Here is a 72089-nt window from a genome sequence, read left to right as displayed (position 1 = left end):
TCACCATCTCCAGGAGATTGCCCAGGTTCATGTTCATTGCATCAGTGAGGCTATCCAGCATCAGATAGAAAGTGTGAGTTCTTCCTTCCTCTGTTTTGTATTCTGTACAAGACTTCAGTGATTAAATGATGCCCATATCATTTCATATGATTCCAATGATGCCATATCATGGAGAGTCCATCTGTTTACTTACCCTACCTGTTCCAATGCTAATCTCTTCTGGAAACACTCTCACAGACATATTTTGAAATAACATTTAACCAGATATCTGGGTATCTCATCAGCAAGTGAAGTTGACATATAAAATTAATCATCACATAAGAGAATTTGGGCTTCTCTGGTGGCTCAGATGGTAAAGAATCCAATCGCAATACAGGAGGCTCTGGTTTGATTACAGGATCAGAAAGATCCCCTTGGAGAAAGGAGAAGCTACCCACTCCAGTATTCTTGGGCTTCCATGGTAGCTCAGATGGTAAAGAATCCGCCTATAATGCAGGAAACCTGTGTTTTATCCCTGGGTTGGGAAGATCCCTTGGAGGAAGGCATGGCAACCCACTCCAGTGTTCTTGCCTGGAGAATCCCCATGAACAGAGGAGCCTGGCAGTCTGCAGTCCACGGAGTCAAAAAGAGTCAGATACCACTGAGCAACTAAGCGCAGCACATAAGAGAATTTAATAAAATTCACTTTATTATACTTATTTGTAACCATGACTTTGCCCATAGTTTGTGTGATTCTAAGAATCAAGCATATATTGTGTTTCTACCTTGATTCATATCCCCAAACCTTATCCCTTTCAACTTAGCCATGCAGGTAATCTATGTAGAGTTTGTTTAATTGTTATTAAATATTGTTTGAATAAAACGGAACATTTGGAACCTAAGTAGAATTATTGACACATCCCTGTCCAGTTTGAACCTTGTGTATCTTCCCAATCTTTATTTGTTAATTCTTGCAATTCATAAGCCAAAATGTGGGTACATTTCTGGTATGTGTTTCTACTTAATGTCAGGAAATTGTTTTCCAGTTTTAATCATTTTTATTTTGGCTTTGTAACCATTTCATTATAATGTTAGAAAAGTACCTCAAAGATGTGCTGTCAATACTATGCACCTGTTCCACATATGCTATCTTTGTAAGGATTCTAAGAACAAGAATTTTCTTAGTACAGTAATTGTAGTATGGCACAAACATTTCTACTGTTAGCTGAGGACCAAAGATATTTTGATGGCCACGTGGATACCACCTAAATGCAGAATATCCCCTCACACCATTCCTTATCCACCTTCTAGATATTCCTTATCCATTCCTTATTCCTTATCCTTATTCTATTGCTACCTTATATATCTTGTCTCTGTAGTTCTGAAAGTTTGAAATCAGGACATTTTTCAAATTCTTTTGGACTATTGCTGAATATGCTGAAAGAAAAATATGTATTACTGATACATACTGGAATATTAGAGATTATCCATGGTGCGAATATAATTATTTAGGGTGCTATTGTTTACTTAAATCTAGAAAACTTGCTCTTTTTTAGCTTCTTTTAGTTTAGACTGAATATTTTTCACAGCTCTAGTTACAAAGCAAACTTTATTATCACACTTTGAAATCAATCATTTAACACCTGTTTCAAAAGTAAATAAATGTTAATTGACAGTTTTATTATCATTCAAAGCACCTTGTTGGTAATTAATGCTAGGTGAGATTCTCAGTCATCATTTAGTTCTAACCTAAGTGTCAAGAGACTTAAAATATGAGATTTCTGTAATTAATAACACAGAGTGCTATGCCTCCATTGATGTTTATTTATGTTGATGTGTTATGGTTTTATATAAAGTTATAAAACATCTCAACATATTTAGCAGTCTTTTCTCATCCAATGCAACAAGAAAATGTTTCTTCCATTTCCTTTCCTTGAGAAATTCCATTTCAGTGGGATAATTACACACTCATCTGATTTTCAGTGATGAGAAAAATACTCATGTTGGCAGATGGTACCATTGGTTATTGAGAAAAGAATATCATAGAAATATTCCATTATGGTTAGGTTCACTAATAGTTAATCAATGGATCCAAAAATCTGTGCAATATGAACTCAGTAAAGAGAAAAAGAGTTCCAGGTTCAGGTAATTCACCATTATTTTTTATTTGAAAGTCTGTGTTAATAAATATGCCAGCAACAATATGGCTTATATTCTTTTATATAATTATACCCATAGAGCTTATTAGACTACTTTAAATCTTTTAAATAATCATTATTTTTTATATTTCTAAAAATGTGGTTTTGAGTTGTATTTTCTTTCTCAAATTGAAGTTAACTTAAAAGTAAATAACATTTGTTTAGTGCTTCATATCTTGCCAGCTCTTCCACGTATACTATCTCATGTAATTCTCAGGGAATTACTGAGAGTAATTGTTAACATCATGGAACAAACAAAATTCTCTCAAGATTGCATAGCTGGCAACTTGCAAAGGTTACTTTTACCTTTGATTAACTCACACATACATGTGATTGAACAGGTATAAGTCAGGGATTCCCAGGAGCTCACCCTCAAATTTGATAATTTGCTAAAATATCTCATACAACTCAGGAAAATGATTTATTACTATCTCCAATTTATTTAGAAACATACAACACAGGAACAGCCAAATGAAATAGATGAATAGATCACCATAAGTGAGATGGTGTAGAACTCCCATGCCCTCCAGGTGTACCACTCCTCTAGCACAGACACCTTAAGGACTCTGAACCTTGTCCTCATCCTGAAGCTATTGAGGGACCATAAAATTTGCCTCATTAAGACAAAAGATGCTCCTTTCACCTTTATCACTCAGGATATTTCAAAGGTTTTAGGAGCCCTGTGCTAGCAATAAGGATAAAGATAAATATCTTTCTCATTATACCACAGTAAATGACACTTGTATTAGTAGCCTTCAATCAACAAACAAATGCTAACAAATGTTAGGGTACTGTAACTGTATGAACATGAAAATGGTGTAATTCCATTAAGAATAGCACGTTTTCAATCATTCTCTATTTCTCAGGGTGGTTTGTCTTATGAGACAGTCCTTAAGGAGAGGCTGAGAGAGAGTCACATGTTGACAACTTTCTCCCTTTCTTTCTGAGTAGTAGTAGTAGTAGTGTCAGTTGCTCAGTCATGTCCAACTTTGCAATCCCACACACTGTAGCCCACCAGGCTCCTCTGTCCATGGGATTCTCCAGGGAAGAATAAAGGAGTAGATTTCCATACCCTTCTCCAGTGGCTCTTCCTGACCCAGGGATTGAACTTGGGTTTCATGTGTTGCAGGAAGATTCTTTACCATTTGAGCTACAGGGGAGAACTTTCTTTCTGATTTCCCTTTTATTCTTCACTCAAGGATAAGGAAAACAGAACATTTTAAGAATACAATTCTTTCACAAGCACCAGGTAATATAGTCAGGAGACCTAACTCGGGGGGAAAAATAGGTAAAGTTATGCTATGAAGACCTATTACAAGCTAAAATGCAGGTATTGTACTATGCATTAAATATTGTATTAGAAATTTCATATGTATTACTGAATTCAATCCTAAAGCTACTTTAGTGAATTAAAAACTTTTATCAGTCACCCCATCCTACTAATGAAGACACTAGGTTTAGAATAGATAAGTATCTTATTCAATATGAAAAACTAAATAACTAGGCTTGTCAACAAATGATGCTAGGGTAACTGAATATCCATAGAGAATACATAAAGCTGGGTCTTTCCCCAAAACACACAAAAATCAACTCAAAGTGAATCATAGATGAAAATCTAAGAATTATGTATGATGAAACTCTTAGAAGAATACATAAAAATAAATCATTACTTTGGGTTAGGTAAAGACTTCCTAGACATAATACCAAAAGAAGAAACAACAGAAAGAAAATTAAATGAATTGAATGACATGAGAGCTGAAAATACTTGTGCATCAAAAGACACTATCAATGAAGTGAAAGATAACTCACAGTAAGGGAAAAATATCTTCAAGACAAATATATGAGAGTTATATGCAGAATATAAAACTAATTCCTGTGACTCAATAATAAAGAGACAACTCAAATTAAAAATGGCATGGAATCCAAATAATATGCAAATACCCATTAAACACTTGAAAAATGTTCAATATTAACAGTCATTAAGGAAATTCAAATCAAAACCATAATGAAGTAACACAACACTTCTCACCTACTAGGATAGCTATAATAACAAGTGTTGTAATGATTTGACAAAACTTGAAACACTTGTAGACTGATGATGGGAATGCAAAATAGTACAGTTGCTTTCAAAACAGTTTCATAGTTCCTCAAAATATTAGTGTTTGCACATGCCCCCACAATTCTACTCCTTGTATATACTTAAGAGAAATGAAAACATATGTCCACACACAAACTGGTTAACAATTGTTCAGTTCAGTTCAGCTCAGTTGCTCAGTCATTTGTGACCTCATTGACCATAGCACACAAGGCTTCCCTGTCCATCACCAACTCCCAGAGTTTATTCAAACTCATGTCCATCAAGTCAGTGATGCCATCCAACCATCTCATCTCTGTCGTCCCCTTCTCCTCCCGCTTTCAATCTTTCCCAGCATCAGGGTCTTTTCCAATGAGTCAGTTCTTTGCATCAGGTGGCCAAAGTATTGGAGTTTCAGCTTCAGCATCATTCCTTCCAAAGAACACCCAGGGCTGATCGCCTTTAGAATGGACTGGTTGGATCTCCTTGCAGTCCAAGGGACTCTCAAGAGTCTTTTCCAACCTGACAGTTCAAAAGCATCTATTCTTGGATGCTCAGCTATCTTTATAGTCCAACTGTCTCATCCATACATGACTACTTGAAAAACCATAGCTTTGACTAGATGGACATTTGTTGGCAAAGTAATGTCTCTGCTTTTTAATATGCTGTCTAGGTTGGTCATAGCTTTTCTTCCAAGGAGCAAGCGTCTTTTAATTTCATGGCTGCAGTCACCATCTGCAGTGATTTTGGAACCCCCCAAAATAAAATCTGTCACTGTTTCCATTGTTTCCCCATCTATTTGCCATGAAATGATGGGACCAGCTGCCATAATCTTAATTTTCTGTTCATAACAACACTGTCCCTAATCTTAGAAGAGTGGCAACAACCCAGATGCTCACCAACTGAGGAATGGAACAAAAATTGTATTGTATTCACACAGTGGAATATTTTTCTACACTGTAATGAAATATTAATGCATACTACAAGGGTGAACCTTGAAATGCACTAAATGGCCAGATATTTTATCCCCTGCATGGATCATTGCCTTGTCATGGCAAAGGGGCTTGCATAACTCAATGAAACTATGAGTTTCATGCCATGCAGGATCATATAAAATGCACAAGTCATAGTGAAGAATTCTGACAAAATGTGGGCCACTGGAGGAGGGAATGGCAAACTAGTATTCTTGCTGCAAGAATCCCATGAACAGTATGAAAAGGTAAACAATTATGTCACCAGAAGATAAGCCTCCCAGGTTGGAAGGTGTCTGACATGCTACTGGGGAAGAGTGAAGGCAATTGCTAATTGCTCCAGAAAGAATGGATTGGCTGGGCCTAAGTGGAAATGATACCTTGTTGTGGATGTGTCTGGTGATGAAAGTAAAGTCTGATGCTGTAAAGAATAATATTTCATAGGAACCTGGAATGTACCCAGTCCTTTTACTTTATGGCAAATGAATGGGGAAAAAAGTGGAAACCATGACAGATCTTATTTTCCTGGGCTTCAGAATCACTGTGGATTGTGACTGTGGGCATGAATTTAAAAGACACATGCTCTTTGGAAGGATAGCTATGACAAACTTAGTTAGCATATTGAAAACCAAAGATATGACTTTGCTGACATAGGTCCGTATAGCCAAAGCTATGGTTTTTCCAATTGTCATGTCTGAATGTGAGAGTTCACTTATAAACAAGGCTGAATGGCAGTGAATATAGCCTTTGAATTGTGTTGCTAGCAAAGACACTTGAGAGTCCCTTGGGCAGTAAGGAGATCAAACCAGTCAATCCTAAATGAAATCAAACCTGAGTATTCATTGGGAGGACTGATGCTGAAGCTCCAATATTTTAGCCACATGATGTGAAGAACTCGTTGAAAAAGACCATGCATGAGGATGGAAAGGTTGAAAGCAAAAGGAGAAGGGGGCAACAGGTGATGAGATGGCTCGATAGCATCTCAGACTCGATGGCCATGAGTCTGAGCAAGCTCCAAGAGATAGTGAAGGGCAGGGAAGCCTGGTGTGCTGCAATCCATGGGGTCACAAAGAGTTGGCATGACAGTGATTGAAAAACAACACAAGGTGAACCTTGAAAATATGCTAAATGGCCATGTATTGTTTGATTCTATTATGACTTATAGAGAATTGGCAAATATATAGAACCAGAATAAATTCTAGTTTCCTAGAAACTGAGGGTGGGCTTTCTTAGTGGCTCAGTGGTAAAACTCCAACTGGCAATGCAGGATATGAGGGTTTGATCCGTGGGCTGGGAAGATTCCCTGGAGAAAGAAATGGCAACCTGCTTCAGTATTCTTTCCTGGAAAATCCCATGGACAGGACTCTGGTGGGCTATAGTCCATAGGATCGCCAAGAGTACGACAGGATGTAGCAACTAAACAACACATAACTGAGGATAGGGTGTAGGACTAGGGAGTGATTGTTAATCAGTGGAGGGTTTCATTTTGGGGGATGAAAATGTTATATAATGGTATTATGGTGAAGATTTCACAAACTGTGAATATATTAAATCCAAATAACTGTACATTTTAAATGGGTGAATTATTTTTTGTGAATTTTATTTACTAAGGATGTATTTAAAATAATCAATAGAATATGAAGCCAAGATGTTGACTTCAAATAACCAGATAAAATATATCTATAAGGGTCCACAAAAAACCTACTTTTATTATCAAAAGAAGAAACTTACCCCTTTGCAGAATTCATTCTGCACTTGACTTTTTGATCCCATCAGAAAAAATATACTCATATATCTTGTTTAGTATTATTAACTGAGAAACTTTGATTTGATTAAAGATGAAGATGTAATTTGGTATAGATTCTGAATGAAGGGATATGTATACTTAGGCACACACCTGTGTTCATGAGCTGTGTAGTGTATGTAAAAGTCTAAATTGAACACAGGCTCAGACATAACTCCTAGAAACCTAATGCCAATTATTTTAGCCCTTTTCGGTACATTCCTTCACTAGCAGTACAGAAACAAAATGTCATGTTACCCATGCAAATGTTTCTTCTAGATATTTAGTAAGTCTGGGTTCATCCAGGTTCTTGAAAACTGAATAAAGTTGTGGTCTACATACTGATATTATGTTTTACCTGGAAATATACAGCTAAGTAGAAATATCAGCAGGCAATGGCACCCCACTCTAGTACTCTTGCCTGGAATATCCATGGACAGAGGAGCCTGGTAGGCTGCAGTCCGTGGGGTCTCTAAGAGTTGGGAACGACTGAACGACTTCACTTTCACTTTTCACTTTCATGCATTGGAGAAGGAAATGGCAACCCACTCCAGTGTTCTTGCCTGGAGAATCCCAGGGACAGGGAAGCCTGGTGGGCTGCCGTGTCTGGGGTCGCACAGAGTCAGACACAACTGAAGCGACTTAGCAGCAGAAATATCAGCATTTCTCACTCACATGAACACGGTAATAGCATTGCTCAAATAAGTGTATATCTAGAAATTCAGCTATTTTTTTAACTTTTTATTCTGTATCTGAGAGTAGCCAAGTAACAATGTTATAGTAGTTGCTGGTGGACAGCAAAGGAATTCAGCCTTTACCCATTCTCCTCAAAACTCCCCGCCCAGCCAGTCTGCTGTATAACATTGAGCAGAGTTCCCTGTGCTGTTCAGTAGAAACTTGTTGGACCCTCAGCTTCAACTCACTAGAATTTCTCCTTTCCCTGAGTGTTATTTACATTAAGTTCTTCTTAAATAATTTTGCTAGTCAAAAGTCAGGGACCTGAGGCAAACAACCCCTATCAGAATGTTTGCAAATGTTCCATTTAGAACACAAACAGTGGGAAGCAGGACTATTAGTGAAATAAACACTGGAAGATGCACATTAAGGTCCTTAATGTTGTCGTTAACTACAGTTATACCATTCCCTTTTTACTGATGTTGGCTTTATGTTAACAGAGAAGGATTAAGTTGAGCGACTAAAGAGTTCTGATTTTATCCAATCCTCATGTAGGCTGTAGGGCAAAGGGATGTCAGATTGTCCAGTGACTGTAACTGGATTGTCCTGCATTATTTGGGGTGAAGATGGAATCTTCAGAGCTTGGGTACCATGCATCATGTTAGAATACTGCATGCTCTCATGGCATTTTCCTAAATGAAACCTTTTTCCTTACTTTAAATCTGTCTTGCACAAGTTTCATTCCAAGTTATCTATCCAATTTCTTTTTCAGCGAGGAAGGTGATATCAACTAAAGAATGGAGGGAAGGATCCTGATTTATTTTAGGCACTTAGCTCAATTTGCTTTTACTTGTTTGGGAAATTGCTTTTTCAATGCAGAAAAATGTGTTGCAGTGAAGCAATTTCATGGGCTTGATGACACTGCAGTGTGTTACTTGCCTGTATCTGTTCTAAGTGTAAATGAAATGCACGGGCAGCAGGATCACCATTATTTACTTCTTTTATTGCTTATCCTTTTCTTGCCTACTAGATTACATGTGTGTTAACTGAAGTTACTGTTTACACTTATTTAACAGTATTGACTGAAATTACCCTGAATCTCCTCCAGTGAGGACTGATTTAGCTACAAATCACTGTTCCAGCTCTGAAATCATTAATCAGCCATAGGCAAGATCCATTATGTGGGATTTCAGCATAGAGGAAATATTAACAGCTCCCTGGAAGAAACGTTACCTTCATATTGGCTGTGACTCCCTGCTGGAGCTGCAAATTACCCTCAAGTAATAATTATAATACATTAGTAGAGATTTAATTTCCAATAAGTGCTGTCTGTTTAAGAAATGGCAATCTCACCGTGGCTCAGAGAACAATAGATCATGTTATCAGCCAGAATAAACCTACACGGAATTAAAAGAAAGATAATAAAAAATTCATTACAGTTTTCAAACTGTAGGGAAAAAAAGAGTAAGTTTCTCAGTTACATTTTTATAGATCATGTTTACAGATCATCTCACTGGATGATATTTGGTATGGTTGGAATATTTTTGCTTTAGTTGATAGTGAAATTGTGAATTCACTAGTTAACATCTAGTTTGATAAGTTAGTAATCAATTTTTTTATTAATTTTTTTCTGAAGGGTGGAAGTTACCCCTCAGTAGAACTATAGGAGAAATTCATTCTTTAGTTGCCTATACACAGTGACCCACATTTTGCATCCAAATTAATATTCCAGAAACCATTTTCAAAAGTATAGAAAAGTTAGAATTTTAGAGGAGAAATTGTTACTAATTCTACTTTAAACTACTTTAAACAGAAAATAAAATGTTTCTGTGAAGTTAATCCTGTAAATAAATGGTTTAGGAAGGTTTTAATAAGGTGTTAGCATAATACATGTTTTGTGAGGTCTGCCCATCTTCACTTAAAATTTTCAATAGAAACTCTTTTACATACAAACTGTCATATTAGGAACTTTTATACTGTATGTTGATATCTGTCTACTTTTTAGAGTGAAGTGTAAAAAGACCAAATATTACTTGCTTAACTTAAATGAAGCAAATTTTATTTATAATACTTGCTCAGTTCAGTCGCTCAGTCTTGTCTGACTCTTCGTGACGCTACGGACTGCAGCCCGTCAGGCCTCCCTGTCCATCACCAACTCCCAGAACTCACTCAAACTCATGTCCGTTGCGTCAATGATGCCATCCAACCATCTCATCCTCTGTCGTCCTCTTCTTTAGTACTCTTAGGTTTTTACAAAACTCTTCATTTCTTCCAAAATATTAAGTATCTATGGATGTCCACAAATCCTGATGTAATAGGGATATTCTGAAGTTTTGATGTTTGAAAATGCCTTGTTCTCAAAGAGTTTGTATCATAAGTTCATTTTTCTTTTAACAGCTGGACTCATTTCTCATATTGAACAAGTTCTGGCACACTGCATAAACCAGATTTTATATGTGCCAGTGCTTGAAAGTTTTCCTTCGGGTTCAATGAACTATTGATTTAAGGAATACAAGGAGACTCCATTACTGAATAAAGAGATTCATATTTTCTTAACACTGTAGAAATTGTAGTTTGATTTACGTAGCCATGCCAAGTGTGTGTGTGTGTGTGTGTGCGTGCAAATGTGTATGTTTGTATTTGGAACTTTTTTATTTTGTTCTGCTGTTTGATAGATTTCATGTCATATTGTCAGATACAGAAGGCAAAATAAAAGAAAATGATTAAAAGTAAGCCTTGCAACCATTCTATACTGAATGACATGTTAAGAATATATACAAAATTTATAAAAGCAAGCAAAATCCCTTCTCTTAAATCTGCCTATAATTCAGATTAGAAACAGCATAAGAAGCTATTTCTCAAAATCTGAAACAATTTCAGAGTTTCAAAGTTTATTATATTTAGCAACATTTTTGGAAAATGAACTGTATGACTTATGATAACTTTAGAAGGGGCAATATGCAGAATCATTTAGACAAATTAAAAAGTTGAAGTCAGTCTTTAGCTCTGAAACACATTACTTCTTAAATAGCTAAATATGTAGCATATCTCAAAAATGATTCCCTAAGTTTATTAGAACTAAAATGATGTGACAGATCATGATTTCACAGCCCCTATTTCACCCAGCATACAATGATCTCCGCTAATTATCTGAAAAAGTATGAGTCAGGCATGCAACTTATCAAAGTGATTTTACATGATCAAATTTTTTTCTTAGGTTAAAAGGAGATGAAACACAATTAAAAATGAACTTTAGAGCTTCATTCTCATTAAAATGTGGCATTCAGTAATAAGAAAGAAAATCTACAGGGTATTATATATATGTAATCTATTATGTATTCTTTTTACATAAGTAAATAACTAAGGGCTTAGTCATCTTGCTTAACAGTTACTGCTGTTGTAATACAGAGTAGAATAAAATATATACTTTCAAAGCACTCCTCTGTTATAGTATAATTTTATAGGATGTGTATTTAGAAATAATTCAAGTGGTTTAATCATGCAGTGATTAAAATTTGTGGATTTCTGACACACCTTCTGCTTGAATGCACAGCCCATAAGCATATATTTATAGCTGTGTAATAAAACAACAATCTCAGAAATTTTAAAAATACATTTAAAAAATTTAATGAATGCAGTTATGCTTCTCATAGATGAGAATTAAGATGCTTATGAATTGGGGAACATATACAGTAATTGGTACATAATAAATGTACAGTGATGTAGTATCAAGATGAAGCTTTTCAGGATTACAGGCGGTGAGGGTCAGTGAAGGGTATATTCTAAAATATATATGAGAAAGAGAGAGATTTAAATAAAAATGTAAATGAAGAGTAAGTAGTATGCTTTATTTCACTCCAAAATGTTCTAAGTGATGGTCCAGGAATGATAGAATCACCCAGTGTGATAATCCACATATCCTGAAAAATGATCATCATTGAATCATCTTATTACATGATTCAGTTGTTGAAAGAGCAGTAAACATAAACAACTGGATTTCATTCTAGAACTTGCCTTTTCCAGCTTCATGTTTTCAGAAAAGCCATCAAAGTGCTCTGAACTTGTTTCTTCACATTTTACATGGAATAGCAACATTTGTGTGGAAGGAAATGGTCTTCAAGGAGCTTGCCTTCTAGCTGCTGCTGCTAAGTCACGTCAGTTGTGTCCAACTTTATGCAACCCCATAGACGGCAGCCCACCAGGCTGCTCTGTCCATGGGATTTTCCAGGCAAGAGTGCTGGAGTGGGGTGCCATTGCCTTCTCTGTGCTTTCTAGCTAATGTTCAGTAAATAACAAGTGGGGGTAAATGAGGCAGTGATTGCTTGGAATCCATACAGACAAATGATCTGGCATGTAAGAGAACTTTACAAGTTAAATTCAGAGAAAAAAAAAGTTGTTTTAAATGGCAACAATTTAATTAACAGAAATAGTTCCTTACATTTTAAATCATATTTGTTAAGAGGGTAGATCATCAAAAATGTACCTGTAGTAATATCTTTATGAGAGGAGGAGATATTTTTCTTGTACTCAAAATTCCTAATTCTTTTTATCTTGAATGTCATGAATGTGAGATTTCATTCTAGTAGGAATGTATATACACGTCAATTCTGATTCACTAATTTTATTTACCAGTAAACAGAATTTCTTCTAATCACTGAACCTGATAGTTTTTTATTATAAGAATGATGAGATCATTATATTCAAATGGAAATGAATCATTGTCATATGCCTTTACTATTTCTAGAGGCAGACATTTTAAAAAGCTGTAGATTGGATTTTTTATGGATTCTCATTGCAACAGAGCTGGTGATTACTGTGAATATGTCTTGTCTGCTTGCCCTATGGATAACCTCAAATATACTTCCATAAACTTGGAAGTTTAATGGAGATATATTGATTTCTTAATTTAATGGAAAATGTCTGTGTAATATAAAATAATGGATTCATTTAATGTAGTTACATCTAGGAATACAGATCTCTAAAACTCATACCTCACATGTATTTCATGTGATAACTAATCAAATAAGAGATAAAGAGAGTCATTCCTATTGATGCTACCCTGAAAGAACTACCTCTTAACATTTGGAATCTGTAACTATTGAAAATAAATGAAAGTGAAAGTTGCTCAGTCGTGTCTGACTCTTTGTGACCCAGGCCAGAATACTGGAATGAGTAGCCTTTCCCTTCTCCAGGGGATCTTCCCAACCCAGGGATCAAACCCAGGTCTCCCATACTACAGGCAGATTCTTTACCAGCTGAGCCACAAGGGAAGCCCAAGAATACTGGGGTGGGTAGCCTATCCCTTCTCCAGTGGATCTTCCTGACCCAGGAATCCAACCAGGGTCCCCTGCATTGTAGGCAGATTCTTTACCAAATGAGCTATGAGGGAAACTCACTGAAAATATATAGCTTTTTTTTTTTTTACATTTATTATTGTCCTTTCCTTCTTTGTTTGAAAATAGCTAGCTCTATATAAGACCAAATATTAGAAAAAATATTTTTTCATTTTTACTCTTATATAATTTCCTATTAAGGCTAAGTAATAACAGTAATAAAAGGAGAAGGGGCCAGCAGAGGATGAGATGATTTCCATCACTAACTCAGTGGACAAGAATTGGAGCAAACTCCGGGAGACAGTGAAAGACAGAGGAGCCTGGCATACTATGGTATGGGGGGTCCCAAAGAGTTGGACATGACTTAGAGACTGAACAACAAAAAAGCAAAGATTTTAAGGTGACTGCAGATTATATTTTCTGGCTTAATCTGGGTCCTTTCTTTCAATACCACCTAGAATGGACATATTTTGAATAATTTCAGAGGATAGAACTAATGTCTTCACATATCATCAATTCATGTCTTATGACTCATTGATTTATGATCTATAGAAGTCATGTCTTACTCTTTGTGACCCTGTGTACTATAGCCCAGCAGGCTCCTCTGTTCATGAAATATTCCATGCAAGAATAATGGAGCCACTCCAGTGGCTCTGGGGATCTTCCCAACCCAGGGATTGAACCTGGGTCTCCTGCCTTGCAGGCAGATCCTTTACTGTCTGAGCCAGTGGGGAAGCCCCCCCTTTTTTTCCCATAAAAGATATTAAATCTAACAAAGCACCCTCATAAGATATACCCCATAAGATGTATACAACTATTAGAGAACTTACCCAAACTGTGGATGTTTATGTGCTTTGCTTACCGTCTAGAATCTAGAACAAGGTTTAAATTTGAAGGCAGTCATTAATTTCTTCTTTATATTTCTGGCTACTTAGGAGAATGTTTGACAATACAGTAAAACTTCATGCACTTGTCGAAAGCTTTGAATTCAAAATGGTTTCTGTCTGGCCAGAATTGTCATTGAATAAAATATTCTTTATTCAGTAAGTGTACTCTGAGATCATATAAGTGTATATATGAGATCATATAAGTGTATTCTGAGATCATATAAGAACCTGTGCTTGGGATTCAGTGGTAATCAAATGGATATAATTGTTATTGTTCAGTTGCTCAGTTGTGTCCAGCTCTTTGCAACCTCGTGCACTGCAATATGCCAGGCTTCCCATGGTATGTCTGTTGAATTGGTGATTCCATCCAACCATCACATCCCCTGTTGTTCCCCTCTCCTCGTTTCTTCAGTCTTTCCCAGCATCACGGTATTTTCCAGTGAATTGGCTCTTTACATCAGGTGGCCAAAGTATTGGAGCTTCAGCTGCAGCATCAGTCCTTCCAATGAATATTGAGAGCTGATTTACTTCAGGATTGACTGGTTTGATCTCCTTGCTGTTGAAGGGACTCTCAAGAGTCTTGTCCAACACCACACTTCAAAAGCATCAATTCTTTGGCACTCAACCTCTTTAATGGCTCCCCTGATACTTAAGTTGGCAAAGAATCCACCTGCAATGCAAGAGACCCTGGTTTGATTCCTGGGTTGGGAAGATCTGCTGGAACTGGGATAGGCTACCTACTCCAGTATTGTTGGTCTTCCCTTGTGGCTCAGTTGATAAAGAATACGCCTGCAATGTGGGAGACCTGGGTTTGATTGCTGAGTTGGAAATATCCCCTGGAGAAAAGAAAGGCTACCCACTCAACTATTCTGTCCTGGAGAATTCCATGGACTGTATAGTCTATGGGGTCGCAAAGAGTCAGGCACAACTGAATGACTTTCATTTATGCTTTCTAACCTTCTTTATGGCCCTACTCTCACATCCATACATGATTAACGGAAAAATCAGTGCTTTGACCACAAACACCATTTGTCAGCAAAGTGATTTCTATGCTTTTTAATATGCTGCCTAGGTGTGTCAATTGGAGAAGGAAATGGCAACCCACTCCAGTGTTCTTGCCTGGAGAATCCTAGGGACGGGGGAGCCTGGTGGGCTGCCATCTATGGGGTCGCACAGAGTCGGACATGACTGAAGCGGCTTAGCAGCAGTAGCAGTAGCTAGGTGTGTCATAGCTTTTCTTCCAAGGAGCAAGTGTCCTTTAATTTCATGGCTGCAATCACCATCTGCAGTGATTTTGGAACCCAAGAAAAGAAAGTCTGTCACTGTTTCCATTTTTTCCCCATCTATTTGCCATGAAGTGATAAAACCAGATGCTATGATCTTAGTTTTTTGAATGTTGAGTTTTAAGCCAGGCTTTTCACTCTCCTCTTTCACCATTATCAAGAACTTTCTGCCATTATGGTGAAGTCATCGGTATATCTGAGGTTATTGATTTTTCTCCCAGCAATCTTGCTTCAAGCTTGTGCTTCATCTGGCCTGGCATTTTGCACATTATATTCTACATATAATTTAAATAATCAAAGTGACAATATACTGCCTTAATGAACTTCTTTCCCAACTTTGAATCAGTTGGATGTTCCATGTCCATTTCTAATTCTTGCTTCTTAACCTGCCTACAGGTTTCTCAGGAGGCAGGTAAGGTGATGTGGTATTTCTGTCTCTTGAAGAATTTTCCACAGTTTGTTGTGATCCACACAATCCAAGGCTTTAACATAGTCAATGAAGAATGTGTAGATGTTTTTCTTGAATTCCCTTGCTTTTTCTGTGACCCAATGAATGTTCTCAATTTAATCCTCTGCCTTTTCTAAATCAAGTTTGTATATCTGGAAGTTCTCAGTTAACTCACTGTTGAAGCCTAGCTTGAAGGATTTTGAGCATTACCCTTCTGGCACAGGAAATAAGGGCAATTGTGCAGGTGTTTGAGCATTCTTTGGCATTGCCCTTCTTTGGGATTTGAATGAAAACTGACCTTTTCCAGTCCTGTGGTTGCTGGTGAGTTTTCCAAATTTGCTGGCATATTGAGTGTAGCACTTTCACAACATCATCTTTCAGGATTTGATTTTTACCTAAGATTTACACACAATTTTATATTCCGTAATTTATCCCATGTTATATTTTTAATGTTTTATTGTTGTTGTTGTTGTGGAAAAAGTCACATAATATGAAACATAGCGTTTTAACCATATTTACCTGTACAATTCAATGACACTAAGTACATTCACATTGTTGTGCAACTGACCACCATCCATCTCCTTGCACTTTTCACCTTTCTAAACTGGAATTCTGACCCCATTAAATACTAGCTCCCTATTCCCTCTCCCCACTCCCCCACCCTCTGACCCAATCCCTGGCATCTACCAATACACTTTCTGACTCTATGAATTTGATTATTCTAGGTACATTTTATAAGTACAATCAAATAGTGTCTGTCTGCTTTTCACTTTCATGCATTGGAGAAGGAAATGGTAACCCACTCCAGTGTTCTTGCCTGGAGAATCCCAGGGATGGGGGAACCTGGTGGGCTGCCGTCTATGGGGTTGCACAGAGTCAGACATGACTGAAGTGACTTAGCAGCAGCAGCAGCAGCACCTACTATACATTGGAATGTATTTTTAAAGTTAACTTAATATATGTCCTACAGACATATTGTACTTTCTTGTTTCCCCTGTCTTCTACAAAGTGTTGTCATTAATCCCTTTTATACATAGTAGTGTATATATATCAGTATCAACCTCCCAATATATACCACCTCCTCTTTTCCCCCTTGGTGCCCATACTTTTGTTCTCTATATCTGTGTCTGTGTCTGCTTTGATGCAGACAACATGTTACAACAACAACAGAAAATTACCAATTCAAAATTTGTGCAAATTAATTTATTAAAATAGTGTTACCTCTACATATATTTTATAAAATGGTTATGATATTTTGCTGCTTTCTATGTTCTGTCGTGAAACTAGAGGCCCTGCTTTCTTAATAAAGTTATGAAATACAAAATTCAGAAAAAAATTATAAAAATTTCATCTCAATGTCCCAAAGCATATAAACTTGAGTGCTTAAATTTTAGCATTAATATTATCTGATTACAAGGAAATGAACTCTTAAGAGTATTCAGTTGCTTGCCTCTTTATATCGATGAAATCACATAGAATTTTTGTTATCTTTGTTAGTATCTGTAAAATAACTTCTGCAAAAAATTCTCTGCTGCAGAGCCCAGTCGCACAGACCTCACATCATTGGATAAGGAGATTTCTGGCCTAAAGGATGTTACATTTTTCTGTATTTTATATAAATTTTCATAATCACTTGTCTATTGCTTAGAGATGACCATAGAAGTATTTGAGGGGCTTCCCATGAGGTACTACTGGTAAAGAACATTCCTGCCGATGCAGGAAACACAGGCAATGTGGGTTTGCTCCTTAGGTCAGGAAGATCCCCTGGAGGAGGGCATTGCAACCCACTGCAGTATTCTTGCCTGGAGAATCCCATGGGCAGAGGAGTCTGGTTGGCTACAGTCCACAGGGTTACAAACATTCAGACTGGACATGACTGAGGTGACTAAGCAGCAGCAGCAATTTAGAATATTTGATCATTTTGTTATCAGTTATAGAGTATATAATACTTAATACCATTAATTTTCAAAGTAATCTTTATAAGTGAGTGATCAAATTCACTGATAGAGAAGTGATACACGTACTCAGGAGACTCAGTTCATACTCATTTGCATAAGTACTTTTTAAAGGCACCATTAATAAGTACACTTGTTTAAGGTTTGGGGGCATTTGTAGAACTTCAGTGAATTAGATACCCAAGTACTCTTCACATCTCATTTTCCCTTATACCCCTTATAGTTAGGAGTAAGCTCCCAGCGAAAACTCTGCAAGGCCTATTTCTTTGCAGTAAAATCAATCCATTAAAAGTACATTAATATGAAATCTGTGTTAAAGTTTCTCCTGGATACAAAATTTATCATTACTCAATGAAGAAATAAAAAGCTACAAAGTTAGCATTAATCAAATTGGTAGTAGCACACGATACATATTAACCAAGGGCAGCCTTTTTCAGGCTGCAGTCCTTTACAAACCTATAAAAAAGAATTAAGTGCAAATAATTTATATTCATTAATTATTCCAGGAAGAACTTTTATTTTGCCAAAAGTTGTTATTCTACTTAAAATTACTATAGGCATGTGGAAATAATATATGACTGTGTTTGTGTAAAAAGAAATAATCAAGTTTATCTTTATCAGAAACACTATGAGATGTTGTTGAAAAGGAATTATCCAACTGACAGTATAAAATCAAAATATATGTATTGAGTATACTTATGATTTCAGAAAAGCTGGAGGTAGCACAGTGACAGCTGGAGTATTGATAAATGACTTCTTGAATAAGGAGATTATGAAAAGGGAAAGCTTGGCTAACAATAAGGACTATGTCAGTCTGAAGCGGAAATTGAAACAATGTTTGCTAAGAACAATGAAGACTGCAGCTATCCTGAAAAGAAATTAGGGTTAAGAGTTGGCTTTAGTGCTTAGAAGCAGCATCATATATCTAGACAGCATATTAAAAAGCAGAGACATCACTTTGCTGACAAAGGTCCATATAGTCAAGGCTGTGGTTTTTACAGTAGTCATGTACAGGTGTGAGAGTTGGACTGTAAAGAAGGCTCAGCTGCAGAATTGATGCCTTCAAACTGTGGTAATGGAAAAGACTCCTGAGAGTCCCTTGGACAGCAAGGGGATCAAATCAGTCAAACCTATAGGAAATAAACCCTATATATTCATTGAAAGGACTGATACTGAAGTTGAAGCTCCAATCCTTTGGCCACTTGATGGGAAGAACCAATTCATTGGAAAAGACTGTGATGCTGAGAAAGATTGAAGGCAGGAGAAGGGGGCAACAGAGGGTAAGATGGTTGTATGGCATCACAGACTCAATGGACATGAGTTTGAGCAAATTCCAGGAGATAATGAAGGACGGGAAAACCCGGCGTGATGCCATTCATGGGATCAATAAGATTTGGACATGACTGAGTGACTGACCAACAGCAACAATGAAATTTAATGCAACATGTTGGAATACCTTAGGAACTGGAGAAATATATTTAGACCTTATTCAAATGATTAGAATTGTATTTAGTAAGTAGTAAACTAACATGGCAAAATTTGGGCCCCACAGATTTCAACTGGATATTGAAATGACCAGTCATTCCCAATCTGTCTGTCCTGCAACACATGATTGAGAAGATTTATCCACCTTTGTTGACTAAAGACAATCTGTGGTTATAATAATATGTAAATAAGGGCCAAAATTAGAAAAAAAAATCAATATTCACTTGTCTAGTTTCATTTGTTGAAGAAGAAAGAGATGAATCTTCTACCTATATATATAAAAATTCTTCAGTGAAGGTGGTAAAATACAGAGGAAGCACAACAGGAGAAACCTGAATTTGGTTGTTGTTGTTTAGTCACAAAATTATGTCTGACTCTTTGTGACCTCATGGACTTCTCTGTCCATGTGATTTCCAAGGCAAGGATGATGGAGTGTGTTGTCATTTCTTTCTCTTACCCAGGGATTGAACCCATGTCTTCTGCATTGGCAGGCGGATTCTCTACCATTGAGCCACCTGGGAAGTCCTAGGATAAATGTATGAAGGGCATAAATGAAGTAATTATGGCATCATAGATACAAATCCCAGGATTTTTTTTTTTCTCTAAGAAATACCAACATGAACCCAAAAAAGAAAAAATAAATGAAGAAAGTAAAGGCATTGTATAATAATCACAGGGTCTTCCCTGATGACTCAGTGGTAAATAATCCACCCACAATGCAGGAGACACAGGAGATTGGAGTTTGATGCCTGGTTTGGGAAGATACCCTGGTGGAGGAAATGGCAATGCACTCCAGGATTCTTGCCTGGAGAATTCCATAGATGGTGGAGCCTGGTAGGCTATGGTCCATGGGGTTGCACAGAGTTGGAAATGACTGAATGTGCACAGCACAGCAAAAATCACAGAGATTGTTATGGACAAAACACATTTCCTCTGTTTTCTTGACTCAATTACCCTTCTCAACCTTTCCATGGATGTTGCATTATGGCTGGATTTTAGCCAGTGGAATATAGGAATGTTAAACATTATTTTCAACCTTAGCTAATAAACCACTTACTCTATTCTAATGCATCTCAGCTCAAAGAGATTGTGCCCCCTCAGGGATATATGGCAAAGTCTGGAGATAATTTTGGTTACACTGGAGCATGATCCACTTATGTCTGAATCTTAGAAGTCAGAGAGGTCAGAGTTACTGCTAAACATTCTACAAGTCTAAACAGTCCTTAAAACAAAGATAATGATTCAAAACAACAATAGAACTGAGACTGAAGAAGCCTGCTTTGTCTTCTCTAATACTTCCAGTATATTGGATATCTAGAATAAATTTGGTGTTGAAAAATTTGTGAGAAAAAAAACAGTACATTTCTACTATGATTCTGTCATTACACATATTCAATGAATTTTTGGTATAATAGCAACCATAACTAAACTAAAAGAGAGCTAGATTAACTTATTGATATTAACAGGAATATAATGAGTTACTTCCTTCCATGGAAGCTAGCTGAAGAAAGAATTTTTAAAGGAAAAAAAAGTAAACCCATTACAAGGCAAAGTAAACATTCTGCTTGATTCACAGCTTTGATTTTTAGCTTTGAATGCTATTTATAGTATTGCAATGAGAAATGGAAAGAAATAACCTCACACATTTCTGTGGAAAGTGTAAGTTAAAATTTTAAAAGTCTGCAATTTATTTTAAAAATATATCAAAACCTTAAAAAGATGTGTGGCCTAGTTGGAATTAATATCAAGAAAAGATTTATGAACTCTTAGTAATATTGATCACAGGAACGCCTTATAAAGTACCACAATTTCTAAAAATAAGGTAGTTTTATAACCCCCATAGTATATATCAATATGATGAAATATTTTCAATCATTAAGTATCATTGGTATTTTAAAAAGCTGATCATATTATATAGACATATATGCAAGTAAGCTAGAAAGAGTTTATTATCCTGAAGAAAGAAATGGTTATTTCTAGGAGGCAAAATGGTGAGGCTTTTATTTTTTATTATTATTATTCTTACTTCTATTTACCTAAATGTAATTATAAAATTGTATTATGGAAAAATACATATTAAATTGCTGTTAAGTCTGCATCCTGTTCAAAGTATGGGACCTCAGAGAAGTCTGCAGTGTTTCCCTTGCAATGCTACCCACCAATGTATATTTGGCTTTGAACAAAAGACTTTCATTTTATCTTTTGCTTAACTCCTGACACAAACATTATTGTTGGCCAGCATACTAAAAGTCCAAGAAATGGCTTAATTAATAGTGTATAGAATGTATGGAAGAATTGGAAAGGTGATACAAACAAATATATAATGTATATTCTCCTCCACTACTTGATAATTCAGACTTCTTTCCATGCCATAAAAATATTGCTGTATATCAGGAGTAGGTTCAGCTGATCATAATATGAGACTCAAATTACAGTGGCTCACACGCTAGAGAATATATTTTGATCAAGTGAGAAATCTTGTTTACCCATGTTGTCGCGAGTGGCAGGATGCCTTTCCTTTTAAAGACTGAATAATACTCAATTTCGTGCATATATACAAACCACATTTTCTGTATTCATTCATCTGTTGATGGAAACTTGGGTTGTTTCCATTCTTGGCAACAATGAATAATGCTGCAGTGTACATGAGAGTACAGATATCTCTGAGATCCCGATTTCAATTCTTTGGTATATATACCCAGAGTGAGATTCTTGTACCATATAGTGGTTCTATTTTTAATTTTTTAGGCAATTCCATACAGTTTTATATAGATGCCACACTTCACATCCCACCAACAAGGTACAGAGGTTCTAATTTCTCTAATTCCTCATAGACACTTAACGCTAAGTGAAATAAGCTAGTCACAGAAGGACAAATACTGTATAATTTCACTTATATGAGATATCTAAAGTAGTCAGACTCACAGAAGAGAATGCAGTAGTGGTTTTCAGGGGCTAGGGCATGAGAGAAATGGGGAGATTTTATTCAGTTGGTGTAATTTTCAGTTATGCTAGTTGAAGAAGTTCTAGAGATTTGCTACACAGCATAGTGCTTGCAGTTAGCAATGTCACATTGTACATTTCAAAAGTCATTAAAAGCGTAAATCTTACGAGTTCTCACCACCTACAAAAAAAGCAACTACAAAAATGGGGAAAAAAAGAGACAAAGTCAAACTTTGTGAGTTGTCAGATACGTTTATCACCTCCATAATGACGATGGTGTCGAGTGTGTTGCATATGTCCAAACTCAACACTTTGTATTACTTAAATATTTATATATCTTAAATATCATTAATTGACATTAATTAAAAGAGAAAAGGAAAGATATAAACATCTTTAATGCAGAGTTCCAAAAAATAGCAAGAAGAAATAAGAAAGCCTTCTTTACTGATCAATGCAAAGAAATAGAGGAAAACAACAAAATGGGAAAGACTAGGGATCTCTTCAAGAAAATCAGAGATACCAAAGGAACATTTCATGCAAAGATGGGCTCAATAAAGGGCAGAAATGGACCTAACAGAAGCAGAAGATATTAAGAAGAGATGGCAAGAATACACAGAAGAACTGTACAAAAAAAATCTTCACGACCCAGATAATCACGATGGTGTGATCACTCACCTAGAGCCAGACATCCTGGAATGTGAAGTCAAGTGGGCCTTAGAAAGCATCACTACGAACAAAGCTAGTGGAGGTGATGGAATTCCAGTTGAGCTATTCCAAATCCTGAAAGATGATGCAGTAAAAGTGCTGCACTCAATATGCCAGCAAATTTAGAAAACTCAGCAGTGGCCACAGGACTGGAAAAGGTCAGTTTTCATTCCAATCCCAAAGAAAGGCAATGCCAAAGAATGCTCAAACTACCACACAGTTGCACTCATCTCACACACTAGTAAAGTATTACTCAAAATTCTCCAAGCCAGGCTTCAGCAATATGTGAACCGTGAACTTCCTGATGTTCAAGCTGGTTTTAGAAAAGGCAGAGGAACCAGAGATCAAATTGCCAACATCTGCTGGATCATAGAAAAAGCAAGAGAGTTCCAGAAAAACATCTATTTCTGCTTTATTGACTATGCCAAAGCCTTTGACTGTGTGGATCACAATAAACTGTGGAAAATTCTGAAAGAGATGGGAATACCAGACCACTTGATCTGCCTCTTGAGAAATGTGTATGCAGGTGAGGAAGCAACAGTTAGAACTGGACATGGAACAAAAGACTGGTTCCAAGTAGGAAAAGGAGTTCGTCAAGGCTGTATATTGTCACTGTGCTTATTTAACTTATATGCAGAGTACATCATGAGAAACGCTGGACTGGAAGAAACACAAGCTGGAATCAAGATTGCTGGGAGAAATATCAATAACCTCAGATATGCAGATGACACCACCCTCATGGCAGAAAGTGAAGACGAACTCAAAAGCCTCTTGATGAAAGCGAAAGTGGAGAGTGAAAAAGCTGGCTTAAAGCTCAACATTCAGAAAACAAAGATCATGGCATCCGGTCCCACCACTTCATGGGATATAGATGGGGAAACAGTGAAAACAGTGTCAGACTTTATTTTTCTGGGCTCCAAAATCACTACAGATGGTGATTGCAGCCATGAAATTAAAAGATGCTTACTCTTTGGAAGGAAAGTTATGACCAACCTAGATAGCATATTCAAAAGCAGAGACATTACTTTGCCAACAAAGGTTCGTCTAGTCAAGGCTATGGTTTTTCCAGTGGTCATGTATGGATGTGAGAGTTGGACTGTGAAGAAGGCTGAGTGTCGAAGAATTGATGCTTTTGAACTGTAGTGTTGGAGAAGACTCTTGAGAGTCCCTTGGACTGCAAGGAGATCCAACCAGTCCATTCTGAAGGAGATCAGCCCTGGGATTTCTTTGGAAGGAATGATGCTAAAGCTGAAACTCCAGTACTTTGGCCACCTCATGCGAAGAGTTGACTCATTGGAAAAGACTCTGATGCTGGGAGGGATTTAGGGCAGGAGGAGAAGGGGGCGACAGAGGATGAGATGGCTGAATGGCATCACTGACTCAATGGACTTAAGTCTGAGTGAACTCTGGGAGTTGGTGATGGACAGGGAGGCCTGGCGTGCTGCGATTCATGGGGTCGCAAGGAGTCGGACATGACTGAGTGACTGATCTGACCTGAATGTGTTAAGGGAAGAAAGAGGAGGAGGAAGAGAAAGAAGGGGAGGGAGGACAAGGAAGAAGAAGAGAGAGAAATATGTGTGGAAGACTATGGTGATCTAATTTTGTTCTGACTTAAGAACTGAAATGAAGAACCAGTAATGTCCACCATGTTTTTACCCTTATGATTGATTCCATGATACTAGTTCTTATATTGCAATCAATCTGCTAATGATAAAATGGAGGGCAAAATATTTCTGCAGAATGAGTTTGTGTTATTTAGAAAAAAGCCTAACTGGACATCGGAAGACCCTGGGACTCCTGTTTACATATCACTGGTCAGACATCAGTCACATGGCCACTTCAAGTTGCAAGAAAGACAAGAGAACATAGTTTTTGGTATATTGCTGCCTTAAAATTGCTTAGTAAGGAGGAGGAAAGTAAGGAAAGTGTGAAGTGTTAAGTTGCTCTCTCGTGTCTGACTGTGTGCCAGATAGAATGTAGCCCACCAGGCTCCTCTGTCCATGGAATTCTCCAGGCAAGAATACTGGAGTGGCTAGCCATTCCCTCCTCCATGGGATTTCCTGACCCAGAGATTGAACATGAGTCTCCTGCATTTGAGGCAGAATCTTTAATCTCTGACCAAGAGTAGGATATATATTGGGTGGTCAACTAGTTATGGCTGCCATGAGTACATATATTCTGATTCTCTGAGACGTTTTATGTTCATATCTGTATTCTCCTTGTGTAGTATTCTTGTGTAGTTCTAACCTGCTGCTGCTGCTAAGTCACTTCAGTCGTGTCCAACTCTGTGCGACCCCATAGATGGCAGCCCACCAGACTCCTCTGTCCCAGGGATTCTCCAGATAAGAACATTGGAGTGCATTGCCATTTCCTTCTCCAGTTCTAACCTAAATGTCTCTAATTATGAATTTGCATATATAACTATTTAAATATATCTAAACTACTTAAATAAATCTGAACTAAATTAAGCATATTGAAACACTATAAGTGTTTCCCTCAGTTTTGAGAGATAAAGCCAATATTTCTAAGTTCATTTAGCGCTAGTTTCCAGGTTGAAGCTATTTCCTACAGACTACAAAAACAACCATATTTTGACCAATCCACAGGGATGTTTGAGAAGAAACTATATTAGTATGCTGTGTTTGAAAATGAATTCTTAATGAAACATGACTAAAGGGTGAAATGTAATTTTATTTTCATCAGCCAGAGGAAAAGAGCAAGTGTTATGATAATACATTTGAAGACCTTTGGCAGTAATGAATCCTGGTGCTTGATGGTAAACTAAAGGCTAGCATTATTGAAGAACTTTGAGGTACCTAAAAATATAAATACAAAAGCACAATGAACAAGAGAGAGAGAGGGAGGGAAGGCGAGAGGAGAGATTGAGACTGAAGAAAAGATGAGAGAGCAAGAGAAGGAAGAGAGAGAGAAAAATCAACAGAGGTTCCAAAATTGAAACAAAGGGGAATACTGAGAGAAATAATGCTTTCAGTGAGGATAAAAAAATGTACCTCTAGTTATAAGAGTAAAGTTAGCAAGAAAAGAGGCAAAGATTTACTTTTTTCTATAATAAAAAACTGTAAGCTGATAATAAAAAATTAGAAAGATTAAATAGTACTATTTCAGTGAAGAACAAAATGGGAAATGTTCAATTTTTATTGAAAAAGCATTTGTTGAAAAAAATAGTGTTTCATATCTGTTGAACAATTATGGATCTTTAAAACCATTAATGATTTGAGAAATTAAAGTGTTTTTTTCTTAAATGTTCTTTATTTTCTAGTAATACAGAGATTAAAATAATCACTGTGATCCTGAGTACATTTCTTGCTAAGATCTTGATAGAATCTAAAGGTGTATTTGAATGGGAAAAGAAGCAAAGGCAAATGAAGTGGATCACTGGCAGTGATTATTGTCAATATGCACATCACGCATGGAATGTATTTATTTATCCTTAGAGTACACTTTAAATCTTCAGAGCAAATAAGTAAATAGGTTCTTATACTTTGATGAAGCTTTTTAACCATTACATTGGAGGCCATGGTAAAAATCAGTTTATTCTGGATACCCTGGCACTTGTCCAGCTAAGAAAGTTCATAATCACCCAATTATGCAGTATCACTTAGACCTTTAAATCAGAAACCACAAGTAATGTACATCAGGATAGAGAATTCTGAACCCCCTCAACTGCAAGGTTCTTGGGATCAACCAAAGAAGCCCAGAGCCCAATGTGGCTGCAACATGTCCCTGTTAAGCTGTTCACTCCTAACTTTTGTTGTTGTTCATTTCCTTAGTCACATCTGACTCTTTGTGACCCCATGGACTCCTAACTATGGGTGGTGAAAACTATTGCCAATTAAAGCAGCTCATCTTAATCTCATTCTGTAAGTTAACTGACAGCCTTAAATACATTTCCAATATACCTTACTATATATTTCCAATTCACACATACACTCAAAGACTAGAATGAAGAAATTGGATTAAGGAATGAAGGTGATAATTCACTGAGAATTCATGAAAGAAAGCCTGAGTTAAGGTAGCTGAAACCCTTAGCTAAAAGAAGTTCGTTCCTAAGGAAAAATGGCATAGTCAAGGACCTTCAGTTCTTTCTCAGGGTTATAGATAAGATTCTGAGCCACATCCTGTGAGCTGTCTCATAGATACCAAAATACCAGGTGGAAAAGTTAACTACCTGATGATCAGACTGTACCCATGACATGAACTGCCACAATTCCGAGAATTGACCACAAAGAAATGGGCACAAATGTACCTTGGAACTGAAGACTGCTGCTAAGTCGCTTCAGTCGTGTCCGACTCTGTGTGACCCCATAGACGGCAGCCCACCAGGCTCCCCCGTCCCTGGGATTCTCCAGGCAAGAACACTGGAGTGGGTTGCCATTTCCTTCTCCAAAGCATGAAAGTGAAAAGTGAAAGTGAAGTCGCTCAGTCGTGTCCAACCCTCAGCGATCCCATGGACTGCAGCCTTCTAGGCTCCTCCGTCCATGGGATTTTCCAGGCAAGAGTATTGAGATGATATTGTTCAGACCACTGATGACCAATTTGAAGATGACTGTTTGAGATGACTGTGCTGCTTCTGCATGTAACCTCCCACCCTCCAACTCTGTCACTAAAAGCTCTCAACCTCTGCTAGTCAGAGGGGTATTGGCCTTTGGACAGATGTCCACCAACCTGCCCTCCTCAGTTGCTGGCATCTGAAATAAAGCAAACTTTCCTTTTCAAAAAAAAAAAAATAAGATGTAGAATTCTTTTTTTTAGAGAGATATGAAATCTTTCTTGAAGTTTTGTACAAAAGAGTAAAGTTCATATTATTTAATTCTGAATTATCTGTTTTATCTTCTGCATAGAAAGGTCTATGTGTACAAACTTCTGGAATACTGGAAAGAAGGGCAGGAGGTGTGGTGTGGCCAGTGCACAGAATGGATAATTAGCTGAAGTCAGAAGTGGTTGGAGTCAGAGAAAATGACAGAATGTGCAAGATCTTATAGACCATACTAAGCATTTTGTTGTTTACCTCTAAGAGCTATAGGAAACCATTAATTTTATAACTTTAATAAAAATTACTTACTTGCTTTGTATGGCTGTATAACTATAATATGCATTAATTATTAATTTCATTTACCATTAAGTTTTAGATTGTTTATATGACCAAAGTTTTTCTGATAAAAATGTACATTGATGAACACACAGAAAGTATTTAATAAGAATCATTTTTAAAAGAACCAATTAAGAGACTTTTGCAGTTGTCTAGATAAAAAAATGGTTCAGGCAAGTCAAGGACAGGAGCAGAAAGGTGTACAAAGCCAACATTGCTATAATTAAATTGACCGAAGTTGATTACAGGTTAAACATGAGTGTTGACTGACAGGAAGGTGTTCAGAACTTGTGCCAAGGGCATGATCTGTTCAATTGCATTTGTATTATTAGATCCATTTTCTGAGATAAGATATATTAAAAAAAATATGTCAGGTTTTGGAGATTTCCTCTGAGTTTAGTCCTTGAAATGTTGTTTTTGAGGTCTGTTTCAGGCATCTGTGTAGAGATGTGGAAGGATGAGTCAGAAGACATCTGGCCAGGAGGTTTAAAATTGAGTCAATTAGTGAAGATGAGGTTGCCTAAATAGTGTACACGACAGAAGAGAAATGGCTTAAAGATGATGCCAGCTAACCTCAGCATTACGTGACTGACTGAAAGGAGAAAGAGAAAAGACTGAGAAAGGACTTTCTAAAAGATCAAAGGAAAATCAGACATATTGGGTTAAAGAGAAATAGTTTGCGAGAAAAGGAGAGGGTTCAGATAATCAACAGTTACCAGAAAGAACAGAAAGATGAATGAGGAAAAAACAAAAAACAAGTGTATGGTGTGAAGCACCATGAGAAAACTGGTTACACTGGTATGAAGTCCTTTTAAAGGGCGAGGAGTTTATCCAACTGATAAAATCCTGTTAGTGCAGACTTCCTGTAAGTGATGTTTTTGTTTCAAGGGTAGGAGAGGAAGATATGTTTATCTGAAAAGGGGATGTGTGTTAAAGAAGCTTTTCACTAAGGTGAGGAATACCACATTTGAAATACTGGCACAAATGATTCAATAAAAGGAAGAAGAGGAAAATGTGTGAAAAAGAGGCAATGACCCATAGTATAATGTTGCTGAGAAGACAGGGTTAGGTGGGGTCCAATGCATGAAAGAGAAACATCTTTCAGACACCATTGTCTGTGTCAACAGAACATTTTAAATTAAAAACCAAGAAAACCCCAAAGCAGCATTATTTGTAAGATAGGTAATAAACATTTTCAGACTGCCTCAATCTCAACAACTAATGTGCAGCTGACATTTCTTAGTTTGTTATTTTTTTTGTTATTGCCATGAATTAAGTCTTTTTGAATAGAGCATAGACCATGAGCTGAAACTTCTCATTTGTCAGAACATTCTATTGCAAGTTTCAAATTTTCATTTCTACAATTTAACATAACATTTATAATAGCTAAACATATTTAAGATGCATAAATTTTTTAAGTAACCTTGGGATATTGAGCTAATCATTTAATAGTGTACACATCAAATTAATCATTTTGAAAGAATTATTTTGAATTATGCTTTAAATAACAGTTTCTCAATTATAACATTTGTGATCTATATTGAAGTAAACTCTTTACTTTTTAAGTAATTTAAAATCAGTGTCTAAAAGCATTTCTTCCTAGTCCCTTTAGGTAACATTTCATCTAAACCAAGGCTGAATTTCTCTGCATCCATGGGTGCTAAGTTGCTTCAGTCGTATCCAACTCTTTGTGATCCTATGGACTGTAGCCCACCAGGCTCCTCTGTCCATGGAATTCTCCAGGCAAGCATACTGGAATGCATTGCTATGTTCTTCTCCAAGGGATCTTCCTGACTCGGGGATCAATTTCTCTGAATCCATTTCATAATCTAGGTATCAGCATGGCCCACTACATCCTTGATCCCTGTCTCTCTATTTTTTAAATTAATTTGTATTGGTGTATATTTGCTTTACAATGTTTTGTTAGTTTCTGCTATACAACAAAGTGAATCAGCTATACATAGGAGGGCATGGCAACCCATTCTAGTATTCTTGCCTGGAAAATCCCCATGGACAAAGGAGCCTGGTGGGCTGCAGTCCGTGGGGCTCCAAAGAGTTGGACATAGCTGAGTGACTAAGCACAGCACATATACGGAGTAGAGTTGATCCCTGTCCTTAACATTAAAGATAGCTCAACTTCACATGTATCAGATACAAACCCAGTCACATCAAAAGCAGGGGAAAGCATTGTTAGTTTATCTTCTCATAATTTTATTAGGAGAAAAAAGAGACATGCCAAACACAAACAACAAAGCTTACTGGGTTTTTCTCTCTGTACAGAATTAGTAGTTTGGCTTTCATTCTCTGATTGGTATACCATTCGTCTGGATCTATGCCTGTTCTCCAGTTTATACCCCAACTACTTCTCTTCCATCCTTCTCCTATAAGTATAGAAATCAAAATGTTCAGCCAGAAAAATTGCGTTTCCTAAGAGAAGTTTAATTAAAATGGTACATATAATCAGTACAATGGTATATATAATTTTGTGGGCTAATTGTGTGGCCAGGAGCTATAGATATGTAGATGATGATGATGGTAAGCAAGCCATGGTTTATTTCCAGCAATCTGGTTGTGAGTTACAAAAAACTCTTCTGTGAGTAATAGTGCCGTATCATATGAACATTTGGCTATGTTGAAATTAAATCTATTTTGCAAAATCTAAAATATTCTTTTTTTAATTTAAATGTTTTTATTTTAATTGGAGGTTAATTACTTTACAATATTGTATTGGTTTTCACCCTAATACCAAAACCTGACAAAGATACCACAAAAAAAGAAAACTACAGGCCAATATCACTGATGAACATAGATGTAAAAATCCTTAACAAAATTCTAGCAATCAGAATCCAACAGCACATTAAAAGATCATACACCATGACCAAGTGGGCTTTATCCCAGGGATGCAAGGATTCTTCAATATCCTCAAATCAATCAATGTAATACACCACATTAACAAATTGAAAAATAAGATATTCTTATTAAACTCAGAGCAGAGTGGCTAAAACATATATTTGAACTACAATGTTTGTAACCTACTTATATAAACTGAGAGAAATTGTTCAGCTGTTCATTGCTCACTTTTCTCATAAATGGAATAGAGACGGAAATGTTACACAGTTGTTTGAGGTTAAGAAGAAAATGTACGTGAAGAATGTAGTAAATAACCAATTACTGTTGTTACCAATATTGTTAAGAAAAATAAAGTATCTATAGATAAAAGGCAATTGTTAATAGACACCAATATTTAGGAGCAAATGCTGGGGTCATCATCTGTATGTTAGAGGTTTATTTAGATGGATCCAAAACTCACAATTTACTGTTGAAGTAGGAGAATCTGTTACATAACTACATTATATTAGGTTGGCCAAAAAGTCCATTCAGGATTTTTTGTCAAAAGAGAAAACAGACAGAAGAAACTTTTTGCCCAACCCAATAATGCAATGCTTTTTAGCATTATGTTAATATATGTTGATCAGTGTACTAGACAGAAATTTATATACTACAGTTCAACCTTCTTCCTTCAGAAATGAAGGCACTGAAGGCCAGGTCATTTATGTGACTGGCCCAAGTTCACAATGCTATATGAAAAAATATATATCCTTAGGGGGAAAATATGTATCAAGTTATAAAACATTGAAATATGACCATGATGAGTAATTGCTCAATTAGTTTGTAGTTCTATATGTAATGATGTTATTTGCAAGATACTAAATAGCTAGAAAACTACTTAAGAAATGAATGTGATAGATTAACCTTTTCCTCCTGAAAATTTGCTATAAAGAATAATTCTTAAAAGTCAAACATTTTAAATAATGACAAATAACAATTCTGTTTTAATAACATCTTGATAGGTCTGGCCCAGTGTATACTTGTGTTATTTCTAACTCTCCTATCATCACTGTTGAGACTGAAATTAGTCTCTTTTTCTGCATCTCACTACCCCACCACCCCTTGCCTTTTTCCTACATAATTACCAGATTTTATTTTTTATCTTTTTTCAACCTGGCTTCCACAAACAATATCCAAAATATTTGGGCATGTATGATTGTAATTTGTTTAATGGTATAATATCAAATTCTGTACTGAGTTGAAAGCAATTATTTTTATTAAACAACATGATTCATTAGGCAGGACCCAGAAATCTGTGCAGACAAAATTAGGATTTCAACAGAATTGCACACTAAAGTTAAAAGAACCCTGTAGAGATTTTATTACATTAAAGTGGGTGATGAACTGTCATTTTGCTGAATGGTCTTAATCAGCAAATGTAAAAGGTAATTTGCTTTAGAGAATGTGGGTTATTTACTAGTCTTCACAATGGCCAATGGCAATGTAAAGGATATATAAATTTCTGATAAAATTATTCATTTATACAGAAAAAATACAGTGTGTGATAGGTGGTCACACATAAATGACTTTGTCTTCAAACACTGTGAGAACTGGCTGTCTCATTCTTAAAATGTGAAAACTCATGCTCAGGTGGTCCTTGGGAGCAGTATGTGAGATTTTTGTGCATGAGATGGAATGATTGCATGAAAGGTATTGGGTATATGTATGACCCTCTGAGAAATATGTTTCTTTCTCTTCCTATCTTTTATTTAACTGGTTTTCATAGTTTAGTTATGATGTGCAATAATTTATCATTTTTCCTGTAGGTCATCTGCAGTTTTATATTATAATAAAGATGAAATTAGCATATTTTCTTATAAAACCTTATTTCTCTACTTAGAAATTCTCTGAAAAAGTTCACAGAGTAAAAGCCTGAGTCCAGGTGTGTAAATACATTTTTAAGATTGTTAATATAATTGTAAATTCCATCTTGTTTATTAATGGGAGAGGAGATCATAATTGGTAAATTTTAGAGCAAAAATCAATTTGTTTTTATTGTTGATGCTTTCCCTGACTTCAAAGTGTTTTCAAATCAGAGTGTTTTCACTCTTGTAGAAGAATGACTGATATCTAGTTATAATTATGCAAATATTGGCAGCCGTCAAGGTTGTTTTTCCTTTTTATGTCCAGCAATTTGATCACAAACACTTCTCAGTGAAAAGGTATGGAATCTTGTGCCAGAACTGCATCTTTAGGGATTAGCTGATAGCAAATGTCATCAAAACTCATTTTTTAAAGGTATACTACTAATTAGCAGCATTAAAACAACCTGTCTATATCCTAGATTTAAGCCATTGCTATACAAATGGAGTGTTAGTGTAGATTGACTCATGTTATTTATTTTCCCCTGACAGTTTGGTTTACTTTTTAACACAGTATTGGCCAAAATAGATCATGCCATTGTTTCTTCTATAGGTCTTATGCTAATACCCTAATGTCTGCCTTCCCTTTTATTTCATCTGTCTCCTTGGTATATCTTTCATTCCTACAAAAATGCATTCCATTCCTCAGTTTCCTTCTATGGATGTGTTTCTTTCCCATTACATTTTCCAGAGAGCCTGCCACACCACTTCATCTCCCTGAATTTATCCTTCCTTCAATTAAACCTTGGTGTCAAATATCTTAATCCCCTAAGACTCTTGTCTTCCCTGAACCTAAATGATCGTTTCCGTCTACATGGTGATGGTAAGACATGGTTCAGTGACATTTAAAAGTAAATTTGAAAATTTTGAAGATAGTTTATTATTCCTTAAACTAGAGAAGTGAGTAATGTACGCAATTCTTTGTTGCTTTTCTCACCATCCATTCTTAGGATCAGGGGCTTCCCAGATGGCTCCGTAGTAAAGAATCCACCTGCCAATACAGGAGACATAGGTTTGATCACCACGTTGAGAAGATCCCCTGGAGGAGGAAATGGCAGCCCACCCCAGTATTCTTGCCTGGAGAATCCCATGGGCAGAGGAGCCTGGCCAGCTACAGTTCATAGGGTCTCAAAATGAGCTGGACACAGCTTAGTGACTAAACAACAACAACAGCAGCTACAGATTAAAGAAACAGGTGTGAAAAAAAGTATGAAAATAAAAAAGTCGCATTATAATTTATTCTCTTGTTAACTGTGACTTAACAATTCTTGCTAAATATAATTTCTTTTTAAATGTTCCTGTCTAACTTATGTAAACTGATGAATTCACTAATACTAGTGATTAAATCCAACCCACTCCAGTGTTCTTGCCTGGAGAATCCCATGGACGGAGAAGCCTGGTAAGGCTGCAGTCCGTGGGGTCGCACAGAGTCGGACATGACTGAAGCGACTTGGCAGCAGTGATTAAATCTAGGGGAACTGTTGAGGGGGTCAGTATATTGTGAAAATGAGTCTGCTCTGAGAATCTTGGAACCTAAATTTCTGGCTAGTATTTTTACACTAAATGGCCACGTGGTCAAATTATATATTTTGGTTTCTTTGTCTATAAAATGAGAAATAGGGTTACATGATTTCTAAAATCATTTCAAGATTTAAAATCTATGCCTAGGGCATATTTAAATGAAAAATCTGTTTTAGCTGATATTTTTTATTTCTTAATTTAGTTATCTATTGTCTTATGAAGTTTGATTAGATGTTTGAGTCATCAGTTACTGAGAATAATATAGTGTGTTACTTATTTTTTTAATTTTTAATTTTATGTTGGGAATATAGTTGAAAATGGCAACCCAGTCCAGTACTCTTGCCTGGAAAATCCCATGGACAGAGGAGTATGGTAGGCTACAGTCCATGGGGTCGCAAAGAATTGGACACGACTCAGTGACTTCACTTTCACTTTTCATAGTTGATTAAGAATGTTGTGTTAGTTTCAGGTATACAAAAAAGTGATTAAATTGCACATCATGTATCTAATATTTTTGAAATTCTCTTCCCAATTAGATGTTTATAGAATAGTGAGCCAATGTTAAAAAAAAAAAAAACTCACTATTTCATGTTTGGCAATGAATTATAGTCTTTCCTAAAGACATATTATCTGCACTCAGAAAGATTGTTTATTTGGGAATTTTCTAATAAAGCTACATTGGAAGAGCACTAAATAGAATAATCCCTGGGGAAACCTGTAAAGAAAACAATAAGTGCTTTCAGAAGAGGGATGGACACTGCTGGTGAAGTTCTAGAGTTTAACCCAGATCATAAACAGACAAGAGAAAGAAGCTGATTCCAATACATGATACTCACTAGGCTTCAGCTAATTCTCTGTCTAGAATTAGATTAAGCTGTGAAGTTGTAGCTCTGAAATGATCCAGTTTTCACGTTGTTTCCACCATCTCATTTACTTTCTATTTGTATGAAGGTTTCTTCACTTCTTCTAATTGCACATTTAAAAAGTACCAGGCTCTACTAGGAAACAAATTCAATTCTAAGGCAAGGTCTACAGAGACGTGTAATTGCAAAGAAATTAGAAAGTTGCCCAGTTCAAACTTTTCAGTTCCTTAATGTAAAGTCGTGAAAACTTGGAGCTTGTTTGTTTGTTTATTTATATATTTGGCTTCTTTTTCTTCTGGAAAATAATCAATGCATTTTAAAAGGTTATTATTTCATCAAAAATCATATTTAACTTCTAAATGCCCAGCTACTGCCAATCAGTGGTATTATTTAAAACTCCATGTTTAAAAAAAAGATAAATGGAAACATTGTGCTTAAATCCATGAGTAAATGAGGTACAAAATATGTTTTTTTTTTTTCAAAAGTAAGGCAATTAATGACACAATGAAATAATGTGGAAAGTAATATTGGATCCTGCAGGACAAAAATTCCCTCTCCATTCTCTTTTGAGTTAGCAAACAAATTGACTACATTTTTGTTGAATTTTGTTTCCAATTTGTAGCCTAATTTTCCCAGTCCAAATATTACCTTAGAACACCTAGTGTCTTGGTACATGATATTCAGACAAAATCAGTTAATATCTGTTGTAGCAAATATGTTTAATTTCTAACATAGTCCACTGATGTGAGAGAATTAAAAGTGATGCTTACTGGCAGTCGGGTATCAATCTCCAAATAAGAAACCAGGTTGATGTTTTAATGTAATGAGGAGTGTGAATTCTCACCCTGTTATGTATTATACATCCTGCTTCATAATTTAACTACCAGTGCATAGCAATGAATGGTTGGCCTAAACCAAGCTTTGCAGTTAGAGAAACCTGGAATATAGCATCTTTCCTAAATACATTTTGCATGTATTCTTGTTTGTAAGTGTATGTATATATGTATATGCTTTAGTCACTCAGTCCTGTCTGACTCTGTAACCCTGTGGACTGTAGCCCACCAGGCTCATTTGTCCATGAGATTTTTCAGGTGAGACTATTGGAGTAGGTTGCCATTTCCTCCTCCAGGGCATCTTCCTGACCCAGGGATCAAACCTGTGTCTCCTGCATTGCAGGCTGATTCTTTACCCACTGAGCATCAGAGAAGGTCAGAATATGTATGCTGCTGCTGCTAAGTCGCTTCAGTCGTGTCCGACTCTGTGCAACCCCATAGACGGCAGCCCACCAGGCTCCTCTGTCCCTGGGATTCTCCAGGCAAGAACACTGGAGTGGGTTGTCATTTCCTTCTCCAATGCATGAAAGTGAAAAGTGAAAGTGAAGTCGTGTCCGACTCCTAGCGACCCCATGGACTGCAGCCTACCAGGTTCCTCCATCCATGGGATTTTCCAGGCAAGAGTACTGGAGTGGGGTGCCATTGCCTTCTCTGAGTATATGTATATTTGCACATAAATATGTGTTTGCTTTGTTTATCCAGAAGGAAATGGCAACCGACTTCAGTACTCTTGCCTGGAAAATTCCATGGACTGAGGAGTATGGTAGGCTATAGTCCATGGGGTTGCAAAGAGTCGGACAGGACTGAGTGACTTCACTTTCACTTTCAATGGCAGTGATTGTAAAATGCATTCCAAAGATCCCCATCTTTTTCAATGCTTTGGAAAAGTAAATCAAGTTTAATCCATTATCTTTTCGTTGGAAGCATGAAAAAATAAAATTATGAACCCATTTGTTTTCATTTTTTTAATTTTTTTTTTTAGAATTTCTTTTTTGTTTTATTGAAGTATAATCTAGTGTGTTAAAAAAATTTAAAAAACTGACATTTTTAAAAATTTTTTAACACACTAGATTAGATTATGGTCAGCAAACAATTATTATACAATTAAAATGTCACTGAGGTATGTTCCATTCAGCATATGGAAAAAACTCTATTTCATAATGAAATACAGATTTGTATATTTATTTAAATCCATCATCACATTTTCATTCCCACTGATGAAAATTTCAGGACTTAATGTGAAAATTGCCCCACTGAGTACTAAAGAAGTTTAATAAATTCACCTATTACCCAAATTGAAAATGTATTAATAGAAATATTTGAACTGTTGAACTCTGAAAAATATAAGTCTTTGCTTCAGAGGAAATAATAGTATCATGAAAGAGAATTTCTTCCAGTGAAATGTGCCAAATTTATGGAAAAAAGCAGTTCTCATTTTTGCTACATTGCAAGATTTTTTGGTTTATCTTCGACTCTGCCTCATTCAGCAGATCTTGACAGAGCAAAAAAGGAGTTTTATTAAGGGGTTGAGCAATAAAGATTCAATAGAACTCCTGAGACATAATGATTTTTTTCTTCTATTGGAGGATGTCTTCTTTGGTAGAGACTATGACCAGCTGGGATTATCCTATTTGCTACCTTTGCATTACCACCAAGGCAAGCATAAACTAGAATGATACATGGGTGAGGATTGCTTTATTTCTTTCAGAATAAGAACACTGTTTTATTATAGCTGATTTCTTATCCTGCTCTCTTTTAGTCACAATTGTAAATTCCATTGAATTTAAACAGACACCAATAGAATATCAACTTCCCATGCACATACTGCACAAGAGAATATGCAGCAAATTTTTATATTAAAACCTAGACTAAAATTACACATGTAAAATGAGTTTATAGACAAGGTATTTTCACTCTATCTCAGTGATTCAGAGAACTTGACTCAGGGACATAAATCTAAAGGCAATTGTAATAAATGATTATATTCATCAAGTGTTCCCTTATTCTTCCTTAAGCTACAGGTAAGCAAGCAATCATGAAATATGAACAAACTTCCTTAAGGAGTCTTTTATAAAGGAGATCTAGAACATCAATTATTGCTGTGCTTATGTTGTTTACATGTCTACATCTAAACTTTTTTCAAGCCAGATTCAGGTCTGAAGAGTAGTAAAGAAACTTATCAGAACTCAGAATTCATTATGAACACAAAATAATATAGTTTTATACCTTAAACAAAAGGAAAAGAAAATTAGATTTATATATAAAAATAAAACACTCATGGAAAGCAAATTAGCAAGGGATTTGTAATCTAAACAGGGGATTCTGGAAATTTCCTATTTCAAATTCTGTTTAGTAATGATAAAATTTTATTTGCTAATCTATAAACAAAAAATATTCATTCACATGGCCTCCAAATATTATTACAATCTTAGGGGAAAGAGCCTAAATCTTCAACCAGTGAAGTGAAAGATTTCAGAGTGCAATAGTGTGATTTTATCTTTCAAAACAATATTTATACAAATATTTTACCATCAGTCTTTGGGCTTCTCTTGTGGCTTTGCTGGTAAAGAATCTAGCTGCATGCAATGAGGGAGACCTGGGTTCAATCCCTGGGTTTGGAAGATCCCCTGGAGAAGCAAAAGGCTACCCACTCCAATATTTTGGACTAGAGAATTCCATGGATTGTATAGTTCATGGGGTCGCAAATAGTTGGACATGACTGAGTGCCTTTCACTTTCACTTTGCCGTCAATATTCTCACAGATCTACAAGGTAGCTAAAGCATTTTATGTCATTCTAATTTTAAATAAGGAACAAACAGCAACCAAACACTAGATTTAGGGATATTATACAGTGATTCAGAAGTTTTTATTTGTTTGTTTATTGGAAAGCATAACAGACAACCCATTGTGGCAGATTACAAGGAAGACTTAAGAGATGGTTCCTTTCCTTATTTGAGGCATAAATTGCAGACCAGTTGAGATTATCTTTCCTAATCTAGTCGTATTTTTTTCTTGAGTCACAGTTCTCTGTTTTGAATGGAAATTTTCACTAAATGATCTCTGTTGTGCTTCTCAACTCAGAATACTTTATTCTTTGAAAGTGTATTCACATACGGACTTATGGGAAAGTAGCATGTCCTAATTCTATTACTTTTGAATCTAAAATGATCTCTCCATTGCTCCCATACTTAGAGCACCTATTGTTGTATTAACTTGGGTGCATGTTCTGAAACCCTCATTCTTTTAAAGAATGGTAATGACTTGAGTGAAATATGTTGTTTTTTGTATTCTGAATAGCTATTTCTGATTACAGTAGCTGAAGTTAAGGTTAGCTTTTTTGGCAGGCACATCAAATACTCATCATAAATTAGTCCTCTTATGTACTAAAATATCCATGTATTTATAAATGAATGGCTACCCATAAACTGTGTCTTTTTATATGTCTAATGCAATTTTATACATTTCAGCTGCACATATAACATTGCCCAGCAATTATCCAGTATTTTCATGTCATCTCCTCTCTGCACAGCTCTAGCACACCTTCTTTTTTTTTTTTTATTTTATTTTTAAACTTTACATAATTGTATTAGTTTTGCCAAATATCAAAATGAATCTGCCACAGGTATACATGTGTTCCCCATCCTGAACCCTCCTCCCTCCTCCCTCCCCATACCATCCCTCTGGGTCATCCCACCTTCTTTATTCATTTGAAATTTCCATTTCTTTCCTCCCCATTCTCATGTTCAGCCAGTTACTTTCTTGACAACTTTATTATAGAAATTAAATCAGTCAAGATAGATTAATGTTGTGTGTTTTTTGTTTTCAGACCAGGAGAGTTGACTTTCTTTAAAGAATCTGGGTACTCTTTCAGTTTCTGGGACTTTATGAACTTTCACTGTTCTTCTAAATATGTAAGTGATAAATGATCTTCAAAATTTTATTTAATCAGTATCTTTTTCTTGTTGATCCAAAAATCACTGTGCTTGTGGGACAAGTTAAGAGAATATTGGACATTGTGTCTCTTGCTCTTTTATCAAATATGATTACTCTCCATACTCAATTTATTGTTTTATTTCTTCCTCATTTTTAATTTGCTTTATCTTGAATAAATTTGAGCTTATACTTCCGGAGATTTTGTTATAAGGTGTTATGAGATACATTTAGAAATATAATTCATCTCTTGGTGATAATTGTTTCCAGAGAAATATTTCCATATCAAATTAGTTTTAAAATATGGACTAGCTAAATCATACTATCATGAATAACAAAGTAATAAAAATTCATGTACCTTTGGTAATTAACTGAAAGCCCCAGGGATTTCAGTAGTAAATAGTGTAAAATTGTGTAACACAAAAAGAACTAATGATACCAATGATTTGAGGGTGGGATGATTTGGGAGAATGGCATTGAAACATATATAATATCATATATGAAACAAGTCGCCAGTCCAGGTTCGATTCACGATACTGGATGCTTGGGGCTGGTGCACTGGGACGACTCAGAGGGATGGTATGGGGAGGGAAGAGGGAGGAGGGTTCAGGATGGGGAACACGTGTCTACCTGTGGCAGATTCATGTTGATATATGGCAAAACCAATACAATATTGTAAAGTTTAAAAATAAAATAAAATTTAAAAAAAATTAAAAAGAGTGTTTCTGTGCATATTTACTATTATTAAGATGTCCCTAAATACAATAAAGCACCCAAATCCTCACGAAAATTTTGATGATTGCTACATAGTCATAAACTCAAGTAATCATTCTCCAGATTATTGCATAGTGTTGCTAACACTTTGAAGCACACCATGTGGTCATTTCCAGTTAGTCTTTGCACACATACCTCAACCCAATATAACCATTATTCTGACTGTTTATTTCTCAGTTTTTTAAAAATTCATATAAATGAAATAATGGCTTTTCTGTTTGACACTTTTTACTTAACGATTTCATCTAGAAATGTTTTATTAGCAAATATGTTGTTCCATCTATAAATGGGGACTTCCCTATAGCTCAGAGACTTAAAGAATCTTTCTGCAAATGCAGGAGACCTGGGTTTGATCCCTGGGTCAGGAAGATCCCCTGAAGAAGAAAATGACAGCCCAAAATAGCTTGTTTTACTGGTATGTAGTAATTAGTTATTTAATTACATAAAAAATATACATACTAAAGTCTAATGTTATTGGACATTTTGGTGATTTTCAGTTTTGTCAATTTTAAATAAAAATTCTATGAATTTTTTATATATGTGCTGTTTGAGCACATATGTACTTTTTTCTCCTTGAGTTTATACTAGGAATAGAATTACTGGGTCATAGGGTAGGCTTAGGTTAGTTTTGAGATATATACCATCAAACATTTTTAAAGTGATTTTTTGTTTACCACTTTACACTCCTATTAACCATGTATGTGAGTTCCAGTTATTTATGTATTTCCTAATACTGATATTGACTATTATTTTAATTTTAGTATCAGCTACTTTTGTTGTTTTGTAGTGATATCTTTTTGTGTTTTTGATCTGCATTTTCCTGATGATTCAGTGATGGTGGAAACATTTTCATATGCTTATTTGCCATTTGGAAAATTTTTTTTGTGAATTGCCCATTCATATTTTTGCACATTTTTCAAACAGTTGACTTACATTGAATATACTTTTAGAAAGAAATATCCAAGTTAAATTCAGTATTTTTCTCTCCAAATAACAAGAAGTTATAGAAATATCCAATTTTTATATCTAAATAGAGAAAATACAATTATTATAATTCAAAAAAATTCTTTAAATACAAATATTTCAATACAAAACACATATAATATAGATGAGCTATGGATTATGAGAAAAGCTCACATATACACACATATACATGTTTATATCAGCAGAGGTAAATGCTTAGCTCCAATATATACAACAAAAATATAGTCGACTTGCTTCAGTTGAAACCTGGTGGTGATCCACACTAGCACTTGCTTGATTTCTCCTCTTCCCTCACAGTGACACTGAGAAATTTCAAAAGCAGCCCTGTGTGTTTTGGTGATTCAAATATTTTCTATAAATGCAATTAAGTTGAATTAAGCCATGCACAAGAGACACAACTATTATTAGACTTATTTAAGATGCTGGTTCTCATATGCAGAGCATCATCAAGGATTTCTATGAGGCTGAAGGAAGGAAATTGTGAGCTAAGGGATGATACTACTTAGCACATGTGCTAAGTCACTTTAGTTGTGTCCAACTCTGCAACCCCATGGACTATAGCCTGCTAAGCTTCTCTGTCCATAGGATTTTCCAGGCAAGAATACTGGAGTGGATTGCCATGCCCTCCTTCAGGGGTAAGCATAATTAGAAGCAAATGACAGATCATGAAGATCACATAACCCATGGTATAGAAATTTAATATAATTCCTTAGCAAAAATAATTTCATATTTATTAAGAAATTGAATACTGTAATCTAGATATTAAAAGAGAGGCATCTGATAGAAATAAAAGTTTAGAAATAATATGTTGGTGATATTTCAAATCATAAGAATGGATAAAATTTTCCAGAAGAGATTTTACATATTCATGTGTATATGTATTTGGCCTCTCCAGGTGGCTCAGTGGTAAAAATCCATCTGCCAAGCAGATGTACGTTTGATCCCTGGGTTGGGAAGATCCCCTGGAGAAGGAATTATTAACCACTCCAGTATTCTTGCTTGGAGAATCCCATGGGCAGTGGATCCTGGTGGGCTACAGTCCACGGGGTCACAAAAGAGTCAGACATATCTGAGTGACTAAAATAACAACATGAATGTATTTAGTATGTAGTGGCAGTATGGTGAAAATAAATTCTTTGTGCTGAAAGAAAAGGAAGACAAGAATGGAGTGCAGTGAGAAGAGTAACCCAAAAACGTGGGTAGGGAAGAGTTAACTTGATCACCGTTATGTGTAGACCGTGGTATGAATTGTGGATTTTATCGAGAAGGTGTTATGGAAAGCTACTGAAAGATCAGAAACAGGATTCTGACAGACTCTGATTATCACTTGAAACAGTTTTCTGACTCTGGCTGCTTCGGGGACATTGGTGGCAATGGGCTGCCTTACCTTACAGGTATTTTGGCAGCTTCCCTGGTGGCTCAGATCATAAAGAGTGCCTGCCAGGACACCTGGATTCGATCCTGGATTTTATCAGGAAAATCCCCTGGAGAAGGTAATGGCTACCCACTCTAATATTCTTGCCTAGAGAATCCCATGGAGAGAGGAGCCTGGTTCGCTACAGTCCATGTGGGTGTAAAGAGTCAGGCACGACTAACACACACACACACACACACACACACACACACACACATACCACGTGGGTATGTTAGGAAAGTATTACTATACTCCAAGTGAGAGAAGACAGTGGATAACAAAGGGGTTAATAGTGGAACTGGAAGAAATTCAGAATCTTTTATAAAGGTCAAGCTAATAGTACTTGCTTATAGAACTGTTGTGGTATTTGTGAGAAAAATTAGAATGAACAGTAAATTCTGGGTTTTATACTTTTTATTCAGAGTCACAATAAAAATGATGATTTCACTAGGGGTGCTTAAGAAAAGAAAAGCAGGGTTGTTTGAAAGAGGATATAATTGAGAACTCAGTTGATAGATTCCTATTGTTCACCCAAGTGAAGATGCTAAAAAGCTAGTGAATATATACAAATCTTGAATGTAATGAAGAGCTCAAGGCTGATGCTATTAAGTAGAGACTACATTTAGAAGTTATTTAAAGCCATGGGCCTGGTCAAGGTCACCCACGTAATGAATATGGACAGAGATGAGAAGAGGCACGTGTAGTTCCAGCAAAGAGAATGATGATGATTATGCAAATGGTATTTATTATTTATAGAATATGGGAAAATTCTACCAATCTGACTAAAATACAGCACTTTTTATAATATCTACAATTAAGCCCTATTTTCTGAATATTTGTGGGTTTTCAGGAAGTGAATACATTGCAACATGTTGTGTTCCCTACAAAATTTCCATCTACTATTTGGTTCTACTCTTATTTTTGGGGGGCATACAGCCATTCAGCCTCCTCTATCAGGAGATAACCTGTCTCAGTGTTCTCACATACAGAAATTTGTAGGTAATTATCAGGAAGATTTAAATTTCTCCCTGGTTATATTGCAGATATCATCTGCGGGATTTTAACTCTGGAAAAGACTGGCATTGATTACTATTATGCTCTGTTGTTTTATGTTATGATTATTATTATCATTCCTTAAATGCTATGCAGCAGATCGTTTACAAGATGAATTTATTCATGCACTCACTCTAAGTCCTCACTGAAGTGTTACATTATTACCATCTTGTCTATTAATATAGGTTACATTCTGTGTTCATTACTTTGACTGTATGTCATATTTTATTCTGTCAATTTCCTTGTTTTCATATATTTGAATTTCATCCTGTAAGTATCCAGTAGAAATTCAGAGCCTAGATTTTTTTTTCAGAGCCTAGATTTTAAGCACCTGAGATATTTGCACTGCATTGTACCTTCATTCTTGTTCTCTCCTAGTTTATTAGTTTTTAGAATTTAATGGCTATGAACCTAAATGCTTGTATCCCAGCAAAATGTATAGGTTGAAACCCCAATGCCCAATGTGATAGCAACTGGATTGAAGCCTATGTGAGGTAATTAATTCATGAGTTTGGAGGGGTCGGGGTTGGTGGTCTTATAAATAAAAGACACTAGAGGGCTTCCTACCACCCACTCCTTCCTTCATGTGAGGGTACAAGGGGCAACCCTGGAACAGTGTCCTTCATCAGGTGCCAGATGTGCTGGTGCTTAGATCTGGGACTTCTCAGTCTCCAGAACTATGAGAAATACTGTTGCTTAAGCCATCTAGTCAATGGCATTTTTGTTATTGAATACTAAATAGACTAAGACGCTAATGCACCAATGTCAGAGAACACCCTCTATGATCCTAAGAACTTAGACTTTGGAGAAATTTTCTCCTTTATAATCTTTTTAAAAACAATTTTAAGATATAATCAACATACCATACAATTCATTTAAAAGTGTCCATTGAAACATGTCCAAGTACCATTTCAGTTCAGTCGCTCAGTTGTGTCGGACTCTTTACGACCCCACGGACATCAGCATGCCAGGCTTCCCTGTCCATCACCAACTCCTGGAGCTTGCTCAAGTACCATTTACAAGCATACAATTCAGTGGACTTTAGTAAATTCACAAAGTGCATCCATAATAACCACAATCAATTTTAGAACATGTTATTTGACCCAAAAAGGAACCTTGTATCACAGAGCCATCTGGAATTTTAAATAGGGGAAAAATAAGCAGAGCAGGGATATAAAATTGCAGGGTTTTAGTGGGGAGAAGCAGTTGGTAATGATAAACAGAGTTTTGTTAGAGAAGGCTGAGAATGTAATATTTAAGATAGGCAAGAGGTGAACTAGTCTCTCACTTAGAATGAGAGAGACTTTCAAAGTCATCCTTCATCACTGTTTAAGAATATTTTGCCTAGGAACACTTGATGATAGAAACAGGCTAAGTCCCTCTCCTTCTATTTTGAAGAATTCATCTTATAATAGGAATTATGTGCTATAGAGAGACTTTTATGGTATTAAATATGGAGATCCAAACACAATAGCAGTAATAATAATATATGTGTAATGTAAATATTAGCAGTTGTCTTTTCTCATCTGTTTCCATGAAAGACTCTCACCACAGAGTGGAAAGGCTGTCATTCAGATAGGGTAATGTCACAACACTAGTTTTCTCATAACTAACTTGCAAAGTGACTCAATGATGGGCAGCATGCAGAGTGATGCTTCATTACCGCAGATCATCTCATGGTTGTTCTCTCTCATGAACGTAGGGAACAAAATGAAAGAGGTTAACAGACTTCAACCTCTCCGGTAAACACGGTATAGTGCTTAATGAGCAGAGTTTCTTCTCCTCCAACTTCTAAATGACTGTACCAAATATGATATCTTTCTAATCATTCTCTTGCAAAAGTGTACATATGATTTTATATGCAGAACATTCCTAAAGGAGTAAGGACTTGGGGAGTGGTTACCACTTTACCTAGATGTCCATCAGCAGATGAATGGATAAGAAAGCTGTAGTACGTATACACAATGGAGTATTACTCAGCCATTAAAAAGAATACATTTGAATCAGTTCTAATGAGGTGGATGAAACTGGAGCCTATTATACAGAGTGAAGTAAGCCAGAAAGAAAAACACCAATACAGTATATTAACGCATATATATGGAATTTAGAAAGATGGTTATGATAACCCAGTCTGCGAGACAGCAAAAGAGACACAGATGTATAGAACAGTCTTTTGGACTCTGTGGGAGAGGGAGAGGGTGGGATGATTTGGGAGAATGGCATTGAAACAAGTATAATATCATATATGAAATGAATCGCCAGTCCAGGTTTGATGCATGATACTGGATGCTTGGGGCTAGTGCACTGAGACAACCCAGAGGGATGGTACAGGGGAGGGAGGTGGGAGGGGGGTTCAGGATGGGGAAAACATGTATACCCGTGGCGGATTCATGTTGATGTATGGCAAAACCAAAACAATATTGTAAAGTAAAAAAAAAAAAAAAGGGACTGTGATGATTCTCTAAGTATTCGGTCTAAAAATTGCTAATATTTCCAAGCACTGCTTTATTGCTTATATAACACCATTACAAAATATGCATTCAAGACTAGACATGTTGTATATAACTTAAAACATAATAAAAGGAACAGGCATAGACCCAGCACAAAGCTCAGGAAATAAACCAATCCTTTGTGAGTAATTGTGCTCCTCCTCACAAAGACTGCTTTTTGATCTCTCAGTGGTAATCACCAATTCTGAATGTTTTATTAATCATTTTTAGCAAATCTTTTTTTAATATAAATTTATTTAATTGGAGGCTAATTACTTTACAATATTATATTGGTTTTGCCATACATCAACTTGAATCTTTTTAACTGTATCAGATAAGTAAACATATCACTAAACAATATGCTATTAAACTTTCTCTGGTATCAACCTTCATATGACTGTAATCATATTAAGAGCACTCTTTTATAATTTGATTTAGACATGTTATATCTGTGTCATATAGATACATATATATATATATGCACTAAAATAAGCTAAATGAAAACAAAGGACACATGATTTGTGTGTGCTGTGTGTATACATTCACTTATATATCAAAACATCACTGCTTTAAACATTTTTTTGCATGTTTCTGGTGAGTTTTGAGGTTCTCTAGGAGTGGGTATATGGATTTTAGTATAAATTCCTCTTTATTTTCACGGCTGCTGCTAAGTCGCTTCAGTAGTGTCTGACTCTGTGCGACCCCATAGACGGCAGCCCACCAGGCTCCCCCGTCCCTGGGATTCTCCAGGCAAGAACACTGGAGTGGGTTGCCATTTCCTTCTCCAATGCATGAAAGTGAAAAGGGAAAGTCGCTCAGTTGTGTCCAACTCTTAGCAACCCCATGGACTGCAGCCTACCAGGCTCCTCTGTCCATGGGATTTTCCAGGCAAGAGTACTGGAGTGGGGTGCCATTTCCTTCTCCATTATTTTCACTAGGTCATGCCAATAAATGTTTTCTAAGTGACTATAGAAAACCTGTACTATCATCAATTCATGAGATGTGTGTACTTTATACTTTGGCATGTTATACTGTGCTTTTTAAATTTATTTTTTTATTGAAGAATAGTTGATTTGCAGTATTGTGTGTTAGCTTCAGGTAAACAACAAAGTTAAAGTGTTAGCCCATCAGTCATGTTTGACTCTTTGTGACACCATGGACAATAGCCCACTAGGCTCCACTATTCATGAAATTCTCCAGGCAAGAGTACTGGAGTGGTTAGCCATTCCCTTCTCTAGGGGATTCTTCCTGACCCAGGGATCAAACCCAGGTCTTCTGTATTGCATGCAGACTCTACTGTCTGAGCCATCAGGGAAGCCCAAATACAACCATTTTTCAGATTCTTTTCGCATACAGGTTATTACAAAATTTTGAATATAATTCCCTGTGCTATACCCTAGGTTCTTATGGTTATCTATTCTATACGTAGTAGTGTTTATATGTTACTCCCAAATTCCTGTTATATTCCTCTCCTCACATTTCCCCTTTAGCAACAATTTTGTTTTCTGTGAGTTGGTTTGTGTTTTGCAAATAAATTCAATTTCATCATTTTTTAATTGCTCTATGAGTGATATTGTATGACATCTGTCTTTATCTGACTTACCTCACTTACTATGATAATCTCTAACTTCATTCATGTTGGGAAAAATGGCAAAATTTCATTCAGTTTTATAATTTTTTTCAGACAAGTCTAGCTTTATTTTAAAAAGTTATTTCTTTCAGCAAGATAGTATCATAATATGCAGAAAAACACTAAGCTACTTAAATGATATTTGGGATTTCTTACCTTTGCTATTGTTATTTATTATGATGCTAAATTGTGATCATCGTGGTAACACCCAAACTTCAAGAAACTCAATCTAATTTCAAGAAAATTAGAGATACGAAGGGAACATTTCATGCAAAGATGGGCTTAATAAAGGACAGAAATGGTATGAACCTAACAGAAGCAGAGGATATTAAGAAGAGATGGCAAGAATGCACAGAAGAACTGTACAAAAATCTTCATGACCCAGAAAATCACAATGGTGTGATCACTCACCAAGAGCTAGACATCCTGGAATGTGAAGTCAAATGGGCCTTAGGAAGTATCACGATGAAAAAAGCTAGTGGAGGTGATGGAATTCCAGTTGAGCTATTTCATATCTTAAAAGATGATGCTGTGAAAGTGCTGCACTCAATATATCAGCAAATTTGAAAAACTCAGCAGTGGCCATAGGACTGGACGAGGTCAGTTTTCATTCACATCATGAAGAAAGGCAATGCCAAAGAATGCTCAAACTACTGCACAATTGCACTCATCTCACATGCTAGCAAAGTAATACTCAAAATTCTCCAAGCCAGGCTTCAGCAATATGTAAACTGTGAACTTCCAGATGTTCAAGTTGGATTTAGAAAAGGCAGAGGAACCAGAGATCAAATTGCCAATATCCGCTGGATCATCAAAAAAGCAAGAGTTCCAGAAAAAAACATCTATTTCTGCTTTATTGACTATGCCAAAGCCTTTGACTGTGTGTATCACAATAACTGTGGAAAATTCTAAAAGAGATGGGCACACCAGACCACCAGACCTGCCTCTTGAGAAATTTGTATGCAGGTCAGGAAGCAACAGTTAGAAATAGACATGGAACAACAGACTGGTTCCCAATAGGAAAAGGAGTATGTCAAGGCTGTATATTGTCACCCTGCTTATTTAACTTATATGCAGAGTACATCATGAGAAATGCTGGGCTGGAAGAAGCATAAAATGGAATCAAGATTTCCGGGAGAAATATCAGTACCTTAAGATGTGTAGATGATCCACCCTTATGGCAGAAAGTGAAGAAGCCTCCTGATGAAAGTGAAAGAGGAGAGTGAAAAAGCTGGCATAAAGCTCAATGTTCAGAAAACGAAGATCATGGCATCTGTTCCCATCACTTCATGGCAAAAAAAATGGGGAAACATTGGTGACATTATTTTGGGGGGGCTCCAAAATCACTGCAGTTGGTGATTGCAGCCATGACATTCAAAAATGCTTTCCTTGGAAGGAAAGTTATGATCAACCTAGACAGCATATTAAAAAGCAGAGACATTACTTTGTCAAAAAAGGTCCATCTACTCAAGGGTATAGTTTCTCCAGTAGTCATGTATGGATATGAGAGTTGGACTAGAAACCTGAGCACTGGAGAATTGATGCTTTTGAACTGTGGTGTTGGAGAAGACTCTTGAGAGTCCCTTGGACTGCAAGGAGATCCAACCAGTCCATCTTAATGGAGATCAGTTCTGGTTGTTCATTGGATGGACTGATGTTGAAGCTGAAACTCCAGTATTTGGCTACCTGATGCGAAGAGCTGACTCATTGGAAAAGACCTTGATTTTGTGAAAGATTGAGGGCAGGAGGAGAAGGGGGTGACAGAGGATGAGATAGTTGGATGGCATCACTGACTCGATAGGTAAGAGTTTGTGTAAACTCCAGGAGTTGGTGATGGACAGGGAGGCCTGGCGTGCTGCGGTTCATGGGGTCTCAAAGAGTCAGACACGACTGAGCAACTTAACTGAACTGAACTGAACACCCAAATCTGTTGTCTGCATCCGTTCATCCCTTCTGTACCATTTGGGTTGCTATGTGATGCATTATGAATTTCTCTATCTCCTACTCTCACATGTATGGCACCACCGAGCAGGAAAGAAAATTGGCATTAAAAAAAGTATTCATGCATCTGAGTAGAGTTCTGCGTAGCCTTGGGACATCGTCTGATTTTTCATTGCCTCAGCCAGTTTATCAATAAAGGGAAAGTAACAAAGTCTATTCATAATAATGGTTGTTATAAACATGGGAGATACTGGATTCACAGCCTGATAGAGTGCCTGGCACATTTTAAGCAGTTAATAAAAAGTAGTTAATATTTTTCTCATGAGGGGTTTATATCCATAACCCCATTTCACCTCTTAATCTTTTCTGACAATCTGCTTTCTCCTTGTTCTTCATCTTCTGGTATTACTTTATCTTTTTATGAATCACTTTGTAATTAGGTAAGTTTTTCACTTTTTAGGTTAAAAACTTATATTTTTATTACTGGCATTCCTTTGAAAGGCATACTGCTAATCCTAGTGTTTTCACTTTTGTTTTTCTGACTTATATATTGACAGAAAAAGGCTTCCTATTTTAAAATGAGACAAACGCCATGGATATGTTATGCAATTTTGTGAAAGATGAAAGAAAATTGTCAGAATTTACCCTTTGGTATTGTAATAAACAGCAGGCACTGCATTGAAATGGTGGATATAAGTCCCTCATGAAAAGACTCCATATTATAAACTTGACCTCAGAACAATTCAATCACTGTGTTTGTTACAAATTGTATACCTCATACTTATGTCTCCATGAAATGAAATCAACCTTCCAGGTTTCGGGTGTACTTGGGCACATGTGAAAAAAATTCGGAGAGATTATGAAAAGATCTTGGTGGAGAACAAGGGATCTCCTCCAAGATAACTCAGAAGAATTTGCGCAAGCCCAAAATTATGAGCTGAAAAGAGCATCAGACTGTAATCAGTAGTGCAGAGTGAAGTTGCTGGCAGTCAACTATGCCTGGTGTCTGGCTCCTTGGGTGCTTGTTTAGGCAGTAAGATAACAGATCTTACCAACAGACATATGTGAATTTTCCTACTCAATCTATAAAGCACTGTACTATATTTTGTTGTGTGTCCTTGAGGATGTCAGAGCTCTACTTTATGAAACAGTACTATGGAGTATGATGGTGGAGAAGGAGCTAAAGAGATCACTGGATGAGGAATTGTGAGATTTAAGTACAGTGTATATGACTTACTAAAGCCCAGGGACACTTGAAGGAGGGTGTGCTTCTAGGAGACCAGAAGTTCTGGGCAAGTAGATAAAATGAGCTAATTCAACTTCAGTTTTCAGTTCAGTCACTGAGTCATATCCGGCTCTTTGCAACCTCATGGACTGCAGGATACCAGGCTTCCCTATCTATCACCAACTCCCGGAGCTTGCCCAAACTCATGTCCATTGAGTTGATAATGCCATCTTATCCTCCGTCGTCCCCTTCTCCTCCTGGCTTCAATCTTCCCAGAATCAGGGTCTTTCCCAATGAGTAAGTTCTTCACATCAGGTGGCCAAAGTATTGGAATTTCAGCTTCACCATCAGTCCTTCCATCTTTAAAATTTAAATTTAAAATTTAAAACTTCTAAAATTTCAATGTTTAGAAGTAATCAAATTTTAGAAGTAATCAAACTCATATACATAATGGAGTATAGGAGAAGTTGAGTTCAATGGAGTTTGAAGATTAGTGATATATTATAATATATTTAGCTAATTCATAGATAGTTAGAGGTCAGCTGTTATAGCACTGTTTCTATTATATAATTTCAGATTTTAGGTGAACAGTTACATGGAAACCAAATTATCAACTAGCATTAGTTCAGTTCAGTTCAGTCACTTAGTCGTGTCAACTCTTTGTAACCCCATGCATCGTTTCCATGTAAGAGGAGTGAGCACCAGACCATTAGTTCTAATTCCCTGCCATGTAAGAACACAGAGAAGGCAGAGCATCTATAAGTCAGAAAGAGAGCTTGTACTAGAAACAACCATACTGGCAACTAGATCTTGGATTTTCCAGTCTCCAGAACTCTGAGAAATAAAGTTTTATTTTTTAAGCCACCTAGTTTCTGATACTTTGTTATGGTAGTCCAAGCAGATTGAAAGGGAACAAAATTAATATAAAGAATAAAGTAAAATTTTTTTCATACAAGAAAAAGTTATGATTTAAATATTAACAATATATACCATTATTGAATTTTAATCATGGACCAGCCACCACCTACATGAAGTAGCATTATTATTTTCCCCATTTTATTAATATGGAACCTGGAATACAAAGAAGATAATTTGTACAAAATCAGTCACATATTGGAAAATGTAAAAGCTAAGTTTCTAAGTTAGGTATTTTGACTCAGGACTTCATAATCTTTATACTTATAAGTGAATGATTGTCTCTACATTATTTGTGTGATGAAGTTATCCCTGATAACTCTTCCATTACTTGAAATATATTTTTAGAATCATCTCTTCGGTTAATTGAAAAGACAAAATATTCTGATAAATTTAGAAATTATTAGTTTCAGAAAATTTGTTTCATTACTACTCCTGACTGATCAATTATTTGTAATACTATATTGAATATGACTACTTTTAAAAATATTATACTTTTTGTTAAGGATAAAAACTAATCTGGGTCAGGAATATTCTAACAATTTAATAGGCAGTGTACTAGAAATGCCTCTGGCAAAAAAATACCATTTCTTAAATTTTAGTGTGGTGTCAAGCCAAGTAGCAAGAGTTTTGGAGACTTGTCCTGGATTCATATCACTAACTAGCCTTGGGCTCTGAACCCAGTCTTTGACTATTTCAGGTTTTTAACAAATCTCTAATGCCACAGTAATATTTGCTTTGATTACTGCCAGTGTACTAAGAATCAAAGAAGAGCAATTATTCCATAAATTTTAGAGTTCTGTTGCTGGAAGATACTTTTAAAAATTTACATTTATTTATTTGGCTGTGTTTGGCATTAGTTGCAGCATGCAGGCTCTTTGTTGTGGCTCACAGGCTTCTCTCTAGTTTTGGCTCATGGGCTCATTGGTTCCCACCCCACAGAAAGCAGAATTTTAATTCCCTGTTGTTTAGTCGCTAAGTTGTGTCCGACTCTTGCGACCCCATGGACTTGTAGCCTGCCAGTCTCCTCTGTTCATGGGATTCTCCAGGCAAGAATACTGGAGTAGGTTGCCATTTCCTTCTCCATCAAACCGATATCCCCCGCATTGGAAGGCAGATTCCCAACCACAGGACCACCGGGGAAGTCCCTGGATGATAGTCTTAAAATCAAATATTTAATCCTTTCCTTGGGAATGTGGAAAGTGAGGCTCAGATGACTGAGTAATGGGTTAAATTAGTTATGGAGCTAATCAATGTAAGAGTATGGTTATAAGTCAAAACTTTTGATTGCCCATGTGGTTATTATTCAGGAGTTAAAAGCATACTCAATGTAAGCCTGAGTGCTAACCTACCATTTAATTCTTAGGGCATGTGTAAGAACTGATTATGACTGATTGATTAGCTGATTAATGTATTCATTTTCTGTGCTGATATTCCCATTTACCCTATTCTTCCACAGCAAAGACAAGAAAGTACATTTATGCTTTATATGGTTTATTTTCCACTTCCATAATTCAGCATCTTTTATTTTAAACAATGGGTGCCTAAAAATATATATGTGTCATCTTCATGACTTTGTCTGTTATAAAATATATCTCTCTGGCTAGGAAAGTCTACTACTTCTTTGAAACTCAGAAGCTTTTTTAGTTTGTTTCTTTGTCTCATCTGTTTCCTTTCAGAAGTTTGTGGAAGTTATTTCAATAGTTAGAATGCTCAATGTGCTCAAATTTAATTCTTTTCGCAAAGACTAAGCATTAACTTGTTTGTCTACAACATTATCAAGAATGTGCTATTTAAGATTTGGTATGATATTGCCCAAAGTCCTTGCCAAATAGGGCCTAGATTTTCTGTGTATTCACACAAATATATATTTTTAAAAAATGTGTTTGTGAAAAAGGCCAGAAGAGATTTAGAGTAATTCTCTAAAATCATATGAGTTATTTCATACGAGTTATTTTACTGATTCATTGAAAGATGGTATTTGCAGCAAAAGGAAACTCTCTTTTTAATCAATGATAGACAAATCACCCATGATTCTGGAGCTCAATTGGAAACTAAAAAATATAAATCAAGAGAGTAAGTAGACAGTAATGTGAAACCAGATGACTTCCTGGAACGAACAATCGACATTATTACAATACAGACTTATGGGCTGAGGAAACGATTGGGAGTTGCCATTAAATGGTACATCTATTTCATCAAGTCTTCAGATTATTAAATATTTGCAGTCCCTTTCAATCTCCCTTGCATTTTTTTTTTTTAATTCTGGGAAAGTCAGGTATCTCTGTGACCTTACTTTAATTTGATTTAAGCATCAATACAAAAGCTTCATAGGCACATTGTGAAGTAAAGTGATTTATTTTTCCATTATTACGTCTGGGAATTATGGGGCATTTTAGAAATAAATTCCAGTGATAGTCCCATTCACTTGCATAGTAACAAAAAGAAAAGTCAATTAGAGACAAAAACTTGAATAATAAGGTATGGATGAAATTAGATTGTGTATAACTGTTAAACTTTCCCTTTCAACAGAGAATTTTTATCTGTTAAAATTTATATTTTTTCATATAATATTTCATTTATGAATGGGATAAGGATGAACCATAAACCGTCATTTTTGTAGAAAAGCATTTGCTAGTATTTGTATTATTTTGGTCTATTAGAGATATAACACTGGTAAATGATATACTGTCTTTTCCTCTTGTAAACAATAAGTTTACTTGGATATTTATCCAACAAATATTTGATATCTTACTATTTCCCAGATGCTGGGCATAGAGTTGGGCTACAAAGATAGAGACAACATTCTTCCTGGCCTAACAGGAGAGATTAACGTATAAATAAATAAGATCTATTCATTGGCCAAAAACACACATTGAGTTTTTCCCACGTCGAACTTCATTCAAAACACTAGAGATACAGCCATGAACAAGGCTAAGGAAGGCCTTCTTTCCTGGGATTATATTTTAGTGTGAGAGAATAGAAAAATAAAAATAAAATTGAATATATCAGAACCTAGATCATGTGGTTTTGGAAGGCTTCTCGTGGACACACAATGCTTGGCTGATACCTGAATGGCATAAGGAGCCAGCCAAGTAACTATCAGTGATAAGAGCAACCTAAGAGAAGCCTTTGTTAGGGCAATGGACCTAAGGCACTCAGTGTCTCCAAGGAAGGAAATAAGTCTAATATGACTAAGGCAAAGCGAGTGGTAGTGAAATAAAATCAGAAGGCAGGAGGCACATCAGACAGAGCTTTAGAGTGGCCAAAAAAAAGGTGAAAGTGTTAGCAATTCAGCTGTGGCACACAGACTGTATATCTTGCCAGGGTTCTCTGTCCATGGGATTCTCCAGGCAAGAATACTGGAGTGGATTGTCACTTCCTTCCCCAAGGGATCTTCCTAACCCAGGGATCAAGCCTAGGTCTCCTGCATTTCACACAGATTCTTTACCATCTGAGCCACAAGGGAAGCCTTTAGAATGACAAGTTTAATCCATTTAATGAAATTTTAATCCAATTTCAAATGGAGGCTACTAAAGGACTTTTACTCTGGAAATGAAACAACTGATTTACATTCTACAGAGATGGTTCTGACAGCTGGTGGAAGATGTATGAATGAATGAAGAAGCAAAGAGACCATTACAGTTGTAGAAGTAAGATGTAATGGTTCTTGAATAATGGTAAAGTTGGAAAATCAATGGGTTTTGCATGTTTCGTTCATTGATAAGTTGTGGGTATGTGAGGCAAAGTGAATATTTTTTAAAAAATAATATATTTTCCAAAGTTGTTGGCATAGTAAGGGATTATATTCCTTACTATGGCAAGGACCAGTAAGTGCAATATGAGGAACATGAAAACACATTTCTCCGAAACAATAATTGGATTACTGAAAAAACAACAGTAACAAAAAATGAAATGAGATGTTAAGTTATAGGTACAGGAATGAGCCAAAGACGTATATGAGGAGCAAAGAAATCATACAAACAGTATAGCTAGAATCTGATTGTGATGGTGCTAAGCAGTTTGGGCATAGCATATAGGAAATGGGATTATAGAGGATGTATGTTTTAAGATTATAAAACTGGACACATTAAAAAATAATACTATGTTTTCTGTAACTGTTTTTAATTTTCAAAGGCCTTTTATGTATCATTGGATTATACTGCAGAGCTAGTAGGGGGAAAAAGGAATAACATCCTCTATCTCATGGGACACCTCAAAAAGAGAAACTATCATAGAGTTTGGCAAAAGAAGGAAGAATTTCAGAGTAAAATGTCATGGAGAAGAGGCATATCAAAAGAATCAAATGAGAATCAGTTTTTACTTTATAAGACCAAAATTTATTATGCAAAATAGCATAATATTAAGTAATACTTGACTACACTTCCTTTATTATTTTCTGTCTCTCGCTTCCCTTTCTACTAGATTATGAACTAAAGATGGTGAAAGCTTTTGGTCTTGTTGTTCAAAGATGTATTCCATTCATGAGGAAAGTACCTACATGTGTTTATTACTAGATATATTTGCTAATTAGTGTCTTTTTTTTCTGATAGATGAAAGGGGGTGGAATATATTTGCAGAAATTAAGTAAAAGATTACCCTCAATTCAGTCTTTTAGATTAATGGGTTGAATCGGAGATCCTAAAACAAAATTATTTTATGGGTTCTCTCTCAAAATTCTGACTCAGCTGTATTATGGTAAATTAGATGTAAATATTTCATGTCCTAGTAACTGAAGCAGGTCATCATGGGCATTAAAAGAGCTAAGCAGAATAGAGCTAATTAGTGGAGATAGAAGTAGAAAACTGAGTTTATCCAAGTAAAAATGAGATGATCTGATCAGTTCTGAGGACTATAGTCCTTGGAACCTAGAAATCAAAAATGTCATCTCTAATTGCTATAAACTAGCATGTACATTCAGAAAACGAAGATCATGGCACCTGGTCCCATCACTTCATGGGAAATAGATGGGGAAACAGTGGAAACAGTGTCAGACTTTATTTTTCAGGGCTCCAAAATCACTGCAGATGGTGACTGCAGATATGTAATTAAAAGACGCTTACTCCTTGGAAGGAAAGTTGTGACCAACCTAGATAGCATATTCAAAAGCAGAGATACTACTTTGCCAACAAAGGTCCGTCTAGTCAAGGCTATGGTTTTTCCTGTGGTCATGTATGGATGTGAGAGTTGGTCTGTGAAGAAAGCTGAGTGGCGAAGATTTGATGCTTTTGAACTGTGGTGTTGGAGAAGACTCTTGAGAGTCCCTTGGACTGCAAGGAGATCCAACCAGTCCATTCTGAAGGAGTTAAGCCCTGGGATTTCTTTGGAAGGAATGCTGCTAAAGCTGAAACTCTAGCACTTTGGCCACCTCATGCGAAGAGTTGACTCATTGGAAAAGACTCTGATGCTGGGAGGGATTGGGGGCAGGAGGAAAAGGGGACAACATAGGATGAGATGGCTGGATGGCATCACTGACTTGATGGACGTGAGTTTGAGTGAACTCTGGGAGTTGGTGATGGACAGGGAGGCCTGGCGTGCTGTGATTCATGGGGTCACAGAGTCGGACACGACTGAGCAACTGAACTGAGCACGTACAGAACACTTGGTAATGTCTCATAAAAGTCTGGGTCCTTGTTGGTCTTAAGTCAATGGACAGGGAAGCCTAAAATTCTACAGTCCATGGGGTCACAAAGAGTTTGACACGACTGAGCTGATGTGCAGGTTAGCTAAGATTGTTATGGGAAGACTGTCATTTTCAGTTCAATAAATAGGAATTTGAAAGAAAGGTTAGAAATCATTTCAGACTGATTAAAATTTCTGCCCAGCAGCATTAGTAATTATTAGGAATTTCAGGACTATGATTTGGGTTATGCCATAATGCATAATTTGGTATGTGATTTGATGCAACTTTTATTGCCTTCACTGTTCTCTGCTCCATTCCATGAGGTTTGGCTGCTTCTAATTTCCCTGTACACATGTCACACTACGCTCAAGCCTTCTATTTTTGTTCATGCTATTTTTGCTTAATGAAAATAAGCATTTTCATTGAGTGAAATGACCTTTTCACTCATCTTCATCTCCTTTAAAGATAACTACCCCTCATTCTTGGATAATTTAACTGAGTTATCTCTTCTAGGTATCCTTATCTGACAACCATCACTCCTGACAGCAAGATGCCCAGCACTTTGTTAACATTCTGAGCACTTCTCCATTATCAATATATGATGTTTGTTTATGCATTTAGTTTCCCACTAGACTTTCAGCTGCTTGCTGATTATTGTATTTGCCATAATTAATCCAAAGTTTAATATTATTTCCTGACACATAGAAACTGATCCATGATTTATTTTTTATTCTAACGTGTATGTGTACATGCATGTGTGTGTGTGTGTGTATGACTCATTCTGAGCCCTACCCCTCAGTTTTTTCATCAGGTTTCATTTCTTATAATATTCTGTCAGAAGGATTTTCAGGAAAGATAATGATATCAGAAGCATACTAATAATAACTTCAACTTGAAGTTGAAAAGACTATATACATTCTCTATTTTATAAATTTTATATTTCTATCTCTTGTATTATTCTCACTGAATATCACAATAATTAACCAGATAGGAATATATTTTCATTAATATGCTCAATATACTTTGATTAAGGGTTTTGATGAATGACAATTAAGAGGATAAATAAGTCTTATGCCAACTAAAATGACGTAAAAACATACCGGTTGAGTTTTTGCAAGAGGTTTTAATAAAACCATGCTCTCTAATCAGCTGCTGATCCTGGAAAGGAAGCACATTCTGTACCATTTTGATGTTGTCTCTGGGCAATTTACTGTACTTTATTCCCTGACTGTGAAATTGAATACTTTTATCCTGTGTTTGCCCTGCATTTTGCAGCATCTGGTGCTTGCCATAGTAGATGTTTTAGATCGCTATTCTCCTTTCTTTGAAGTTACTCTCAGAAGTGTAATGAAGGATTTTTCAGTTAATGTGTAGCTGGTAACACAGAGTTAATAACAGCCTCAAGGGTGGTGGATAGTTGGTGTTGCCAGAGATGAGATAAGCACAAAGATATTTTTGAGCATGATTGGCATAGAATGTCACTTCATAGAAAACTGGACTTATCATCAGCAATACCTACATTTGTAAAGGTACTTTTAAAATGATTGTAACCGTATGTTGTTTTTACTCTTAATAAGGGGTATTATATTTTTCAATATCTTTTTTAAAATTAAGATATACTTGATGTATAACATTATATTAGTTTCAGGTATACAACATGTGTGCTTGCTAAGTTGCTTCAGTTGTGTCTGACTCTTTCCAATCCTATGGACTGTAGCCCACCAGGCTCCTCTGTCCATGGGATTTTCCAGGCAAGAATACTTGGGTTGCCATGCCCTCCTTCATGGGATCTTTCTGACCCAAGGATCTTCCAGACCTTGCAATCAAACCCATGTCTCTTACTTTTCCTTCATTGACAGGCAGGTTCTTTACCATCAGCACCATTTGGGAAGCCCTCAAGAATACAACATAATGCTTCGGTATTTGCATGTAGTGTGAAATACTTATAACAAGTCTAGTTAACATCCATCACCACACAAAGTTACATTATTTTTATAAGAAATTTTAAGACCTATCCTCAGCAACTTTCAAATATCCAGTACAGTATTTTTATTTAATTTTTATTTTATATTGGAGTACAATTGATTAACAATGTTATGTTAATTTCAGGTTTAGAGCAAAGTGAATCAGTTATACACATACATGCATTCACTATTTTTTTTTTTTTTTAGATTCTTTTCCCATATAGGCCACTGCAGAGTATTGGGTAGAGTTCCCTGTGATATACCTTAGGTCTTACGGCAGTGTGTACATGTTAATCCTAATCTCCCAATTTATTCCTTCCCTCTCTTACCCCCTAGTAACCAGAAGTCTGTTTTCTACATCTGTGACTCTACTTTCATTTTGTAAATAAATTCATTTGCACCTTATTTTAAATTCCACATAGGGAAGCCCCATATAAGCAGTATCAAAATGATAACTATAGTTACATGCTGTACATGACATTCCCAGAACTTACTTTATAAGTTCTGGCCACCTTTTGGCCACCTTCCACCGTCACGTGTTTCATCCACCTCCAACCCCTGCCTCTCGTCTTTGTATCTGCCAATTCAGTTGTTGCTGGGATTTTGTTTTTGTTGTTGTTTGTTTGTTCGTTTTTGAGGATTCCACATATAAATGAGATAATAGGATATTTGTCTTTCTCTAACTAATTTCTCTGACTAGCATAATGCCCTAGAGATCCATCCATGTTGTTGAAAATGGCAAGATTTCCTTCTTTTTATTGTTGAATAATATTCCACTGTATATATTCAATATGCTTTTTTCCTGATAAAACAAAAATTATTTTGTGACTCAAAGAAACACCCTATATTGACAGTTTATAAGGAAAATAAGAACAATGCATTATTTTAAATATTGCTGAACATCTAAATAATACCTTATTTTGTGCTCATAAGCTGGAATTGTACATATAAATCTAATAATTAAAGAGTTAACTAATACTTTTATTAATGGTTATATGATTGCTGCCTGTCAAAGTAGGATTAAAAAATAGCAGTTCTATCTGTATTATCTTAGTGAACTTCATGCCCATAGCCAGTTAATCAACAAATATTTTAGCTCCGATACTTAGTCTTTCTGTAGCATCACCATTCTAAGCAATATCCATTTGCTAAAGTATCCATCCAACTGCTCCCTTATATTGGACCTGTCCTCTTCCAGGGCTGCACAAGATGCCAGCGTGTTTGTTTATTTTAATAACATCTTTCAGGTCAGTTCAGTTAAGTCACTCAGTTGTGTCCAGTTCTTTGTGACCCCATGGACTGAAGGATACCGGCTTCCCTGTCCATCACCAACTCCCAGAGCTTGCTCAAACTCATGTCCATCAAGTTGTTGATGCCATCCAACCATCTCATTCTTTGTCATCCCCTTGTCCTCCTGCCTTCAATCTTTCCCAGCATCAGGGTCTTTTCCAATGAGTCTGTTCTTCGCACCAGGTTGCCAAAGTGCTGGAGTTTCAACTTCAGTGTCGGTCCTTCCAATGAATATTCAAGACTGATTTCCTTTAGGATTAACTGATTAAATCTCCTTGAGGTCCAAAGGAGTCTCAAGAGTCTTTTCCAACACCGTATTTCAAAAGTATCAATTCTTCAGCGCTCAGCTTTCTTTATGGTCCAACTCTCACATCCATACATGACTACTAGAAAAACCATAGCTTTGACTAGAATCTTTACTGACACATAATTCTCATACAATAACATTCATCCACTTGAAGTGTACAATTCAAAGGTATTAGCATATTCACACAGTTGTGCAATTATCACCACCATTTAACTTAACAATATTTGAATCTCATCCTCACAAAGTAAGAGGCACCACACAGCAGGCATTCCCCATTCAGTCCTCTCTCCAGTCCTTAGCATTTACTGATTTTATTTCTGTCCTTATAGATGCGCCTATTCTGAATATTTCATATAAATATTTTCCTACACTATATGAATGTTTCTTACCTTTTTTCTCTTAGCATAGTGTTTTTAAAGTTTACATTTTAGCATGTATTATTGCTTCATTGTTATGGTTAAATAATATTATGTTATATGAATATGCAACACTGAATTTACCTATTCAACAGATTTAGAGACACTTGGACAGTTTCTATATTTGAACTATTATGAATAATATATATATGTAATTATTCTCTATACATAAATATGTACACACATATATGTAAGTATATACATATATATATATACACACATATATATTTTGGCTGTGCTGAGTCTTTGTTGCTGCATGCAGGCCTTCTCTAGTTGTAGTGAGTGGAGGCTACACTCTAGTTGCAGTGTGATGGCTTCTCATTGCAGTGACTGATGGCTTCTCATTGCAGTGACTTCTCTTGCTCTGAAACACAGGTTCTAAGGCATTCAGGCTGCAGCAGCTTTGGCTCAAAGACCTAGCTGCCCCATGGTGTATGGTATCTTCCTGGACCAAGGATTGAACCCATGTCCCCTGGATTGGGAGGTAGATTCTTAACCCCTGGAGTACCAGGGAAGTTCATGATTAATATTAACATGAACATTCGTATTATGTTTTTATTTGGATATATGTTTGCATTTCTTTTGTATATTTATTTACGAGTAGAATTGCTAGGTTATAAGACAGCTCTATGTTTAACATTTTGAGGAACTTCCAAAATGAAGCAGCACCATTTTATATTCCAATTACAAATGTAGAAGAGTATCAACACTTTTTGCAAACTCTCTTTTCAATCACAGCCTACAAACAAAAAATCTGAAAATGTAATTTAAAAATTTTAATCTGTAATAATATCAAAAAGTAAATTCCATAGGAATAATCTTATTACAAGTCAAAAACTTTATGCTTAAAACTCTAAAACAACATTCAAAAATGTTACATAAGATCTAAGTAATTTGAAAGACATCTCATATTGTAAGCCAAAATTGTATTCTTTGGATAAATCCCAATAACCATGATACATAATCTTTTTAATATGTTGTTAGATATATTGCATTAGTATTTCATTGATATTCTTTGCACATATATTCAGATGTATATAGGCAACTACATTATCTGTAGTTTTCTTTCCTTACAGTGCCTTTGCCTGGTTTTGATGTCAGTATAATGTCAATAGAGTTAGAAATTGTTCTCTCCTATTCTTTTAAAAACATTGAGAAGGATAAACAATATTACTTCATTTAATATTTGTTAGAATTTAACAATAAAATGATCTGAAGTGGGGTTTTCCTTGTTGAAAATTTTATAATTGCTAATCAATATTTCTACTTGTTACAGATCAATTCTTATTTTCTCTTTCATATTGTTGCTTTTTATAGTTTGCAGGTATCTAGAATTTTTTACATTTCTAGGTTACATAATTTGCTGACATATAGATGTTCATAGTTTTATTTTATAACCCTTTATATTTCTGTGAGATCAGTAGCAATGTTCCATATGTCCCTCTTAATTTCAGTAATTTGAGTTTTCTCTCTTATCTTCCTTTGACAGTCCAACAAGCTTCATTTACTTTATTGATGTTTTCAAATAACATATTTTTGGTTTTATTGATTTGTCTCTTAATTTTTTTTCCAGATAGCCTTTCTTTATCAGAAAGCAGCACCATATATGAAAGATAAGGAGATTAAAACAGAAGAAGCCCTCACTGATATAAATGAAGCTTTTCTGAGCCTACCATTGAAAATTGGTTCATGTAAATAGGAAAATGAAACAATAGCAAATGAGAAGGACTTTATAATTTAATGCTCAAGATATTCTGAAAACATGTCTTTGAATAATGTACAGAAGCAAGAATTACCCCTCAGTTACTGAGCCCTAACTTAAATGTTCTAGAAATATGAGACTTTTTCAATACTTAGGACAATATTCAGAAAGACAAGTATTCACTGCTGGTTCTTGCTGCCACTTCCATTCAGCACACAAAGTTTAGGCACAGTGCAAGAAGTTTCTGAAGGATGCCCTGGGTAGTGACAGAAGCTTCCTTGAGTCCCAAGGCATGTCCACAGTGACCACTGCAGGCACATCTCTAACTGCTGCTATGGATCTCTGTATTGTTGATCAGAACTCTTAGACCTGGTACCCAAGACTCTGGAAACACTCTGATAAAGGTCTGCAATAGCCTGAGGATGTAACTATTCTTGCTGTTGTAAGAGGAAAAAGGCAAAGTGTTGTATAATATAATGGATTCTTCTAAATCTTAGAAATCATGTTGCACTCATGATTCTAAAGGTAAATGAATGTTATTCTTAGTTCCATAAATTATTTCCTTAACTTAAAACAGAAACTGATATGTAAAGAAAAGTGCATTATTTTGGAGGCAGAGAGAGCTGAAATATAAAACTCAGTTTAGATATATTTAGCAAGTTGGCCATGGACAAGCTCTATGACTTCTAATTCTCAGTTTTTGCATCTGTGAAGTGGACCTAATTTATCTCACATATTCAGCAGAGCATCAGTAACATATTGAGTATTTAAGAATGATTTTAACTAGTGTTATTACCCCTAGAGTCTGCTTTTGGCAATTTATGGGGAAGACTGAAAGCAATTTCCTGTGGTTGTAAAACCACAGTATTAGGCAGAATAGAAACACAGATTACAATTGAGTTTGCACATTATCCTGTAAATTGAATTGGCATAGAGTCCTTCTCTCTGTTGTTCTCTTTGCATGACACAAATTAGTTTCTATATTCAAACAGAGGTAAACAAGGGTAGAGCCCATTTACTGGTCATTCATGAAGAATTTTGGTATCAGTCAATATTAGGTTAAGAAGTTGAAACTGGAAGTGCTGAAAATAATGTCTACTGCTGGAAAGAGAAACAGTATTGGGCAAACAGTCAAACCATAGGCACAAAGCAGAAATGTCGTAATGAGAAGACTTCAGATACAAAGTTGCTTAATTAAAACATATTGTCCGTTCATGAGTGCTAAGTCGCTTCAGTCGTGTCTGACTCTCTGTGACGCGATGGACTATAACCTACCAGGCTCATTCTGTCCGTGGGGTTCTCCAGACAAGAATATTGGAGTGGGTTGCCATGCTTTCCTCCAGGAGATCTTCCCAACACAGGGATCCAACCTGCATCTCTTATGTCTCCTGCATTAGCTGGTGGGTTCTTTACCACTGAGCCACCCGGAATGCCCAAAATATGTGGACCAAAGACTTATAAAAATGTTTTATTATAAATGTATTTATAAATTATACATTTATAAATGCACTATAAACCAATGGGAAGTTTTCCTTATACATATGATCTTCTCCTTTCTACTTTTTTTTCCATCATACCAACAAGAAGTAGTTGATTATTATATAAATTCTTTATTATCTCTTTACTTTTTTTATTTTGAAAAACATCAAACATAAATATTTACTAATATTATTATCAAAGGTTAAATATATTTATGGATTTTTCTTAATCATTTTTAATACAGTCACAGACATCTTGGCATTTTTTCCTCTAATACTTCAGGGTACACCACTAAAAATGAGAATGGCCTACTACTGCATTTCACAATGATGTTTTAACACTAATTTCCTAGTGCCATCCAATTCACAGGCTGATTTTACATATTTGCTATTTTTCTAAGGTACTTGTATATTCTTTGCTTAGAACAAGACATTCAAAATTTATGGATTATGTTTTGCTGCCATGACTCTTAATTTTCTCTCTCCATTTTTTTTATGACATTGATTTGTTGAAAAAAGTTCAATAGACGTACAGGTGTTGATACAATACTATTTAAGTATTTCCGATGCTCCTCCTTCACAGGCAATGCTCTGTATTGTGTGCTATTTCAAATTAAAAGGCATCCAAATGACTGGTCATCCCACCAGGGGTATTGCCAAGTCTAATCATCTGTTGAAGGCATAGATCACCAGATTCCTATAGAGCTTTAACTATCACAAAACACAATCTTTGAAACAACAGATGACATATTCTATTTATCCTTTAACCAAGGATTTCAGTATGTATGAATAATCTACCTCTTATAGACTAAAAATTAATTTCCAACCCTGGCATTCATGGTATATTCATTATCTGTTTTTCTCATATACAGAAGACCTTTTCCTCATCAGTCAGACTATTGATTAATTTGGAATGTACTTTGTACAGGAAAGGCAGGATAAATAACTATTTGTCTTCATTTGCACATTTTTAGAATAAGACAATAATGGTCAACTCGAATTGCAGCTTTTTTTTTCTTACTTTGTGTTCTCTTGTTTTTACTTTTTTGTTGTTGTTTAGTCACTAAGTTGTGTCCAACTCTTTGTGGCCCCATGGACTGCAGTGCACCAGGCTTCCCTGTCCTTCACTATCTGCAGGAGTTTGCTCAAACCCGTGTCCATTGAGTCAGCAATGCCATCTAGCTATCTCATCCTCTGTTGCCCTCTTCTCCTTCTGCATTTTGTTTTCCTTTTATTTGTTTTGTTGATTATCTTTTCCCCTTAATTTCTCAAAGAATGCAAGTTTCATTTGATAAAGAGTAGCATAAGCATTCATTCAAAAAACCCCTGCTCAGTTCAGTCCCTCGGTCATGTCCAACTCTTTGCGGCCCCATGGACTGCAGCATGCCACGCTTCCCTGTCTATCACCAATTCCTGGAGTTTACTCAAAATCATGCCCATGTAGTCGGTGATGCCATCCAACCATCTCATCCTCTGTCATACTCTTTTCCTACTGCCTTCAATCTTTCCCAGCATCAGAGTCTTTCAAATGAGTCAGTTCTTTGCATCAGGTGGCCAAAGTACTGGAGTTTCAGCTTCAGCTTCAGTCCTTCCAATAAATACTCAGGACTGATTTCCTCTAGGATGGACTACTTGTCCAAGGGATGGACTGTCCATGCAGTCCAAGGGACTCTCAAGAGTCTTCTCCAACACCACAGTTCTAAAGCATCAATTCTTCGGTGCTCAGCTTTCTTTATAGTACATGACTACTGGAAAACCATAGCTTTGACTTGACTAGACGGACCTTTGTTGGCAAAGTAATGTCTCTGCTTTTTAATATGCTATCTAGGCTGATTATAGCTTTTCTTCAACCTCTGCAACTATATCAAGTTTTCCAAAGCTTTAAATTTTCCAAATTTTCCAAAGCTTTAAGATTTCCAAATGTAAAGTTTTCTTTTCCTGCTATTTTCATATATAAACATGAGAAAGTCCTCATACTTTTTAAATATACAGTGAGTGAGTAATTCCTTTATGTGGATATAGAAACAGTTAAGTACCACAGAGAAGCATTTCCCCTGAGCCCATCACAAATAGTGAAACCAAAACTATACTGTTTTCAGTGATTACTTAACAGTTAAACACACACACACACACACACACACACACACACACAGAGTGATTAGCTATTTTGGGACATACCTGACACTTCAACGTAAGGACCTAATCCAAGTAAGGCTGTAAGGGAGTCTCGGAATTTTGTTATTGCACATGATTAGAGTCTTATTTTCATATTTTATCTAAATGAGATTCTGTAGTGGATTAGCCAGCAAAGGAGTCACAAACAGCAAAATGCCCACAATCCAGTCTCCTACGGCATGACCCAGCCTTTTCCTATGTCTCTGTCAACTCCTTTTGACAACACTCTCCCCCAGACTTAAAATATGCTGACTTCTTTTGAAGTTCCCTGTATTAACCAGCCTCTTTCTAATTGGATTTGCATATATTAACTTATTTCTTTCCAACTTCAGAGGCTTTGCAATGCTCCCTCCTTCAGGTAATGTTTCCACAGTCCCTTTTTCCCACTGTATTCTTTACCTGGTTGATTTGCTCATGCATGATTCCACTGTTGAAAATAACTTCAAATAAGGAAATCATTCCTGATCATCTGCTGAGGTCAGATACTCAGCTTTATTAATAGCCTGCATGGCATCCATCCAGAACTTCAATTATGCAGTGGTTGGTACATCTGAATAATGCATCTGCCTCTCCTAGTTCTCAGAGGCCTGGCACATGTGGGTTTTTCTCCACCATTGTTTTGTAAGAAGCCCAAAAGAGAGCCCGGTGTACCATAGATGTGTAACAAATGTGTGTTGAATACATCAGTGAAACTGATCTTCCATCTCTCCTAATAGCCTCGGTATTGATTCTACCCAACATTTTATACTTTGTAAAATGACACATCTGTACACAACAAAAAAAGTGAAAGCCATATAGGAGAGGAAACAGGCTCACAATTCCTGTATGTCTACTTTAGACTTTTTAAAATCAAGGAATACATATTTTGTAACTAATATGTAAAATAAACATTGAACTAAACACTTACTTAGCTATTCCCTCACATTCTGAGAATCTTTTTTTTCCACACATGTGGCACACAGGATTTCCAATGAATTAAAAGAAGATATTCAGTCAAAATATCCCTCTATCCTTAATCAAAGCAGTTGCCTCTCTGTATCACCCAGCACTTCAATCACATTCATCTTTGCCAAGTTTTACTTTATTCTGTTGAGTATGTATTTTGATCACATTTAATCCTTTCTGGAACAAGTCAAGACATGCATAAATACATACATAATGCTTTGGAAACAGCATATAAAGGTATTTTGGCAACTGCAAATCTATACTGAATATTTTCAAATATATAGGTTAAAGCACTGGTTTATTTACTATGTACTGAAAGAGATTTATATCTCATAAATCATCACCACCTTGTCAGGTTGAGCATTTTGACTTTCACTGTAGCTAAGAAAGCCTGCTGTGTGATTGCACAGAATTATAATAATCTTACAATAATACTTACATATGTTTCTATATATCCTAGAATTCAATGAGATGCATTAGCATCAACATCAATATTTACATTCACTGCATTTACAAATAATATAACTCCTTCACCTAATGATTTAGTTTGGAACTTAGAACTTATTTTCGTTTGAAGTTGTCACATTTTAATCTGCCAGGGTCAAGAGTGATAGATGTTTCAGGCTTTCCATATCTGTCTTCTATTTACAGAGGTTCATAATTCAAATGGAAAATTAGCCCCTGAATGAAATGTGACATGTAGATTTTATGGATGCCATCGCATTAAGATGCTTATCACTCACTTCCCTCTTTTTTTACTTCCCCTAAACCTGCAAGTATATGAATGATATGGAAGAGATAAAGTGAATACCGAAGCCATCACATCCTGCTATACTCAATCTTCATTATCTGTACCTTTTTCTAGGTTCATCTCTTCCAAGTTATTTCACTGCCTAAAACTGTCCAGTATTTTGCTCATCTAACTTTTAAGTAAAATCTTTAGAGATTATGCCAGGTTTAAGGAGCAAACTTTATGCCTTTGTTGCTTCCAGAAAGGGCCATGGACTTATTGAGTTGCACTGGAAGAGCTCACACATAAAAACACATGAGAAGGGAAAAAAGGACAGTAATCTAGCTAAATTAAATAGCATAGTGGAGAACATGCCAAACAGACAGAAATACTGAGTTATACTCTTGATTCAAACACCAAAATATGCCTCACAATGAACACATAATTTAAATTAACAGCATCTTAAACCTATAAAAAATGGGGAGGCTCAACCAGACATAAATTTTTGCACCCACCCATGGCATGATTTCATAAAAAAGGGAAGTAACAAAAGGCATATTTATAAATGAAAACAAATGTACTTAGAAAGATACAGGTTCATCGATAATTTACACAATGTCTTTTCTTATAACCAGGATATTTCTGAGCATACTTAGGTATCAAATACAAGATATATAACAACAATTAACAGAGATTATGTCTGAATTCAAGGAATTAAAAAGTATCAGTTCAGTTCAGTTGCTCAGTTGTGTCCACTGCAACCACATGGGCTGCAGCACGTCAGGCTTCCCTGTCCATCACCAACTCCCAGAGCTTGCTCAAACGCACTTCCATTGAGTTGGTGATGCCATCCAACCATCTCATCCTCTGTCATCCCCTTCTCCTCCTGCCTTCAATCTTTCCCAGCATCAGGGTCTTTTCAAATGAGTCAGCTCTTCGTATCAGGTAGCCAAAGTATTAGAGTTTCAGCTTCAACACCAGTCCTTCCAATGAATATTCAGGACTGATTTCGTTTAGGATGGACTAGTTGGATCTCCTTGTAGCCCAAGGGACTCTCAAGAGTCTTCTTCAATACCACAGTTTAAAAGCATCAATTCTTTGACACTCAGATTTCTTTGTAGTCCAACTCTCACATCCATATATGTGAGACTCCTGGAAAAACCATAACCTTGACTAGAAAGACCTTTGTTGGCAAATTAATGTCTCTCCTCTTTAATATGCTGTCTAGGTTGGTCATATCTTTCCTTCCTAGGAGCAGGCATCTTTTAGTTTCATGGGTGCAGTCACAATCTGCAGTGATTTTGGAGCCCAAAAAACTAAAGTCTCTCACTGTTTCATTATTTCCCCATCTATTTGCCATGAAGTGATGGGACCAGATGCCATAATTTTAGTTTTCTGAGTGTTGCATTTTAAGCCAAATGTTTCACTCTCCTTTTTCACTTTCATCAAGAACCTCTTTAGTTCTTCTTCTCTTTCCACCATAAGGGTGGTGTCATCTGTGTATCTAAGGTTATTGATATTTCTCCCAGCAATCTTGATTCCAGCTTGTGCTTCATCGAGCCCAGTGTTTTACATGATGCACTCTGCATATAAGTTAAATAAGCACAAAGTTAAATAAGTACAAAGTATGGATTTCACAAATTTGTATACACTACACTATAGTACAACAAGTGCTAATGTGTATAAAGAACTACAATAATGTAAAGGATAGGGTCCATTTTTATTGAAAACTTAAGGTGGTTTCTCTGTCCATGGGGATCACCAAGCAAGAATATTGGAGTGGGTTGCCATGCACTCCTCCAGGGGATCTTCCTGACCCAGGGACCAAATCCACGTCTCTTACTGGCGGGCCAGTTCTTTATCACTAGCACCACCTGGCTGGCTACAGTCCATGGGGTTTCATAGAGTGGGACATGACTGAAGTGACATAGCAAGTACACAAGCTAAGGAGGTTCACAGAGAGATGGATTTTGAGCAACATAGGGAAGGAAGGAAGGCAGGCAGAAGGTTCACCAGAAACAATGTTAAAGAGGATTTATAATACATCTCTTTCTAAATGGCATGCCAGACTCCTCTGCCAATGGGATTTCCCAGGCAAGAATATTAGAGTAGTTTATTATTTCCTTCTCCAAGGGATCTTTCCAATGCAGGTGTCGAACCAGCATCTCCTGCGTTGGCAGGTGGATTCTGTACCACTGAGCCACCTGGGAAGCTCAAAAATACTAAATAGGAGACTTTATTATCTTTATGTAAATGAACATGCATCAGATTTCTTGAGATTCTACATAATATAAAATAAAGTCACTTGAGAACTATTGACAAAGTACAGAGTACTATGAAAACTACATTTTTCTTACATCCGTAGACCTTATGCAGTTTTGCATTGACTGACTATTTTCCTTATAGGCATGGACACCCAAAACTTACATGTCTGCTAATTTCCCTATAAACTCTTAATGTGTAATGACCCAAATAAAATAAAAATTTACTTCTTATTCAACTAAAATCTAAGACAAGTGTTCTATTTGGTGGTAAGTGAAAGTGTTAGTAACTTAGCCGTGGTCCTACTCTTTGTCACCCCATGGACGGTAGCCCACTAGTCTCCTCTGCCCATGGGATTTCCCAGGCAAGAATACTGGAGTGGAGGTGCCATTCCCTTCTATAGAGGAATCTTCTCAACCCATGGATTGAACCGGGCTCTCATGCATTCCAGACAGATTCTTTGCTGTCTGAGTCATATCGCCTAATTTATGATATGAGAACCCAATCTCCTCCTGTATTTTAGGAATATGATTTTCTCACATATTTTTCAAGAGTGCTATGCTTGTCTTGTATCAAGCTGCTGCTGCTGCTGCTGCTGTTAAGTTGCTTCAGTCGTGTTCAACTCTGTGCGACCCCATAGACGGCAGCCCACCAGGCTCCCCCATCCTTGGGATTCTCCAGGCAAGAACACTGGAGTGGATTGCCATTTCCTTCTCCAACACATGAAAGTGAAAAGTGAAAGTGAAGTCTCTCAGTCGTGTCCGACTCTTAGTGACCCCATGGACTGCAGCCCACCTGGCTTCCCTGTCCATGGGATTTTCCAGGCAAGAGTACTGGAGTGGGGTGCCATTGAGCTAGTACCCTATTTTCTGTAAAGAACAAATTGGGCCACGATGAGAAGTTGATGTTGAACCAAAGAGATCTGAAAGTTCAGATTATTTTGGGCAGTCATATGAGGCACATTTGGAGAAGGATAGTTTAGCACATTGCCCAGGAGGAAGAGGAAATCAGATTGGTGAACTTCAAGGCTGTTTCTACCACAGG

The sequence above is a fragment of the Bison bison genome, unplaced genomic scaffold (genome assembly GCF_000754665.1).
Source record: "Bison bison bison isolate TAMUID 2011002044 unplaced genomic scaffold, Bison_UMD1.0 scf7180017864538, whole genome shotgun sequence".
NCBI lineage: Eukaryota > Metazoa > Chordata > Mammalia > Artiodactyla > Bovidae > Bison > Bison bison.
The sequence above is the reverse complement of the archived record's forward strand: the minus strand, read 5'-3'. Positions refer to the sequence as shown.